The sequence below is a fragment of the Dermacentor andersoni genome, chromosome 2 (genome assembly GCF_023375885.2).
Source record: "Dermacentor andersoni chromosome 2, qqDerAnde1_hic_scaffold, whole genome shotgun sequence".
Classification (NCBI taxonomy): domain Eukaryota; kingdom Metazoa; phylum Arthropoda; class Arachnida; order Ixodida; family Ixodidae; genus Dermacentor; species Dermacentor andersoni.
The window spans coordinates 124,598,344-124,670,432 of NC_092815.1; the positions used below are offsets into that span (position 1 = coordinate 124,598,344).

General features: G+C 48.2%; 2 protein-coding genes and 1 long non-coding RNA gene across 3 annotated transcripts in view; all 3 read right to left on the reverse strand.

Moving 5' to 3' along the window:
• Window positions 1–21,428: 21,428 nt before the first annotated feature.
• LOC140215841 (alcohol dehydrogenase [acceptor]-like) lies at window positions 21,429–37,926 on the reverse strand (the record flags this gene model as incomplete). Its single annotated transcript, XM_072286158.1, has 2 exons — window positions 21,429–21,898; window positions 37,838–37,926. Coding segments are annotated over 2 exons (231 nt in total), but the record flags the coding sequence as incomplete, so codon positions are not given.
• Window positions 24,075–32,819, reverse strand: LOC126541168 (uncharacterized). Its single transcript, XR_008614717.2, has 3 exons — window positions 32,690–32,819; window positions 32,093–32,270; window positions 24,075–24,292 (listed from the first exon to the last, which is right to left on the reverse strand). It is a non-coding gene; the product is annotated as an uncharacterized lncRNA (long non-coding RNA).
• Window positions 37,927–71,309: 33,383 nt separating the features above from the next.
• The window catches only part of LOC126541161 (uncharacterized), a 5,898-nt gene continuing 5,118 nt past the window's right edge, over window positions 71,310–72,089 (reverse strand). Inside the window, exon 2 of the mRNA XM_050187843.3 lies at window positions 71,310–72,089. This exon is cut by the window's right edge and continues 122 nt beyond it. Within this exon, the coding sequence (XP_050043800.2) occupies window positions 71,733–72,089 (357 nt within the window). The 3' untranslated portion in view covers window positions 71,310–71,732.

Below are 72,089 nucleotides of genomic sequence, written 5' to 3' on the forward strand. Positions count from 1 at the left end.
CAGAAAACCGAACTACACCAGCTCTTACAAGAGTTTCAAGGTCTGTTCTCTGAGAGGCCTGGTAGGACTTCTGTCCTTACTCATGACATAGAACTTACCTCCCCAGAGCCAGTACGATCCAAGGCGTACCGGGTGTCACCCCGCCAGGGCGATATTATGGAGGCTGAGGTAAAGAAAATGCTACAGCTCGGTGTTATTGAGGCGGGTGAGAGTGATTATACCTCCCCTTTGATTTTAGTTGAGGTATCGGGCAAGGAACCTCGTCCTTGCGTCGACTACCGCAGGCTTAATTCCATCACTAAGGATCAAATTTATCCGATCCCTAACATCGAGGAGCGCATTGAGAAAGTGAGTAGCGCTCAGTTTATTTCCACCCTAGATCTTGTCAGGGGTTATTGGCAGGTTCCACTTACAGAAGAGGCTAGTAGGTATGCGGCGTTCATTTCACCAATGGGAACGTTCCGTCCTAAAGTTTTGAGTTTTGGTTTGAAGAACGCGCCATACTGCTTTTCAAGCCTCATGGATAAAGTGTTGCGGGGACAGCAAGAATTCGCTTTACCGTATCTAGATGACGTAGCGATATTCTCCACATCCTGGCCTGAGCATATGGCCCACTTGCGGGCAGTGCTAACCCGCCTGCGCGATGCGGGCTAGACAGTCAAGGCTCCCAAGTGCCAGTTAGCACAGGCCGAGGTTGTCTACCTCGGTCACGTGATTGGACGGGGTCGTCGCCGCCCCTCTGAAATAAAGGTGGCCGCTGTGCGAGACTTCCCGCAACCGCGCACGAAGACCGATATTCGGTCGTTCTTAGGTGTCGCCGGCTACTATCAGAGGTACATCCCCAGGTACTCTAATATCGCGGCTCCCCTGACGGATGCTCTAAGAAAAACAGAGCCCCAAACAGTCGTCTGGGACGAGACAAAGGAAAGAGCTTTTAGCGCCCTAAAGAGCGCCCTAACAAGCCAGCCTGTGCTACGATCGCCAGACTACACAAAAGGGTTCGTTGTTCAGTGCGATGCTAGTGAGCGAGGCATGGGCGTTGTACTGTGCCAACGGGAAAATGGAGAAGTGGAACACCCCGTCCTGTATGCTAGTCGTAAGCTGACCAGTCGTGAGCAGGCGTACAGCGCCACCGAGAAAGAGTGTGCGTGTCTCGTATGGGCCGTTCAGAAATTGTCATGCTACCTAGCCGGCTCGAGGTTTATCATTCAGACGGATCACTGCCCTCTCCATTGGCTGCAGACCATCTCTCCCAAAAATGGCCGCCTCCTGCGCTGGAGCCTCGCTTTGCAGCAATATTCCTTTGAGGTGCGTTACAAAAAGGGGAGTCTCAACAGCAACGCCGATGGCTTAAGTCGAGTCCCCTAACGTAGGAATCAGCCTCAAAGTTATTTGTTACTGATGTTTTTCTTCCTGAGGCAGGATTTTTAACATATTGCTTTTGTTTAGTGTTTCAAAGTCATGACGTGCTTTCTAGTGCAATTTTCCCATTTGTGGACGCGTTCTGAGTGCTGCTAAACTACTGTAAGGAACTAGGCAGTAGTATAAAAGGGGAAAGAGCCTGGCATGACTTAGTGAGGGTTGTGCCGTGCTTGCTGACTGAGCGGTTGAGTTTCGGCGTAGTTCTAACGCTTGCTGGGAACGAGAAACAAAAATGGCAACTCCCCCGAAGTCACATTGCAGTGTCCTGTGTGAACCTGAACGTGAGAACGAGGCCTTCTCTGTGCGCTGCGCTCAAGAAACGCCGAAGGACGACCGACTTCGGTTATGAGCATCATCGAGCGACATCCCTCCGGACAGCGGATGCAGTCCCCTGACCATCGGGATCTCCTTCTCCCGGTGGGGTGGTCTGTTACGTTTCGCCTACGACGCGCGGTATAGCCGGCGCGGATGCAACGGACGCCGGGGCTTCGTTCAAAGCGGCGGACATTTTGGCCCGTTCAGCGCTGCCGCAACGCCTCCCCGCCAAGCGCGTCCAGGCATGTTTCAATGCCACGTGTCTTCGTGTGTGCGTGTGTGTGTGTGTGCATGTTGGTGCCCACGCTTGTCAAAGCGCGGCAGCCGGGGAGAGGAGCTCCCCCACCTGTGAAGCGAGGAGGTCTGACCGGCGCCGGCCCGGCGGATGCGTCACCTACTCGTCTCAACGTGCCCGAGCGGCGCCGTCACGTCCAGAGTCGTTCCTTCTTGCCCTCAACTCCGAGAGTATAAAAGCAGCTGCCCCCGGACGCCAAAAGGGAGGCTCCGATTTCTTCCGTTGAGTAACATGCTCTCCCGTCTCTCCACTTCGGTCGATCTGACCGGCCGCTCTTTTGCGATGCTAGAATAAACAAGTTGTTCTGTTATCAGTCGACTCATCCTTTGCCAGCACCTTCGGATGCTTCCAGTTATGCCCCAGGCCGCCAGGCCAACGCTACCCTTGGGGCTTGCGACCCAGATGCAACAGGCCCAGCCTCACGTTCACTTACCTCTCCACGAGGAAAGAGGATCCCACTTCTTCGAACCGAGTCGCAACATTACGTACTAGACGGCATGGCGCAAACGAAATATCTGCGATTACAGTACAGTTCAGATGGCTTCACGTAGCATTGTTTTTCGCTCATTAATAAGGCTAACTCAATCGGTGCTTGAACACCATACCAGAAATCGTGGCGTATAACATGCCCTGTTTTAGCTGGCACTACATAGCTGCCTTACGTCACCACAAGCGGATTGTGGTAACTAGGACAAAAATCCCTGTTCAATACCACAAATCTAGAGCTGTACAACCAATTCTCGCAACGAAAGGATAGCAGTAGGAATGAAAACTGGAAAAGAGGCCCGCGGAAGACACGCACAGGCGCTGTACGCATTTCCGCGGTTTTGTTACCGAGTCGCAATGGGCGAAGAAGGGGAATTCAAAACACTCACTCACCTTTGATGTCGCTGAGTCGGAGGCGATCATGGTGATCTTCGAGGCAACAAGCCCATAAAAAGCGAGCAACACGCAGGAATATTCCAAGGAAGTCACAGCGAAGCACACAAAGAACGCAGAACACTCACGAAGCTATCAAGCAACCCACGTGCAAAAGTTCGCGCAACGCGCCGAAGCGTCAACAGGGCAGACGCGAAATCATTCAAGTACACGAATACAAATACACGCTTATATCATCATGAATTGTAATATATAATAACAGCTTTTGTAGTATAATGTTATTGCTTAACAATTTTTGCGATTTTCAAGTGTATGAAAGCGTTTTGCTTGGCTGCTTTGATGAACTACTTTTTTTATCGCAGTAACGCAGTGCACCGGCCGCCGCTAATGGAGTGCGCAGGAAATGGCGCAATATTCAAACTTCGCAAATGCCGTGCCATGTGTGCGCACATAGTTTTCATCGTTTGGATTTTGAAAATATAACTAATGCGTGCATCAACCAAACGAACTGATCTATTGACCAGAAAAGTTCAGAATTGTCGTTGTGTGTGCTTGTTATTTCGACATCATGGCAAACCGCAGAGGGTCTGTCGTTCCATCCTTTAAACATTTGTGCGTGTGCTTCTGCGCTATACGATTTGTCACCGGGAAAGTATAGCAGCGCAGATTGCGCTTGGTGGCCCAGCACATTGGATTCCCGGCACATTGGCCAGCACCCCTTCTATGTCACAGAAAGGACTTTGGCCTCCATGTAAAATACGAGCACCCATGTCGTAGATAACGGCCAAACTTTTCGTTTCGTTTTTTTAGTGCGCTAAGGGGTAACATCTAAGCGAAACGCACTCTTTAAAATCTACATGTATGTTCACTACTTTCTCCGCCACACCCGCCGTGGTGTAGTGGCTGAGGTGTTGCTCTACTAACCCGAGTGCGCAGGATCTAATGCCGGCCGCTGCGGCTGCCCTTCGATGGGGATCAAATGCAAAAACGCCCGTGTACTGTGCGTTCGCTACAGGCTAAAGAACCCCAGGTGGTGAAAATAAATCCGCAGTCACTTACTACGGCATGGCTCATAATCAAAGCGTGGTTTTGGCATGTAAAACCACATGCTTGAATTTTGTTAACTTTCTCCGCCATCGTGCCCATATTTAACATGGAGGCAATGCCGTTTCCTTACACACAGCCAGTGAACTCTAAGACGACGCGACCAAATGCATATTGCTCACTTTTGTATGTAGTGTATCGCGCTATCTCCGTATTTTGCTTTATTACATAGTTAGTCAAGATTAATCAACCCACTTCTGAACCAACGAATCCAGGAGAAAAATTCCAATTAGAAAGTGGCAGAGCGGTTTGCAAAACGTCCGAATAAACAGTTTCCGTCTTTCTATATGTTAAGTATTAGTGTTCTTCAGCTTACTGCGGATGCCCGCGAAATACAAAAGAAACAGCACGCGATATGCCCGCTTGCGAGTCGTGATTGCGCTGCTCCCAAGCCTTCCTCGCGCAAACGAACATAGCATTTAGCCGGTGTGAACACCCGTCTGATTATCGCTATCATGAACCGCCGCGAAGGAAGATTATCGCTGGCGTAAATAGCACAGCCGACGCCTTCGTCACTGCCCTGTCCCCTTTTAAGTGGCAGCACGCCCTGCTAGATGCTATGTTCGTTTGTACACGGACAATTTGGGACAACATTACCTTGGTTCTATCCAGCTACATGGCATTCCCATTTTTGAACATTTTTTGAATTAGTTGGGACACCCGGCATAAGAAAATTGTGTGTGAATGAGAGTTTTTCAAGAAGTGCATCAACTTTTCAAAAAAACCTTGCGGCAACCATAGCTGCCTCTAGCATAAAGTTACATATATATATATATATATATATGTGTGCGTGCGTGCGTGTGTGTGTGTATGTGCGTGTGCGTGCGTGCGTGCGTGCGTGCGTGCGTGTGTGTGTGTGTGTGTGTGCGTGTGCGTGCGTGTGTGCGTGTGTGTGTGTGTGTGCGTGCGCGTGTGTGTGTGTGTGTGTGTGTGTGTGTGTGTGTGTGTGTGTGTGTGTGTGTGTGTGTGTGTGTGTGTGTGTGTGTGTGTGTGTGTGTGTGTGTGTGTGTGTGTGTGTGTGTGTGTGTGTGTGTGTGTGTGTGTGTGTGTGTGTGTGTGTGTGTGTGTGTGTGTGTGTGTGTGTGTGTGTGTGTGTACGTATATTGTAGTGAAGAGGAATGCCCAGCGCTGCAGACACATCGCCAGTCGTCCGGGAGGCGTGAGCTCAAGATTGCCTGAGCTGCTCAGGTTAAGACACGCTGCCTTCTGCTCTCTTGGACCGTATTCGTGTTAGATTCTGGTGGAGGTGCTGGGTACCGGCACATACGATGGCTGGAGTAACCGGTGGGGATGTCGGGCTGGGGTCGTCTGGCGTGACGGATGTCAGTGTTCGGGTGGTTATTCCAGGTTGAGGGAAAACCGCAGCACTTCCACCAGAATCTAATATGATACGGTCGTTGATCACAACGCGAGCAGTACACGCAGCTGCAGGTGTGATGCGGTCTGCGCTGGCAGTACGAAGTGACACGTTGGACAGTGGCGTCGTAACTTTTCTGAGCGAACGGCAAAGGTTGGCACTAATAGCTGAAATTGCGGCACCAGTTTCAACAAGGGCGAATGCAGCGACGCCGTCCACATGTGCATCAATAACATTAGTCGGAGAAGGTCTGTTCGTGGGTGACGCAATTGTATATACATATATATATGTATATACATATATATATATATATATATATATATATATATATATATATATATATATATATATATATATATATATATATATATATATATATATATAGTGTGTTTCTTCTAACTTGAACTACAGACGTATCTACTGGGCAGACAGGGGCGCCCAACCAGTAAAGTGAAGCGGGCACATCACTTCCCCCACTCTTACAACTAGGGTAGGGGCCAAGTCAGGCAACTTGAACTATAGACGTATCTACATGCTGGGCAGAGAGTGCACTGGTCCCCTGCCCACTCGTTAGATACGTCTATGGTTCAAGTAACGTGAAACACCCTGTATATATGCAATTGTCACAAAGTGATCAATAAAACAATATATATGTGCAAAAGAGGTACAGATACACATGTGCGTGTGTTTTTCACAGATATTTCGAAACTCACTATTTCTCAATAAAACTCAACATTCCTCAACAATAAGTTAGAATTAATTAGTCAACGACTTCATTGTTCAAACACTCAACAATGGCTCAATAATACTCAATGTCATTCAACAATATGTCAACAGAATTTAGTCAACGACTCTACTGTTCTGAAGTACTCAACTATGGCTCCATAATACTCAATACTATTCAACTATATGGCAACAGTGTTTAGTCAACGACTTTTTTGTTGTGAAGTACAAATACATTATTATTGAATTATTGCTTTGTGCCTTTTTTAATAATTATTGAGGTATTGTTGAAAGCTTATTGAGTGAACAATTCATCAACAATGTACCAACAACATTTCAATGGTCATTTGTAAAGTTTCTTTTTTTAATTTCGCAATTTGTGACAATTTTTATAGAGTGGCGGCATGTATTGAAAACTTCCCTCTTATATTTATTATGTTTTAACTTTTTTAGACGCAATAAATCTCGTTAAAGCCACTGCAGTGGTTTCCAAAGAAAAAGACCGTTCGTGTGCCTACATGCCTTCGTGTGCCTTCGTGTGCCGCTAGCAACTGCCTATTGGGTGGCTGCGCGCTCCCTATGGTGAAAGCGATCTGCGAGGGGGGCCGAGTCTTGGTGCTTCGACAGCTCATACCTTTACGCGTGCTGCGTTCTCGTGCTATCTGTTGCATTGAAACGGTAGACAGCACGAAGGTCGCTTCGCTCGTTGCTGCTTCAGCGCTCTGTCACTCTAGCGTTTAAACAGCGAGTGTCAGCGGTCATCGAGTGTGACTTGTCCATGTTGGCTAGTGCGCGCTGACATCATGCTTGTTAATTTAGACAGTAAGCGTATGTGTCCAAGTTTATAGTGCCGATAAATCTACTATTCTTACTTCGTATTGCTGTCCGCGCATTTGCTGTCGCAATTGATGGTTTGCCTTTTGTGTGAAACTGCGACTTTTTTTATTTCAATAGCAATCATATGGACACTAAAGGCGCACTTCTGTTGTCGCCGTCGCGGTGATGTTCAGTATAAAGTCCAAGGACGATAACACCGTCGCCGAGCGCAGTATGCTGTATATGCGAGTGAAAGCGCGCGAGGGGACCCGATGATCGCGGCTCAATCTGGTGCGCGTAGGGCGGAAAGATGAAAGGAAATGCGCAGTCTTCCATCACACTAGAGGCGGTGGGAGGACAGGACAGGAGGGAGGGAGGGCGGGCGGCGTTGTTTTTTGGCAGCAACTGCGTATTTCGCGATCGCGCGCTATGGGAACCGACGATCGCGGCACAATGCCACGCGCTAGTGAAGAAAGCGTACTTTGCGCGTGATATTGAAGGAGTAAAGCAACTGCGTAATTTGTGCGGGCGCGCGCGGTCATGCACGCCTTATCTTGAAAGGGATCTGCAGACGGCTCAAACCTTTGTGCGCGCTGTGTTCTCGCCGCTCTTGCGTGGAAGCAATGGATCGCACGAAGGTCATTTCTCTCGCTGCTGCTGTTGCCGCGCTTGCTCGCACCAGCGTTCAGCATTTTGACAGAGGGTGCCCGTGCTCATCGAGTGTGATGTGTTCATAGTTGCTTGTGCGCGCTGACACCAGGCTTGTTAATTCAGTTAGTAAGAGTGTTTCCAAGTTTATACGGCCGATAAAACTACTATCCTTACTTAGTAGAACTATTTATTCAATTGCTATCGCAATCGATGCTTCGCCTTTCGGGTGAGACTGCGACATTTTTCATTCCTCACACAATGTCATAATTATTGTTGTCACACTGTGCTGTGTTTCATTATAACCGCATTCCGCTTCGTCTAAGATTCCTCAGCATTTCATCCTCATCCCCAACTTGCCCTGTGGGTTTTTGAGTAGCTATTTCCAGGCTTTATGTTGCTTGACTATTAGTATGAAATGCTGAAGTGGAACACAAAGCTTAGCTAGCTAGTGAATTGATCATGATGGAGAAGACAGTGCGAAAATCCTTTATAATATCCTTTCTAACATCCTTTCTAATATCCTTTTTTTTTTGCTGTTGCAGTGATTCATTACTCATCTCATGATTAAAGATCCAGCAGGGGTCGGGGATCAAAGTTCCATATCGTATTGCGAAGCAGAGCGCCTGAGCTATATAACGAATGACTGCACTGATTACAAAGCCACGGATGCATGACCAAGACTGCTGAAAACATCTTGCTCCGTCCTAACTCTCGGATAATGACATCTGGGCATGCCCATACTGAACGGGACCGTTAATGTTTTGACCATGCTTTTGTAAGCATGGTTCATATCGGACTGCCGCTACAGGCTGTCTGAATTTTTCTTCACGAAATTCACGAAAGTCACGAAATAAACCATCATTTGGAAGTTAACGCTCACCCTGTTCTGCGTTCCTTTTCATTACCGCTTCCGCCTTCCTTTTTGCTCGTTCTGAGCTGCGCTACAAGCCTAAAAAATTAATGACATATCAACTGGCCTAAACGCTATGCTTTTGACATGCCCACTCCGCTTTCATGTCAAACAGTCTCCTAGATCAACTGTCAAAGATGACATTTTTCACATTCTCAGATGACTTGAGCGCGAGTAACATGTGCGCCCAGTTGAGTTGCGCTAACACTTTATGTCCGTTTCCCGCTGGCAAATGGAAGGCATCGCCTCAATAAACAGGCTCACTGAGCACACATGTTACTCTCTATACGTAGCTTTCTTGCGGCTAGAAGAATTTGTACCTCAATAGTCAGTCCTTACAATCAATGACCGCGAGATTGATCAAATCAATGTGACCATAATCAGTGCCACCGTAATCAAATCAACGGCGGCACGAACACCGCGAATTTCACAACAAACTCATTCTCATGAGTTGGCGTTGGAAAATTATGAAAGAACGTTGACAACTTTCCAAAAGTGTTGAGCAACATAATTTGAAATGTAATTAAGGAAAATTCCGCAGTCTAGGCTATATATACGCTTCGTTTTCTGAAAAATAAACCAGTTGATAGCTTGCGCTCAGGTGTCATGTAATGTTTTCTCGCTGAAGTCCTGTCCCTTCGGCGCTCAGCGCAACAGTGTTAATTATGATGTGAAAGCAGCGCAAGGTACCGAAGTACGGGAAAAAAATAGCTGTTTGGTTAGAGGAAAGAACGAGAAAGAGCGAAAGAGAGGCACCCATTAGCCAACACCACCTAAATAGCACAAGGCCTGTTTACTCCAATCCATCACGTCACGCTTCCTGCCCGAAGTTACCATTGTCAAGGCTGGCGTCATGACAGCGGTGACGTCAAAATCACTGTTGCCTCCTCGGGAGCATCCCCATTAGATTCTATGGCAGTCGGGCCAGGTAACGTGACGTCATAGATCGGATTGAAAAGGCCTTGTGCTATCTAGGCGATGTTGGATTCGCTGCGCCATTAGTGACGTCATTGCTCTCCGTCGCAGCCGAACACACGCAGCAGTTTCTCTCCGGCTCCGACATGCGTAGGCCACGCGTCATACCCACCTGCCTGGTCCTGAGAAGCAGGTACCTTTGGATCAGCAACGCCGCAAGCAGAACCGGGAACGAGCGCGTCTACGCCATACCGATACGGCAGCCCGGGCACAAGAACCGGCTCGTGCAGCCGAGCGCAAGCCGCAACAGCGAACCGAGGATCCAGCAGCCTATCAAGCCGTCGCTTAATCAGCCGTCGGGATTTCACCTTAGCTGGCTAACGATCTGTACTGAGTGTTGGGGCGGGGATTTTTTCCTTTCTTTTTTTTTTCTCTCCCGTTTATTTGCTGCGCGAAGCACTTCCGCTGACGGTCGCGCGCGCGAGCTGTTGCATTTTGTCTCGCTGTGCACGAGAACACCTCACTAGCGGTATAAGACAGTACTACACAAACACTGAGGCAGACGCAAGCGGATCACAGACCATGATCGCGTGCTGGAAGGCGGTAGAATATGAAACAGTTTCGGTGTCTGCGCGCGAAACTGCACGACGTGCAACAAGATGACCAAATGGAAGTACATCTCCGTTGCTTTGATCCGAAGTAAAAGAAAAACACGCAGACATTCGTTTTACATGTTTTACTATTTCTCTAAACCTTAATTCGTCTATGAATTCCTTTTTCGTAAACTACAGATCGATTTTAATAACATCACAGTCATGCAAAATCTTAGAATATATCATTCATAAACACATAATGTTTTTCCTGGAATCTCATAATCTGCTATCTAACATTGTTAGGAATGGCCTGCCGAGGTGGCAACATGCAAGTTTTTCTCAGCCAGCTGCAGCTGCGATCGTTGCGAGCTTCCCCGAAGAGAACCATGGAAGCCTATCACCATTGCTGCAGTGACTCATTTCGTTGGGACCTCGAGGTGCCGCTTCAGCACATCTCGGTGCCGTTGTGACTAAACGCGATCAGTGGACCAACTATTGTTACTGAACTCACCACTGCCGACATGGTCTCTCTGCAGCAAGAGGAGCTTCCCTAACAAAAGGGGGCTTTGCGGTACGTGGGCCCCCAGGATTCGTCACAGTCTGCTGACACTCGTGGCGACTACAGGACGCAAGACAATGGACAACCGGCGGCCACGCCGCGGAGGTCAGCTAGGGGAACCAACGTGCCTTTCAATGCGTGAGCCCCGAGTTCTGCGAAGCCCGTCTCACCTCGTCAGGGAAACCTGTGCGGAATGTGTGTGTGTAAACCCCCTACCCCCTTCCCTCAAAGGCGGGCCGGCCACGAGGACTTTCTACGCTGACTGGTCGAACGTTTCCCTCACCTAGGGATCTAGGGAACACGCAGTGTTTATAAGCAGCTGTTGGTCGCTGCTAGTGTGTGCCCGTGCTCGTCAATGTACTCGTCATCGTGCTCGTAAGCTGTGTGCTGTATGCTCGTCTTGCGTGCTCCATTTGGGAGCCACGCTAGACTGTCGAAGGTATCTCTTGTTTAAAATGTAAATACTGTAAATAAACCCATATTCCTCGTCCTCCATGAGAAGCAGTCCTTCCCTTCAACAACGTCCTCAGCGTGGATAAGTTAGATGACGGCATGGGCCAGCTACCATCTAATTCATGCACGACTCCAATCTTGACAACTGGTTACGAACGGTGCGATTGACCTCCCAATCCCTACAACATACAGCATGGGTTTAGGCGCTGTTTTAGTACGACAATGCAGTAAATTGTGTTTAGGCATCACATTTTCCTTAACCTTGAAGTTGGCAACCAGGTTGACGCTATCTTCCTAGACTTCTCTAAAGCGTTTGACACAGTATTACATTCTAAACTCCTTGCTACACTTAACGTTGTACTAAATAATCCTCAGCTAGCTAACTGGATTTCAATCTTTCTTTCACTTCGTTCCCAGTTACTCTCTTATAGCTCGACCGAATCTAATGCTATTGATGTGACATCTGGAATGCATCAAGTCTCCGTTCTTATGTCACTGTTTTTTTAATTTACATAAAAGATTTGCCTGCTAACATCTCTTCTAACATTAGTGTTTATGCCGGTGATTGTGTTTATATGAAATTATTAACTCTTTTGATGATCGTTACGTCTCCAATTTTCTAGGTTTCGCTCTTGGTACAACACATTGCAAATGAACATTTACTTTGATAAAACCGCCCTTATCGCCTTCTCTAAAAAATCTCCTGCTCTTTTTTATTACTCCTTTATTAACCGCGCTGTGTGTAGGGTATCTGAGTATAAGACCCAAACAATGAAACGTTCCTTTCCTTCGAGCGCTTCCTAACCTTACGTGAGGCCTCCTTACAGCGAAATACCGATGGAGAAAGCAAGCGTACTTTGAAAGCTCCTTTCACCCGTCCTCACGTAAGGAGCGGTTGCCGCATGCCTGGGTTCGAGATTATCTCTTAAAATCTTTACGCGAACACCATTATTCTATTGAAAAACGTTCTATCGCCGCATAATCTTTAAATTGAAGAGCTAATATAGAGAACGCTTTCTTCTAGTTTTGTTTACTAAAGTTAGAAAAAGTAGCGCATTATAGTGCAAAACTTGATGTGCTCCATCAACGCTGGCACGCCGGCGTCGTGCAACGCCACGGAGGAAGGAAACTAAGGAGAGGCCCTACCCCCTCCGCGCGCTAGGAGAAAAGTGTGGCGGAAATGACGTAGTCGGTTCTCATTTTTTTGCTGCTTTTTTATTTTTTTTGTTGTATGGCCACGCCTTTTGGGCCACAATGGCGGCGTTGTTATGGTTTTGAGCGCTCACACGTGTTGCTCTGGTAGGTTTCGGGCCGTGGCAAAGGCGCTGAGTGGGCGGGTTTGCGTTAGTCACCGTGTCTTGTTGCGCTGTGTTACCTGCACCGTGCTCTGCCAGATGTTGCGCGAGCGCGCGCGCTCCGCGCGCGACACCACGCGCAGCGCGGCGTGGTTTCGCGAAAGATGTAAACAAGAGAGGAGGGTGGCCCAAAAGGCGGAGCATCGCCATGAGCAACGCCAAATTCCGGCTTCACTTTTGCTTCACAAAGAGTGACGTCAGGGCCTCTTCTTAGTTTCCTTCCTCCGTGCCCTACCCCCTCCGCGCGCTAGGAGAAAAGTGTGGCGGAAATGACGTAGTCGGTTCTCATTTTTTGCTGCTTTTTTATTTTTTTTGTTGTATGGCCATGCCTTTTGGGCCACAATGGCGGCGTTGTTATGGTTTTGAGCGCTCACACGTGTTGCTCCGGTAGGTTTCGGGCCGTGGCAAAGGCGCTGAGTGGGCGGGTTTGCGTTAGTCACCGTGTCTTGTTGCGCTGTGTTACCTGCACCGTGCTCTGTCACATGTTGCGCAGCGCGGCGTGGTTTCGCGAAAGATGTAAACAAGAGAGGAGGGTGGCCCAAAAGGCGGAGCATCGCCATGAGCAACGCCTAATTCCGGCTTCACTTTTGCTTCACAAAGAGTGACGTCAGGGCCTCTCCTTAGTTTCCTTCCTCCGTGCCCTACCCCCTCCGCGCGCTAGGAGAAAAGTGTGGCGGAAATGACGTAGTCGGTTCTCATTTTTTGCTGCTTTTTTATTTTTTTTGTTGTATGGCCATGCCTTTTGGGCCACAATGGCGGCGTTGTTATGGTTTTGAGCGCTCACACGTGTTGCTCCGGTAGGTTTCGGGCCGTGGCAAAGGCGCTGAGTGGGCGGGTTTGCGTTAGTCACCGTGTCTTGTTGCGCTGTGTTACCTGCACCGTGCTCTGTCACATGTTGCGCAGCGCGGCGTGGTTTCGCGAAAGATGTAAACAAGAGAGGAGGGTGGCCCAAAAGGCGGAGCATCGCCATGAGCAACGCCAAATTCCGGCTTCACTTTTGCTTCACAAAGAGTGACGTCAGGGCCTCTCCTTAGTTTCCTTCCTCCGTGCCCTACCCCCTCCGCGCGCTAGGAGAAAAGTGTGGCGGAAATGACGTAGTCGGTTCTCATTTTTTGCTGCTTTTTTATTTTTTTTGTTGTATGGCCATGCCTTTTGGGCCACAATGGCGGCGTTGTTATGGTTTTGAGCGCTCACACGTGTTGCTCCGGTAGGTTTCGGGCCGTGGCAAAGGCGCTGAGTGGGCGGGTTTGCGTTAGTCACCGTGTCTTGTTGCGCTGTGTTACCTGCACCGTGCTCTGTCACATGTTGCGCAGCGCGGCGTGGTTTCGCGAAAGATGTAAACAAGAGAGGAGGGTGGCCCAAAAGGCGGAGCATCGCCATGAGCAACGCCTAATTCCGGCTTCACTTTTGCTTCACAAAGAGTGACGTCAGGGCCTCTCCTTAGTTTCCTTCCTCCGTGTGCAACGCCTAGCAACGCTTTCATGCCGCAAGCGTGACTGAAACAAACATGCCTGGCAAGACGTACCGTACTTGCGCTTCTCCGCAGGTGGGCGACAGCGCGCATGCGCAAGCAAGCGTCACGTGGTTAAGCAGTGAGGTGAAGCGCTCGCTCAGGGCCAGGAGCGGCGTAAGGACGCATGAAGGTAGCTTTGGAGCTACCTTATGCTGAGGAAGCACCAAGGAAGCCTTCACCGAGGGCCCCTGAGTAAGGAAGCTTTCAGAGTGACGTAAGGTAGCCTCACCGCAGTGAAGGCTTCCTTACTGAGGTAAAGAAGCTTTCATTGTTTGGCCCTAAGTATCTCGGTGTCACTTTTACGCATAACACGGCATGGTCTAATCACATTGATTACATTTGTAACAAAGCACTAAAAAATTAGGTTACCTACGTCGTACACTATCCAACTCTCCAGAAAATACTGCTACTTAACGTTATATAAATCTCTAATGCTTCCTGTTGTTGACTATGCGTCTGTCGTTTGGAACCCTTATAAGCAGGCCCACCGTGGTTGCTCAGTGGCTATGGTGTTAGGCTGCTGAGCACGAGGTCGCGGGATCGAATCCCGGCCACGGCGGCCGCATTTCGATGAGGGCGAAAACACCCGTGTACTTAGATTTAGGTGCACATTAAAGAACCCCAGGTTGTCTAAATTTCCGGAGTCCCCCACTACGGCGTGCCTCATAATCAGAAAGTGAATTTGGCACGTAAAACCCAATAATTTTTTTTGTAAGCAGTGTGATATTAACAAACTAGAAGCTATTCAGAAAAAAAGCTGTATGATTTATCTCACCGTTATTATCGTGACGTTTCAACCTCTTCTGCACTTCGTTCCTTGAATTTAATTTCGCTCTATTCACGTCGCCGCATAGCATCGTTAGATTTCTTGCACTGCACCGTCAATTCTACCGTTAGACTATCGAAAAGCTATACTAGCCTCGCGCAACAGTCATCGACGAGACGAGATCACAACTTGAACTTGTCCTACTTTGCACGATACTAATACGTTTAAATTCAGCTTTTTCCCTCGTTCCATAGCAGACTAGAATTCTTTACCTAGGTCTATTCACTCATTCTCACCCCAAAGTTTTGTATCTGCCATCCAGGATGAATGGTCCTAGCACATCACCCGCATCGTTGTATCATACTTTTCTCTGTATAATTTTCCTCTGCTAATCCACTCCGGTTATAGCGCTTGTTGCGCTCCAGTATGTACACATAAATAAATAAAAAATTTCACAAATAACAGATGTTGCCTTGAAGGATTCTCGAAGTGTCTTGGGTCCCTTTGAGCGACGTCACCGCATATCCATGTACTATGTAGGCACACGTGCTGACGTACGTCATCCCCCCGTGTTGGAGCGCGGTAACCGCGAGGAAAAGGGCAGACGGTGTTTAGTCTGTAACTTCAGCTCTTTCCGCAGCAAGTAGTGATGTAATTCTTGGCAGACACGATCGCGAGCGCGCATTGTATGCACTCAGTTTGTCAGTTCGAAATGGTCTGACCGGGCGAGGGGTCCTTTAACCGCACACTCCCGCACTTCTGTGCTCTGCGTTGCTTTTACCTGATAACATTCGACCAATTCGCCCAAATCATCCTGGTTTGCTAATAGTGTAGAAAATGAGCGTGTGTGCCACGATTAACCAGTAAATAGTAGGTTCACAGATGTGTGGCCGCTGCAGAGGAAACACACATGTTAACTTAAGACCGCCAAGCAGAAGTCGCATGCTGGATAGGCACGACAGGAGCCAAAGGAAGCCATTTATAGAGCCACGTTGAACACCAAAGAATGAAACCAGAAAATGAACTTTTATGATTGTTCAAAGTGCTGAGCACTACTGCTCTTCGAACCCATATAAGGGATCTACCTGAACACTAAATGAGAAAGCTTGTCGATGCAACTGTTCGTATTTAGCGGCAGCTGGAAATAGTGCAACCTATTCGACCTGTGTTGTTATCATACCAAAGTATTCATATTACGGTCAATAAGTATGTACTTACCCTGTAGATGGGCTTGAGCTGGAAAAGTTGTAGGAGAAAATAAGTGTACGTGGCGGTAGAGAACCGTAAAAAGCGGCCGGAGTTATAAAGTTAATGCGCAGACGCCAAAGGCTGAAACCAGATTCTGCAACCACTTAAAACACCTCCCCATGCAGCTTGCTAAGTGTGACGGCAGCATGTTGTTCTGGCTCATGTAATCGAGATACTTCCGAGTGGTGAACAGCTGTCCACATCTTGTGCAGCTGCCGAGAAATAATCTGGCAGGTAGCGCTTTTTAATTATGTGACTTCGAACTCTACGATGGCGTGATGGTAGGGGGGACAGCGGTGGCGGGGCGACCGCGGTGAGCAGAATGAGTAAAATAAAACATTGCTCTGCTGTTTACCGCCTGCGTTCGCACTTCGAATTCGATTTTGGAGCGTCTGTGTGGCTGTCCAGCTGTGGCTGAATCAGCGCTCGTGAAACTTGGCCAAAATATACAAAATCTGCACTGCATCCTGCTTCCTGCCCGCCATAACTGTTCTCGTCTAGATCGCCCATTCAAACTTAATGCCATTTATGCGACGTCTAACATAGGAAATTCTCGATTTTTGCTTGATGCTTCAGAGTGGCCATATGTGTGACAGCCATATGCGTGAAATTGCTTGTATTGCTCAACACGGTTAGTTTGTTAAAGCGCGTAGTTCTCTGCCTCTATCTTACTATGTTCTGCTGTTGTACAAGGTATAACGTATTCTTTTCTGCGTATCCTGCGTTGTTTGTTATTCTTGGTGCGCTAGAAAAGCCAACTTCATCAGTGTTATTCGCGACAGTGTATGCTCGTAACCTACCCGCCCCTGTGTAACCTGTTGGGGCCGTCTGGGGTAAATAAATAAATAAAGTTGCAGTTTAGCTTGAAAGGGGAAGCATCGACTACGACAGCAAAATCACGAAGCGGACATTGACGTCCGGTCGTCTTTCATGACGATATTCGCGGAAGTATTTGGCGAACTCGCTGTGCGCAGGCTTCACGTAGAACTGCGCTTGCGCGGTCGTGCCCAACCTTTGAAACTTTGAAACTTTGAATCCGGCGGGAGCTTTACAGCCCGCATTGAAGATGTCGTAGACCTCTGCCGCCGCATCAACCCCTCCATGTCGCAAGGTCAGAAAATCAGGCAAATAAAGAAGTCGCATTTTCTCCCGAAAGGCGAAGCATCGATTCAAATAGAAATTAGTAGATAGCTATACGAAGTAAGGATAGTAGTTTTGTCGGCCGTATAAACGTGTAAACATTTGCTTACTAACAAGACTAACAGTGATATGATGTGTAAACGGGACTGAATGAGGACGTAGAAAGAAACAGACACAATGCGACAGCCCTGTCTCTGTGTCTCTGTCTCTTTCTACGTCCTCGTTCAGTCGCGCTTACACATTCTATGATAAATCCAAACCAACTAGCCCGCCAACGTGTTTTAACTAAATGAACAAGCACGGTGTCATGCACGCACAGATAAACATGAACACTTTTTGCTCGATGAGCGCGGAAAACCGCTTTCAAAATGCTGTAGTGGGGAATCTCGGCAGCAGCAGCAATCTAATTGACCTTTGTGCAACTCTCGTTTCAACGCAAACGAAACGTCGAAAGCACAGTGCATACGAAGCTTCGAAGCCCCCCACTACGCGCACTCGGCAAACATCGCAGATCGCTTTGAAGATGAGGCCCGCACAGGCGCTCACATAGCCACGTCCCAGATCGCTTTCAAGATACGGCGCCCCCACGGAGGCGCCGTCAGCAGCAGCCTCCATAGAGGGACCTTAGCAGCCTCTGGTGAAGAATGCCCCCCGCCCCCTCCTCGCCTCGCCTCAGCCCCATGCCTCGCGTGCGACAGGAGAGGGTGCGCTTCCTGCCCGCCTTCCTCGCTCGCACACGCGAGATTAAGCCGCCTTCACCGGCTCCCTCCTCGCACGCTTTCACTCGCACAAACAGCATACGGCGCAGGGCGACAATTTCATTGCCTTGGACTTCATACGGAACCTCACGGCGATGGCAGAATTGCGCCTGGAGTATCCTTATAGAAGTCCCAGCTAAGCATCGATTGCGATAGCAAATTATTAGAAATCTATGAGAAGTCTTATTGGCTGTATAAACTTGTAAACATTCGCTTACTAACTAAATTAACAAGCATAATGTGACGCGCGCAGGAGGAAACATGGACTCATCTTACGCAATGACCGCAGACACTCGCTGTCAAAATGCTGGTATGAGGAAGAGAGGCAGGAGCGTTGATCGAAGTGACCTTCGTGCTGTTAGGGTTGGCGCCTGGCACCACGTGCAGAAAGGAATTTCAACCGACCACCTCTCACCCTGCCTCGTTGAAATGAGGCGTTACTTCGCCTGCTATGGTTGGCGTCCCGCACCTCGTGCAGAAAGAACTTTCTCTCACCCGCCCTTCTTCCTCCAGGCCTCGTCGAAATGAAGCGTGACTTCCTAATTCGCCATGGCCATTTCGAGTGTCTGCCGGTTTGGCGGAAGCCCCGCAGTGTACAGGCCTCTTTTGTGTTTGTGTGTGTGTGTGTGTGTGTGTGTGTGTGTGTGTGTGTGTGTGTGTGTGTGTGTGTGTGTGTGTGTGCGTGTGTGTGTGCGTGTGCGTGCGTGCGTGCGTGCGAGTTTAGAGAGACCCTTTCCTCGAACAAACACTACAGGAGAGCTTCCATGAACCCGCAACGCGCAGAAGAGACGGACAGGCGTCTACAATTCCAGGAGGCGAAACGGCCTCCTCCTTGCAGCAGGCTCGCTATAATCAGAGGAGGAGGGGCCCTTTTTCTGTGACGGTCACGGGACGTCGACGGAAGCAAGATCCCTCCAACGATTGTAGAGAGCCTATTTAAGGGGCTCCGAAATGTACTTTTGATCACTTCATTCTCTTCTCATCATCTTTCATCTACCTTTGAATAAACCGTGCAAATTTCGCGCTAGAAATCGTCTCGCCCTTCCTTGGTCGCCTTGGTCTACCGGATGCCTGCAGCCCGCCGACAACGCCACGCTACCCAATAATTAACGTCGGTCGAGCTCCGATAGCCAGGCGCCGCTACAACTCGGCAGCAGTACGATATGCTACCCTGGAGTACACAACAATGCTAACTCTCGTTTCAACGAGAACCAAGCGGCGAGAATATAGCGCACAAGAAGCTATCAGCACTCGGAGCACTCTGTCCTCTTCGTTGATCGCGTTTAAGATGACGCCATCGTGGCCGCCGCCAGAGTAAAACGCCACCCCCCTCACTTTCCTCCCCGTGCCTTGCGCGCGAAGGAAGAACGGGGCGTTTCCTCCCTTGCGCGCGCTAGCTTGAGCCACCATCGTCGGCTCACCCTCGCCGCACGCTTGCACTCGTGCATACAGCATACGACGAGGGCCGACAATGTTATCGCCCTTGAACTTTATACCGAACATCACGGCGTCATCAACGCCGACGGCAGAAATGCGCTTCTACTGTCTACATAATTGCTATCGTTACAAAAGTAAGAATAACACATAATTGAACATGCTCTCAGGAACGGAGGAAGCCTAAAAGCAGTGAAGAAGAAACTAGGAATTGGCAGGAATCAGATGTATGCATTAAGAGACAAAGCCGGCAATATCATCACTGATATGGATGAGATAGTTCAAGTGGCTGAGGAGTTCTATAGAGATTTATACAGTACCAGTGGCACCTACGACGATAATGGAACAGAAAATAGTCTAGAGGATATCGAAATCCCACAGGTAACGCCGGAAGAAGTAAAGAAAGCCTTGGGAGATATGCAAAGGGAGAAGGCGGCTGGGGAGGATCAGGTAACAGCAGATTTGTTGACAACCAACCCTTATATATAGCTTTCATTGATTACGAGAAAGCGTTTGATTCTGTCGAAACCTCAGCAGTCATGGAGACATTACGGAATCAGGGTGTAGACGAGCCGTATATAAAAATACTGAAAGATATCTATAGCGGCTCCACAGCCACCGTAGTCCTCCATAAAGAAAGCAACGAAATCCCAATAAAGAAAGGCGTCAGGCAGGGAGATACGATCTCTCCTATGCTATTCACAGCGTGTTTACAGGAGGTATTCAGAGATCTGGATTGGGAAGAATTGGGGATAAAAGTTAATGGAGAATACCTTAGTAACTTGCGATTCGCTGATGATATTGCCTTGCTTAGTAACTCAGGGGACCAATTGCAATGCATGCTCACTGACCTGGAGAGGCAAAGCAGAAGGGTGGGTCTAAAAATTAATCTGCAGAAAACTAAAGTAATGTTTAACAGTCCCGGAAGAGAACAGCAGTTCACGATAGCTAGCGAGGCACTGGAAGTGGTAAGGGAATACATCTACTTAGGATAGGTAGTGACCGCAGATCCGGATCATGAGACTGAAATAATCTGATGAATAAGAATGGGCTGGGGAGCGTCTTTCAGGCATTCTCAGATCATGAACAGCAGGTTGCCATCATCCCTCAGGAGAAAAATGTATAACAGCTGTGTCTTACCAGTACTCAACTACGGGGCAGAAACCTGGAGGCTTAGGAAAAGGGGTTCTGCTTAAATTGAGGACGACGCAACGAGCTATGGAAAGAAGAATGATGGGTGTAACGTTAAGGGTGATAGGAAGAGAGCAGATTGGGTGAGGGAACAAACGCGAGTTCATGACATCTTAGTTGAAATCAAGAAAAATAAATGGTCATGGGCGGGACATGTAATGAGGAGGGAAGATAACCGATGGTCATTAAGGGTTACGAACTGGATTCCAAGGGAAGGGAAGCGTAGCAGGGGACGGCAGAAAGTTAGGTGGGCGGATGAGATTAAGGAGTTTGCAGGGACAACATGGCCACAATTAGTACATGACCGGGGTAGTTGGAGAAATATGGGTGAGGCCTTTGCCCTGCAGTGGGCGTAACCAGGCTGATGATTATGATGATGTTCTTAGGAAAGCGCCAAGAGAAGTCCCGCTTCAGTGCACGCCTCATACATAGCTCGTTTCGATGGTGACAATACATTGTGCCGCTATATTGATTCAATACTAAACAAAGCACAGCAGCGTTACCCATTCGACCATACACAGCGGCCCAGGTTGGCGGGAATACGGTTAGGCACATACATGCAAACTTAGTCCCCGAAAAGTCTGAAGTACCGCAAGAAAGCTAACAAAAAAAAAATATGGGGTTTTACGTGCCAAAACCACTTTCTGATTATGAGGCACGCCGTAGTGGGGGACTCCGGAAATTTTGACCACCTGGGGTTCTTTAACGTGCGCCTAAATCTAAGTACACAGGTGTTTTCGCATTTCGCCCCCACCAAAATGCGGCCGCCGTGGCCGGGATTCGATCCCGCGACCTCGTGCTCGGTAGCCTAACACCATAGCCACAGAGCAGGGAATGCTATCACCTTAATACTTCCGAATCATACTATATCCTATCACTTCTCGCTAAATTTGGGGGATTCTCTGAAATGCGTGAACGTTCCTTACCATTCATCTGTTGAAGTTTTGACGACACCAAATTGACAGCAGAGAACGCAGTTTGTAAATGTGAAAAGCTGAAAATTGTATTTCAACTTAAATATGGAGGTTTGAAACGCCAATCTTGATCGAAATACATTATTTGTTCAGCTGTTTAGAAATCATTCACTGATATGGTTCTAAAACTTTATCACACTTTTTTATGATGTTTTATTTTAAAACAAGTATAGCAGCTGACTACACAGCCCTGAGTGCTCCTGAGAATTTTTGAATTCGATGTTCAATGTCCGAGCGATGAAAAGTGTGAAATGCAAAGTGCGGCAACTGACTAGTCAGTCTGCGTCCAGCAGTGCTAACGCCGTTGACGACGGCGTCCTCTTTGTCTTTCCTTTTCCATAATCCAAGCTGTTCGGCATGAGAAAGTCTGGCAATGCTTTTGTCACTAAGGTCCGCTGTCTTGTATTATCATCTCAGCCGCCTTGCTGCCGATCATCATGGTTGGCGCGTTAGTGTTTCCGCTCACGATATCTGGCATCACGGAGGCATCGGCCACTCGGAGTCCGGTCAAGTTGCCTCGAACCCAGCGTAGGAGAACCGTAAGTCAGTATTATGAGCAAGTTTTGAAAGCATCTAAATGTTTCCCCTCTTATATTTTTTATGATACTTTCATTGCATCGATTGTTGTTAAAGTGTTATAATGAAATATCCCCGTCCTTTTCAGTCCGTGAAGATGTTCGAACAGCGAAGCTGTGTTAGTTACACCGAGGGTTAAACCACGTAACTCAAACTTTGCTTGCAGTCGATATTGTAAATTTTTGTTTCACCATTTTTTCACTTCTTTCCGCTTTTGCGTGCTTCGTGTGGTGATCATGGTTTACGTGTGCTTCTCTTGCGGCATCTCTGGCATCTGGCATCTCTAGCGCGCAGCTCGGGGTCGGCCCTACGACCACGAGCCCGTTCACGAGCGAACTCTCGCTGACGCGAGCAGTAGGCAGCTTCTTCCTCAGGAGTACGCACTACTCGTGGTCTTCCAATAGTTGCAGTTGGGATGGAATGTGCGGAAGCACTTATCCAAAGCTCTGTACATTGGGCGCAAGGTCCACCACTGGAGATGCGAGCGATGCAATCGTTTTGGCGATCAAGTAGTAGTTAGAGGCTTAATTACTCTACGCTAGCTAAGTGGGCATTTTTCATTCACACGCCTGTGTATCGGCGTTTTTTCTAACTGACGTCTTATGGTCTGACAAGTGACGTGGCTGCCGGCACTTCTTGCGCCAGCAAAAGGTATCGGCATCCACGCGCGCGCTCCCAGTATCGAGTTTAACTCGCTGGGCACTCTTCGTTGGCCGCAAACTGCTGGAATATCATATGTTTCTTTCGCGGCAGGGTGGAATCAATAGTCGGTAAATTCGATGCCGATCTGGCTCGATCGCCGAAAATGCACCATGTGACAACCGTATGAGATTCGCGTATAGAATAGCATTCTCACTGGGAGAACGGGGTCACCCCAACCCCTTTCCCCCTTTTGAGCTCTTTTCCTCTCCCGCTAGGTCATATGGCCTCTTTTTAGCGAAGTCCGACAACGACGTCACAAGGTCCGCATAAACAGCTTCGCTGTAAATGTACCACATTGTTGACGTTCTGCTGAGTAACTTCAGACTTTTACAGTGCTGATTGCAGCACTACATATTTGCTTGGTCGTTCAACTAGTAAAGAAGGATATGATGTTTATGCCAATTGAGTAAAGAAAACTCTATCCACCAGAGCAGCCATTTCTAGAAGACGAACGTTCTTTCTGCTGCCAACATTGTTACGCTGTAACAAATAATTTTATTGACATTTGGAGCGTTCCCTTTAGTACTGCGATTCTATTTTTTGCGAATTAGACAATTTCCCCTCCTTGCACAGACCAAGAAGTAGTTGGAGGCTTAATTACTCTATGCTAGCTAAGTGGACTATATTTTTCATTCTCACACTTGTGTATCAGCCTTTTTGTTACTGACTTCTTATGGTCATCATAACATGACTTCAATGGATAACCAAATCAATATAGACATAGAGTTCCGTGAATTGTGACACTGCGAACCGACACCAAGTCAAGTTTCTTTTTACAGGCCCCAGTTGCAAAGCTAGGCACATGTTCTTCGCTTGTTATTACCACAAAGCACAACGCACAATTGCACAAGGGTACAGAGCCGGACATCGTGGAACTAGATAAGGAGGTCTACACATAGTGGAACTAGATAAGGAGTTCTACACATAGTGGAACTAGATAAGGAGTTCTACACATATGTGTTGTTCCACGTGCCTAACTCCTTCGTGGACATGTTTTTCCTCTTATACAGTTGTCAGCTAACGGTATCAACATATTTCGGTTGTTGAACAGGGTACGCTGTAAGCGCTACTCCCTGGTGTCTAAAAAAGGGTATCAGCGATCGTTTCCACAGGCCATTTCTGCTCAGAATGGGATACTCCATTTTGTTGTGTGCCATAGTACACGCCTGGTTCTCCAATACATGTTACCCAATCCAATGGCTTACGGAGCACTTGTGCACTAGAAGTGCTCAAAAGCGCTTATAAGCTTTAAGGATTTCGATATCCCTTATCACTTCTTACGAGTCAAGGGTGTGCCTGGGCTGTAGGCCAGAACATACGTTCCTCCATTTTATGGTATCTTAGGTTGTGGCAGTATTCCCATGTATTGGTGTAGGACACCATGTGCGATCTCGCAGGAGTCCTATATTGATATACCGACCTGAGCCTTTCGTCCAGGATCGCCTCCGCATGTGAACCCATCGGCACGGTGCAGCACGTGTGCCAGGATGGATATGCCCAATGGCGGAAAAGGCACTCGATGTACCCCAAGCTCCACTGGGCACCTGCCTCAGCACAAGGTGGAAAGGTGACGCCCCATGGCTTGGCACCGATGCTCTTCATGGCGCTCGTGTTGAGCATCGAATCGATGAAGACCCTCGTACCTACGAGCAAGTTCACGCACGACTGTTTATCGGTGAACCGAATCGGTTATCAAGATTTCAAGTAACTTTGCTTTTTGGTTGCGTTCGCCAAGAACTGCCCTCGCCCTCGCCAAGAACAGGCGCAAGCGGGAGCCGTTGACGCAAGGATGAATTGTTATTTAATAGCTAAACGTTTGAAAAACAAGAACAACTTCGCGACATCAGAAATGAACACGACGAAAGTAATTTCCAGAAATTTGGTGAAAACGACAATTCGCCTCAAGCACTGTGATGTTACCCTTGGCCACGGCTGGGCGCAGGCCCACACGCGCCACGGTGACTCGAAACAGACTCCCCCTTGATCTTGAGTTCCGTCGACTTATCAAGTGTTGGGGACACATGCACCAAGGTGCGCAGAGAACCACGTGACCAGTTTGACGCAGTCACGTGTTTGCGTCATGCAGTGGCGGCTTGCTATCGATTGGGGCGACCAATCGACGGGATCTGGGCCATATTTTCCGCCGATTTTGAAACTTCAAAGGCAAACTTTAGTCGCGCTACAAGTTGTTTGCTTTATTGACTGAGCTTTGAGATCCCACACTGAACTTTTCGGGACGCAGGCTTCCATTTACATAAAGCAGCTTATCACAATGCTTCTTAATGCCCCGTCATTTGTATACGTGAGTTATACGTTCTCCTCCTTCCTTCTGCTTCCCTTCTCGTCATATTCTCATGCCTGCTTCCTCTCGTCAAGATTAGCAGACGTGGTTCTTTTCTGGTCACCTTCCCTGGTTTTGTGTTCGCCTTCTGGTTTTGTGTTCCGCCATGCGGGTGCCCAGACGAGCCATAGAAACAAATGTTAGTTCATTACGAGCGACGAACAACGGAACAGCATAGACTACAAGGCGAGCTGCTCGAAAAATACTTAACACGAAGGCAAGGAAGACGGACAGAGTGCTGCCCGCCTTCCTTGCCTTCGTATCAAGTTTTCCCGCACTGCTCGCCTCAAGAATGAAATGTATCAACTCGCGCAGCAAATCATTCTACTGTGTAGAGGACGAAAGATCTTAGATAAGCTACCGGAGAATGCTCCGACCACAGCCTTTATGTAATTACGGTAGCACTCCGTGATGGTGGTGGCGATGCTGCTAATCCATAAGAAAGGGGACGCCAAAGACTTGAAAAATTATAGACCGATCAGCTTACTGTCCGTTGCCTACAAAATATTTACTAAGGTAATCGCAAATAGAATCAGGAACACCTTAGACTTCTGTCAAGCAAAGGACCAGGCAGGATTCCGTAAAGGCTACTCAACAATAGATCATATTCACACTATCAATCAGGTGATAGAGAAATGTGCGGAATATAACCAACCCTTATATATAGCTTTCATTGATTATGAGAAAGCGTTTGATTCTGTCGAAACCTCAGCAGTCATGGAGGCATTAAGGAATCAGGGTGTAGACGAGCCGTATGTAAAAATACTGAAAAATATCCATAGCGGCTCCACAGCCACCGTAGTCCTCCATAAAGAAAGCAACAAAATCCCAATAAAGAAAGGCGTCAGGCAGGGAGATACGATCTCTCCAATGCTATTCACAGCGTGTTTACAGGAGGTATTCAGAGACCTGGATTGGGAAGAATTGGGGATAAAAATTAATGGAGAATACCTTAGTAACTTGCGATTCGCTGATGATATTGCCTTGCTTAGTAACTCAGGGGACCAATTGCAATGCATGCTCACTGACCTGGAGAGGCAAAGCAGAAGAGTGGGTCTAAAAATTAATCTGCAGAAAACTAAAGTAATGTTTAACAGTCTCGGAAGAGAACAGCAATTTACAATAGGCAGCGAGGCACTGGAAGTCGTAAGGGAATACATCTACTTAGGGCAAGTAGTGACGGCGGATCCGGATCATGAGACGGAAATAATCAGAAGAATAAGAATGGGCTGGGGTGCGTTTGGCAGGCATTCTCAGATCATGAACAGCAGGAAGACGTGGCCGGCAATTATTCTGCATGAGCGCCTAGCTCTTCCCTTATGACGATGTACATATCATTTCCCCCTTTCCACCTTCCGAAGAATAACGCCGCAGAAGAATTGAGAGGTGGGTGAGTTGGAGCCTGTCCCCACTGGAAACTGGGAAGCGCGAAAGAACACCGACAAAGGGGGAAAAAATGTCAATTGGATAAGCTCATGTGACAATTATTAAAAAGGGGGGGCCCAACAACCCCCTCTCCTCCTCCTCTGACCAAACCCGTCGCCGCAGACGCGGCTGCTCAAACGGTCGAGAGCGCGGAGGAAGTCATGGAGGCGCAGGACGCACAACACGCACCTAATAAATGCAAAGCGCTAGACCCGGAACAGGCCGAGACCAAATTGCAAACACGCGACCAGAAACTCCGCGAGCGAGTCGACAGGTTCGAAGACAAGGTTGACTCTATGATGGCGCAACAAGCACAGCAAACCATGCAGCTGAACCGCGCAATAGCTCACCAAACCGCGCAAACCAAGCAGCTGAGCAGTGCAATAGCACAACTCACTCAAATGGTCGCGACGCTGCAATCGCGCATAGACAACATTGAAATGCGGCTCCCGGACGTAGCGTGTCGCCCGGTACGGGCGACCGGAAAGCCGTACCTTAGGCCGGTACCAGACGAAGAGGTGCAGGGTCAGCCGAATGGCAAATAATAATGCGGACAGTCGCCATGGCTCGACACGACACCACACAAACACAACGCCCACGACAGCGTAACACACAGAACACGTACACGATCTGGCAGTGGAACTGCATAGGGTACAGGAGGAAACGGGGGCATCTTCAAGAATTCCTACGCAACCGGAAACGGCCGGACGTAATACTATTGCAAGAAACCAACGACCCGGTCAAGCTGGCCGGTTACAAAGCGATCGACGAGGCCGTGACCGCGGGAGCACCGCCGGCCGCTACAACTCTAGTGAGACGTAACCTCACCGTGGCGCAACGCGAACTCAAGAACGTTACAATACCGCACATACCGATCGAGCTTATTCCGACAAAAGGGCGTGGCCTGTTTGTATTGAACGTGTACAGCAGACCCAAAGGCAAACATCGCTTTAGCACATTACTGCGAAAGGCGAGCGAGGCAGCCGGCGACGGACCCTTAATCATCGCGGGTGATGAACCCGCCCCACGCGGCGTGGGGGTACAAGTACGAAACGCCGAAGTTGGTAAGCGCCTGTGGGAAGACACGCAGAATGAGGGGCCGCTGCTCGTTACGGACCCTGCCGCGCCCACACGCAAGGGCAACAGCATATGCGCGGACACTTCGCCCGACCTCACGTTCACGAAGAACGTCACTGGCGCGCGGTGGCATAACACGCAGGAGGACTTCGGTAACGATAACTCGGTAATCGAGATCCAGGTGGACGTGGGACCGCGCAACCATCACCACGGTCATCGGGACGGCACCAAGGGCAACCACTATCGACTGGTGGAATGGGACGCGTTTCGCAAAGCCCGGAAAGAGCATAATCGCATAATCACGGCAGCGAGGCAGTCGACGACATCGAGAGCTGGACCGCGACGCTCAGGAAGGACGTTGAGGCGGCAACGCGGGAAGTACCGCCGGAAGCACACCTAGAGGTGATAGATAGTGAAATCCTACACATGTGGGAAGCCAAGCGCAGCCTGCAAGACAGGTGGAAGCGTCAACGACACAATCGAACGCTACGCAGACGCATAGCACGGCTAAACAGGGACATAGAATACCACGCATTGCAGGTATGCCAACCACAATGGGAGGAGACGTGTAACGGTATGGAGAACCAGCTAGCAGGCCAAGATATGACACCTCCTTCGGCATCTCTTGGGTTCTGAGGAGACCATATAAGCGCACGCGCATAAGATCAAGAGGCGAGTACATGACTACGAAGGCACGTCCGCGGACTTTCTAGAAGCCGTGCGAACCCGTTACGTCAAGGCACCTAGCCTCGTCGCGCATCCGGCGCACGCGGGGGAGAGTAACGCGCAGCTAGATGAGGACTTCAGCGTAGCTGAGGTGAGGGCGGTACTGCACAAGCTCAACAGAAAATCGGCGTCAGGCCCGGACGGGATAACGAAAAAAACGCTCCGTAACTCCGAGGACGAGTCGATAGAACGGCTGACGGAGAACATCAACGCGTGCTGGAATGCGGGCGCCACACGGAGATCGTGGAAAACGGCGCGCATAATTATGATCCCCAAACCGGGCAAACGGGTACAGATCGACAATCTTCGACCAATATCCCTGACGTCCTGCGTCCGCAAGGTCATAGAACACGCGGTTCTTACTCGCCTTACCAACTACCTCGAGGACCGAGACATGGTACCGCACACGATGCTGTGGTTCCGTCGTGACCTTTCTATGTAGGACGTCATGATCCAACTCAAACACCACATCGTAAACAATCCCACGCGATCCACAAAAGCACTGCTCGGTCTTGACCTCAAAAAGGCGTTCGACAACGTAAAACACGCCACGATACTTGAAAGCATACGAGAATTGGGACTGGGCGAGAGAACGTACGACAACGTACGGGACTTCCTTACTGGCCGCCGTGCACGCATAGCGATCGGCGGACTGGAATCGCAAGACATAGACATAGGTTGCACGGGCACGCCGCAGGGCTCCGTCATCTCGCCCATGTTCTTTAACCTCGTGCTTCTCGGTTTACCCCAGAAACTAGCAGGGATAGAAGGCCTCCACCACAGATTGTACGCCGATGACAGCATGCTCTGGGTTGCTGAGGGAAATGACGGCCACGTTGAGCAAACGTTGCAGGAGGCTGTCGACGCGGTGCAGGAGTATTTGCGCGACACGGGCCTCGAATGCTCCGCGGCCAAATCGGAGCTCCTGCTCTACAGACCCACGCACAGGGCCCGCAAACCCAATAACGCCGATTCCGCAGCCGAGTGCACAGACACAGAAATTAGAGTAGCCACTATCGGACAGCACCGTCATCCCGCATGTTCACAATATTAGGGTACTGGGCTTGAACCTATCGGCCAATGGCCACAACGGCGAAACCCTACGCAGGCTAGAGCGTGCGGTTGATGAAACAATCCGGTTGCGGAAAGGTACCACAAACAGACATAGTAGAACGAAAGAAAGCAATCGCCTGGTACAGGCGTTCGTAACCAGTCACATAAAGTACGTCGCCACCTACCTCAAGTGGCAGGTGACCGAACGAACGAAGCTAGACCGCCTCATCCGCAAGGCGTACAAACCTGCCATCGGATTGCCAGTCAATACCAGCACGGATAAATTTCTCAAACTGGGTTCACACAATACCCTAGACGAGATAATAGAAGCGCACAGCGTCGCGCAGTACGAGCGTTTGGCAAAAACCAGAACCGGACGGCACATCCTCGAGACGCTGGGCATCAGCTACCACACGCAGCAGGGCGAAAAGGCCGCGATACCCACACCGATTCGCGAGCGCATCGTCGTTTCGCCGTTGCCCCCGTGATGCGCCCGACGCATTACATCGGCCGGCGCAACAGGCGCGCGTGAGACTTGCAAAAGAAATACGGCAGCAGCAAAGAAACCGTTTATGTAGATGCGGCCCGTTACAAGCGGCGACGCGGTTTTGCGGTCGCAATCACGGACCACAGCGGAACTTGCGTTGCGAGCGCGACGATACGCACGGAACAGACGGAGGTGGCCTAGGAAGCAGCGATAGCCCTCGCGGTAGCCACCACGGACGCCGAGGTGATAATAAGCGACTCGCAGGCAGCGATACGCAACTACGCTGGCGGCCGGATCTCCCGGGAAGCGGCCCGCATTCTCCAAATTCAACAGGGCAATATTTGCCGTCAAAAGGACAGTTTATTCGTACGGACCCCCGCCCACACGGATCCCCCGCTCCCGGGAAACGAGACGGCCCATGCCGCGGCTCGAGGACTTGCATGCCAAGCCGCGGCGCCCGCTGGCAATCCCGACGTCTAGCCGACCGCGAGAGCGATGCGGAAGTGGACGTGGAGGGATCGCATGACCACTTTCAGAGACGTCACGCAACACTACAGATTGAACAGATGTAAATGCCCACCACCGCACTCCAAACTAAACATGAAACAGGCGGTTGCCAGGAGGCAATTGCAGACACCCACGTATCCGAACCCGGCGATCTTTCACCTCTGATACCCCGACATTTATTCGTCCGACGATGGTAAAGCGTGCGGAGCCAGAGCGACGCTGCAGCACATGCTGGGGGCATGCACCGGTAGCGAGCAGCAGGAGTCCCCGACGAACGGGGTAGACATGGCAGTCTCGAACCGCGGGGCGCGTTGGGAGGCGGCCCTGCTCAGGCACGACCTCGCCGATCAATTGTGGGCCGTCGGGCAGGCCGAGGAAGCCGCCTGAGTCCAAGGACTCGAGGCCGACACCTAAGCTGGGGTCCTTATGGCCCCACCCCGCCCAAATCGCCGGACATTTAGAATAAAGTTTTCACTCACCCATGTGACAATTATTTCTTTCCTTTTGTCCGTGTCTTCTCGTGCTTCCCAGTTCACAGTAGGAATATCCACGACGGCGCGATATGTCGTCGCATAAAATACATGGATAAGAATTCACTTATGACCACGATAAGGAGGGTTCGACCCACCGTGGTAGCTTAATGGCTATGGTGTTGAGCTGCGGGGCTCGAGGTCGTGATTTTGATCCCGGCAGCGAAGGCCGTGTTTTTATGGAGGTGAATTGCAAAAACGCCTTGCATTTCGAAAAAACAGAAAAAAAACAAGATTTATGCGTATATTAAAGAGCCCCAGCTGGTCAAAATTAATCAGGGTTTTCCCCCTTACATAGCCTCATAGCCGAATCGTGATTTTCGCAAGTAAAACCCCAGACTTTAGTTAACTAATAATCACTAACAATTTCAGGAAAAAGGCATATACAGTCAAAACGAAATGACATTCGACTGGTAATGTTCAAGGGTACATGCACAAACGCGCAAGTACTGTACATGTATTTTATTTTGCAACGTAATAAATGTAAACTGTCTCTTAGTGGCACTCGAACCTCGGCGTTGGAGTTCTTTAGGTTAACTTTAGGTGAACGCAACGCACGAAGTGAACTCAGAGACAACTGTTTTCCATTAAGTAGCCAGTTAAGTATGATGCCACCTTCTTGCGTGTGACGTCACTAGTGATGTCATTACTTCCGCTTTCTGCTTCCGGGTTTCCAGGAAGTCCGCCAAGGTTGTGCTCCCGTGGCGGGTCTCTAAGTCTACGATTCTGTGCTTTGTTGAGCGGCAATCAGTGATTTCTAATTATTTCTAATTATTTCAGACACTTTAGTAATTGAACTTGTAACTAAACTTATGCTCTGATATCATGTCGGCAATGGAACCCATGAATATTGTACTGTACTATCTTTTTCTAATTTTTCTGGTTTATTTTGAATTTCGTCCCAGGCCATCTCAGTGATTTCTAATTAATTCTAATTATTCCAGATATTTCAGTAACTCAACTTGTAACTAAGCTTATTCTCTGATATCATATGTATAACAAAACCCATGAATTTTGTACTGTACTACTCTTTTTTTTCCTTTTTTCTGATTTATTTTGTATTTCCTCCCCAATCCTCTCAGGAGGTGAACCGCAAGTGCTGCGCAAGAAACGAGGGTGTCACTCGATGCTCGTGCCACTAATAGACATAAAACATGAGAATGAAAGCAACACAGTCTTAGCACATTTACTACACTAACACTACTTGAGTGCTCGCCAGCAAAGAAAACCGAGGCCTACTGAGTGCGTCGCCTGGCTTTAAGGTGCCCGCACTCATTGAGGTCACCAAGCTTGTTACCTCGAGCAGCCGCTTTAATGTCATCTGGGTGTTGAAAAATGCCGGGGTTGATATCCGGGTATTCATCGGGATCCTTGGAACGCAGAGTAACGTGTCCACGTGATTTCGGCCGATTGTTAGTCATGGACACTCGGAATCCCGGTTCGTTGAATCTTGGGCCGTAGAAGCGGTCATAATCCTGTACACAAATAAAATAGAAGCTAATTAATAAATTTATTTATTTATTTATTTATTTATTTATATACCCTAAAGGCCCATGCGTGCATTAGATAGGGGGGGAAGCCAGTAAACAGCAGAGAACATGCCAGATCAAATCAAAATCACAAAATACCTCTTAAAAACACTCGTGCTTCAAGTTAACCAGGTTTTGTTTGTGATCATATATTCATGTTCCAATAATCATAATCCCGTGACCTGAAGCTATTACAGAGAAGAGCAGAAAGGCACATTTGCCCGATAGCAATTCAAGGCTTGTATCCAGAAATACTGGAGCAATAAACACGAGATGTTGTCTCGCGTCTTATGTTGTCTAGTTCTGTAGTCTCTAATGCGGCTGCGTTACGATCTCTAATTTATTAAATGAAGTCAACACATCACCTCCGGCAAAATGCCTATGTTGAGTTGCTGAGCCCTGTCTACTTGCGTGGCCGGTGTACTGGAAGTGAGAGTCACTTCAATATTGGGTATGTCGGACTCAGCCGCATACTCGGAGCTTAGGAACTGAAGAGCTTCGATGCCTGCCGGGATTGAAATAATACCTGGCGGGGACAGTGGGAACAAAAAAAAAGATTAATATTCCCTTGCCAGCCTGCTTGTTCGCAGTAGCGCTAACGCCTCAACAAAAGTGTTTAGAGCGAGCGGTACACAGCAGAGAACATGCCAGAACATACCGAAACAAGCGGTGAGCAGCAGGAAAGGTATAAGTTTGATCCCGATGCGATGTTACCCACCAAGAACATGTGTGGGTAGCGGAGTACCAATGGAATAATTAGAATTTAAGCAGCTGAAAGATATGCGAAGCGAATGCGCATACCTAGCGTACACAATATTTGCGCGCCCCAACACACATACAAACACAAAAAGAAACACACGCCAACACAAAAGCAAACGCACACGCATACATGAGCTCAAAACAAACACACGTGTGTACCTACTTCAAAGCGAACAAAGACGAGCACCCAAAGTAAATTAGTCGTAGTTTCGCCCGAAAGCCGAAGCATCGATTGCGATAGCAAATTAGTAGGCAGCTATACAAAGTAAGGATAGTAGCTTTATCGGCCGTATAAACTTGGAAACATTCGCTTACTAACAGAATTAACAAGCATGGTGTCAGCGCGCATAAGCAAACATGAACACATCGCACTCGATGAGCTCGGCGCGTACACGCTGTCAAGCCGCTGGCATGAGCAAGCGCGGGAGTAGCAGTAAGTGAAGTGCTCTTCGTGATGTCTATCGCTTCAACGCAAGAGCGGCGAGAACACAGCGCGCACAGATGCCTGAGCCGTCTGCAGATCCCTTTGAAGATACGGCGCGTGCGACCGTGCGCGGCCGTGCAAAGCACGCACTTGGCGGAGTCGAAGCTGCCCCCTCCCCCCCTGCTTCGCTCGCTCGCTGCCTCCCCACTTTCCTCCCTATCGCGCGCAAGATTGAGCCGCCATCGTGAGTTCCCCTGCGCCCGGTGGCGAAATACGCACTTGCTGCAGGAGCACACCACTAAGCACAACGCCGCACTCTTCCTCCATCCCTCCCGTCCCCCTACAGTCTTTCGCGCGACGGAAGGCGGCGCGTTTGCTCTCCGTTATCCTCCCTCGCGCGTGCGAGATTCAGTCGCGATCGTCGGCTGACCTCACGTGCTTTCGCTCGCACATACATACATACATACATACATACATACATACATACATACATTTTAAGTATCATCTTAAGAATGTCATCGGTCATAACAGTTTTCCAGCCAAAAAAAAATCAACTTTTCCGATTCTGCTTGGCCCGACTGTGCCAACTTATTTTTCTCTCGCTGGAAGGTGGCCACTCGCATCATACTCATTCGGAAGTTCACTTGCACAAAAATATTTTTTTCTGAATAGCAAGACAGTGTAAGCCTAAACAAATGGATCTGGTCGAGCTCGGATGCAAAGGAGACCAACATCACAGTCAGCCTTCGCGCGCAACTCCAGAGTTGCACCGCGTTATGGGAGGCAGTGCACTCTCAGGTTTTGTGGCTGATAGCTATTTAGAAACTACGTGCGCTCTTGCAACGCGAAATTTAACTAGCCTTACCTTGGAGATTTAAACACTGTTCTGTTCGAAGAGCTATGAATTAGGCTAGTTGGTGTGTATCCATTTTCCTTGCGCTAAGTACTGTAAGACACAACAGGAATGAAACGAACACAGGATAAGAAGCGGACACGAAGTGACACAGAAGAATGCAACCATATGTCACTTCGTGTCCGCGTTTTTTCCTGTGTTCGTTTCGTTCCTGTTGAGTCTTACAGTACTTAGCGCGAGAAAAATGAATGTTCTATTCGATAGATAAAATTAGCGTCATTCCACGTTACATTTCTCATCAGCCTGATAAGGCCAAGGAGCCACGATTATATTTAAGGAACAATTTTATCAATCTTCAACTCTCTCGCGGGATTCAGCATGTCGACTGCCTGCCTATTCGACCAGCCTTCTTGGCCACATTAAGGACACTGCAAGACCACCTGATTGTTCGGGTCCGTTGTAGTCACCGATGGCATAACCAGCCTGACGACCCGCCTTTAGGAAGATGTCGCTCAGACGCGTGCTGGTGTTGGCGTAGTTCACCGGCATCTCGCCGCTGGCTCCGTGGTATTCTGCGCCGTTAGAAAAAGATGCAGACGGTGGAACTGAATGAAATCGAAAATAGCGGGCTCTTCCTTGAGCAAGGCCGATGGTGTAGATTTCAATATAGTGCCAATGAAATTTGAAGTGAAGATGTTACGTCATCAACTGCCAGCAAATCACCCTGCAAGGCCCCATGTAACTCTGCGGTTCTTATTTCCAGTGCGTAGGTCGTTTCACGAGTAAAAGAAAAGAAAGGACAAAGTGGTTAATCGAAACAGAAAATCTGACTTGTTACCCTACTTTAACGAGAGAAGGCGATACAAAAATAGGCAAAAAGAGAAAAAAGGCAGTGTAGACGTATAGTATCATACACACACGCACACCCGTGGACAAATAATACCACATCTCAAGCGCGCTCCAGTTACCATCAGTCAGTATTGTAGCAGTCTAGCCACGCCGATCGCCCTAAAAAAAATATAACAGCGATTTGGTCGCCTGTGGAGGCGACTGGTACGCTCGACCTTCCGAAATATTTTAGTTCTCGAATCGGTCCGTCATTGTCGGCAACGCATGCCGTAGCACAGAATTTACTTGTAATCCGAATCACGGTATTTCAAACAACTGCGTCTGTGCGATAGCACTGCCACTCGATCAACACAGAAGCCATGGTGTGTTTTTTACTGCGCAATGAAGCAATGTCCTAGGGAACCAAGGTTAAGTATAACGTTGTTGTGTAATGCTCGAAATGCTCGCAATAGTATGCCATTCTCATGGGCAAGGTAAAGGCATGGAAGTTACACAGATAGGAATATCGGTTTCCTAACCTGCGCTCGAAGGGGGAGGAGGAGGAAAATGGGGACATAAAAGGTAAAGGAAGAGAGAAAGCGACACCATCAAAGCGAGTTTGCGCAGCTGTTCGGCGAAAGCGCATCATTTTCTGTGCAGGGAATCGGCGAAGCCGCGTTTGGATTGCCGGCATTTGACGCGCATCTCATCCACAAACGTAGTGGGCATCAAAGTAGGGGCAATACGCTGCGACATATTGGAGTTCCGTGTATGTTACATTGCAGGCCATCCGTCGGAACAGTCACTCTTTCAACTTAATTGTGCCTCCGTTGTGCCCTCGACGTAGACTGCGCGCAGCGCTGGAGGGTTGGGAAATACGGTGGCCGTATAGGAGTATTCCTCATAACACGTGTAGTCTGCACGAAGGCCTTTGCTAAGGGAAATGAAAGTAAGGTCTTGCATAGAAGGAGTCGATGAGTTGAAGGCGATATGTGCAAAACTTCAAGGTCATGGGATAATGGGCATAGCTCTCCGCGATCATTAAAAAAAAAGGCGACGCCGTTTTGCGAAATTAAGCGCGGTAATTTGCAGCGCCGATTTTTAGCGCAACATTCTTGTCGTTCTCTTTGTTGTCAGTTAACTAAGCATCATCGTCGCCATCGGCGTTGTCATGGCGTCGTCCTTATCATTCCGTTCGCTGCTTTGTGCAGTGCGTAACTTCATGTGAATTGTGGCCATGTTTGCGTCGTTTCTTTACTTCAGTAGCAAGATGTAATTACGACTTACGTTGGTCCCCGTCGTCTTGTATAAAGCCTCTTGCGTGTAACGTCAAAGCTGATCAAAGCTCCGCCCTGAAATGATCACAGCTCCACCCCTGAATCTCAGAGATAACAACCGGCGTTCGCCGAGTGCATGCCAGATGGTTCCACAATGCTGTGTCGCAGAATGACGCAAGATGCAAAAGATGGTAATAAAACAGTTTGTGGAAATGTGCAAAGACAACAAGCAAGAAATCAGGAGAGAAAATTTTTACAGAAGTGCGAAAGGCAATGCCTTGTCCCTTTAGGCCCGAGCTGGCTGGCTGAGAAAAAAAGCATACACGTGCAAGTATGTAGTGTTACCAAAGTTTTTAATAGATTTAACCGTGAACTATCCCGCTTATTTGGGAGCGTTTTATAGCGAAGCTGTTAGCCTATAGCAGGTAACGATTTTTCGTGTTCGTCAGCAAAAAAAAAAAAAAAATGTGCATATCTCCTTTGGAATTCGGCGTACAACACACATCTCAGTATTAACTTCAATACAGAAAAGCACAAAATAAGCGTCCAAACCATGTGATGGATGATAAGGCGCCTGTGAACAATGCGAGGCACATTCCCTGCCCCCTGTGTTTCCCGGTAAATATTACGGTTACATAAACTGCTCCGGTGAGAAAAGAGCATCATCAGGATACGAATCAGTGAGTCACGTCACCCAACTTCATATATAAAAGGGAGATCTGCTTAGCAACTCGTTAAGTTCACTGAAAGACCGCTGTGGGTAGACCACGCAATTTTAAGACTCCCGAAGAGCAGCGTGAATACGATGAGCGTCGGAGGAGTGCAAAATCGTAATGCTCAACAACGGTGTCGTACTAAGACTACAGGCTGAACAATAAAACATTTTATATCCCCATCGACGGCATTTGAATGGTTTTCCAACAGCTTTGCTGGTGATCCACTTTTTCATCATTTTCTTTTTGGAATGAGCCGTGCTGCTTAATTATAGACTAGCTTTTGGAAATGTAGGCGCTTGTTAACTCTAATGTATCTCTTCACCACGATATAACTGCGTCGTAATACCATTGAATAACTTAATAAATGCACCGTATGCTGCAAGTATGCAAATCTTCTACACTGGTTCACGTCCATTGCTTTCTTTGGCTGTCTATTTGTGCGCGTCGATACTCCTTTAGAAATCGGGTCATTCAGCGACGTGCAGTCATCCAACATCATTAAAACAGGTCCTTTTTTGTACTAGCGATGTTGTAAATCAGCTACACGAATCACTCTTTGTTCTGAGTACTCACCATCAAGTTGTCCCACGCGATAGTCTTCTATGCCTCTGAAATGTGGCAGCACGTCCTCGTATGCCCAACCCTTTGCTCCATACTATCGTTCCCAACGGTCGTAGTCGTGCCGGTTCCCTCTCACCTGGAGCATCGCGTTCATCACGCTGCTTCCGCCGAGCACCTTGCCCCAATATGGACAATATGGACAAGTGTAATACCAATGTCACATGATCACTTGATCGCCATCTGATCCGATCAGGATCAAATTTCCTGATCGCGAACGACAATAGTGCTGTAAAAATTGTAACATACAACTCTGTTTTTATAAAATATTTCGTTTGTCATTACCAGTAAGACTATCATCGTCTGCTGATTGTCTGCAACTCTCAGGACTACATGGTCGTTAGCCTACGACCGCGATGAAAAGCCTCGATCGCGATGCCCGGATCGTGACTGTATAGATGCAGATCGAGCAAGATCGCGATCGAAAGTGACGGATTAGCAGCACTTCATGCGGATCGATCTCAATTCTGATCGGGCCTAACCGCGACAAAACTTGACCGTGGGACACCGGTATAAATGTATGCCCAAGAACATTCACTCTCAAGAGCGTGCCGTGCTAAGAGGCCTATGCTGGACACCAGGGGCCCGTATTCTCAAACCCTATCGTTCTTGAGTGGTCTGTATCATTGGCTGGCGGTATTTTCTAATAATATGCACAGCATCAGGATTGGCTAGAATTTGCTCTTACGAACAATTCTAGTGAAAGCACTTTTTGTGAATACGAGCCCCAAAAAATCACGATATAGCTTCAATGCACGTGGAAAGTATCACTTTTATACATCACCAAGAACGAGCTCTCATGAATGTTAGCAGTGATGTCGGCTTTAGGGAATTGTATGACGAGTGTGTGGGGTAACCACTGCCATGTATATCCGTATCGAAGGTCAGGCTGTCTCTGTAGAGATGAACGTGCGTTGATTGATTACTGTATTGAGAGTAATGGCAACAAACACATCGGCGGCCTTTCCACTGCGATAAATTCTTGAATCACGGGGCTTGAGGCGCGAGGTAAATAATTGTTCTTCAATACAAAAGCCGCTGTCTTTTGCTATTTGAAGTAGACTTCCCGTGCAAAATAAGGTGCACTTATTGTGCAAGTTGAAATGAAACAAACCCACGCCAATACACAAGAACATTTGTTCTGATGCATTGGCATGGGTTTGTATTTCTCGCCCATCCCTAACAGCATCGCCAGCGTTATGCGCGTTATCTGTTGCAGTAAAGCACTTTTGGTCGAGCCCGTTCAAACCACCGTACGTACCAGGCCGTTAATATAGGGGAAACTTTTCCAATGTTTCAATCTGTTTTTCCTTGTTTATTTTTTTCAAGTTAAATCACCGTTCCAACTTAAAATAGTGAACTGTGTAGCAGGGGATAAATCTTACTGCTGATGAACGTGGGGCGTTCTACATTATATACTTTTTACGACGTTATTACTAAATTGTATTATACTTCGAATTCCATTTATTTGGTAAATAGTGGATCCCTTCTGTCAGCCAGGCGCGGCTTTTCAAGCCCATGAGGTTTGCCTACAATTCGTGCTGTTATACTGACTGAAAAATAAAGGTGGGCGTGCGTGTATGCCTACTATAAGGTTAAGTATGTGCTAAAACGAGCGACCGCTATAGCACGCGCTTTTTCATTGTAGCTCGTACTGAACGCGATAGTAAGTATGTATCTTTTCTTTCCTTCTTGTGTTAACTCACATGTGCCACTCTGATATCAATTGGCAACTATGATCGTGAGTGTTATAATAAGCATCAGAAGGGCGAAATCAAGCACAGCTAGCTATATTTTACCGTAACTGGTACATGACTGAGCAACACAGAAAGTAATTTATAGCATCACTGTCTCAGCGTCAAGACTTCTTCTGGTGATCATCAACCTCGGCCAGAACTGCCAAGGAATTACGGCGTACATATCCACCGGTGGCCTGTCCATGAGCCATATGTTTAATGTCTCGATGACACATAAATAGTTATGGTTCAATTACTGTCATGCACACTTACACGTGACGACAAGGCGGCTACCCTGAGGCTGAACTATAAAATCCCCGCTGCGCACATGATCTACAGTGATGCTGAAGGAAGAATTAGAGCTGCATTTTTCTGCCTTTCCTTCTTGCATTTTCCTTAGAAACATTTACACACCTGATCCCGATAAGAAAGACACGCATTCTTCAACGGGACGGTCCAGTAGGCCCAATCATCATGACCACCCATGACCATGCCGGCAATGGCCGGTATCTGTCTGGAAGCTGTCTACAGTCCTCCGGCTTCCAGAAGCTGCACCGAGACGTCAGGGTCCGCCGGCAGCCTGTTGGCGATCACGCAGCCCGCTGAACCACCGCCCACTGCACGGAAAATATCGTCTACACTCTCTAGCGCAACATATGATCTATATTCAAAGTGCTGCGAAAACACGAATAAATGTCATCTTGTCCAACTTGACCCTACTGGCATGCACCACGCATTACAGCGAAAAGCTGGGCTGGTTTTTGCCTCAGACCAAGCAAGACAGTGTGGGAACATAACCAGCCCAGCACGACACGTTGGTCGCATCTCTGACGGATGTATGCGCAGCCATCATCATCATCAGCCTGTCTACGCCCACTGCAGTGCAAAGGCCTCTCCCATATTTCTCCAACTACCCCGGTCATGTCCTAATTTTGGCCATGTTGTCCCTGCAAACTTTTTATCTCATCCGCCCACCTAACTTTCTGCCACCCCCTGCTACGCTTCCCTTCTCTTGGAATCCAGTCCGTAACCCTCAATGACCATCGGTTATCTTCCCTCCTCATTACATGCCCTGCCCATGCCCGTTTCTTTTTCTTGATTTCAACTAAGATGTCATTAACTCGCGTTCATTCCCTCACCCAATCTGCTCTCTTATCCCTTAACGTTACATCCATCATTCTTCTTTCCATAGGTCGTTTTGTAGTCCTCAATTTAAGTAGAACCCTTTTCGTAAGACTCCATGTTTCTGCCCCGTAGGTGAGTACTTGTAACACACAGCTGTTATACGCGCTTTTCTCTTGAGGAATAATGGCAACCTGCTGTTCATGATCTGAAACTGCCTGCCAAACGCACCCCCCCCCCCCCCACTCTTATTCTTCTGATTATTTCAGTCTCATGATCCGGATCCGCGGTCACTATCTACCCTAAGTAGATGTATTCCCTTACCACTTCCAGTGCCTGCCTACCTATCGTAAACTGCTGTTCTCTTCCGAGACTGTTAAACATTACTTTAGTTTTCTGCAGATTAATTTTTAGACTCACCCTCCTGCGTTGCATTTCCAGGTCAGTGAGCATGCATTGCAATTGGTCCCCTGAGTTACTAAGCAAGGCAATATCATCAACGAATAGCATGTTACTAAGGTATTCTCCATTAACCTTTATCCACAATTCTTCCCAATCCAGGTCTCTGAATACCTCCTGTAAACACGCTGTGAATAGCATTGAAGAGATCGTATCTCCCTGCCTGACGCCCTTCTTTATTGGGATTTCGTTGCTTTCTTTATGGAGAACTACGGTGGCTGTGGAGCCGCTATAGATATCTTTCAGTATCTTTACATACGGCTCGTCTACACGCTGATTCTATAATGCCTCCATGACTGCTGAGGTTTCGACTGAATCAAACGCTTTCTCGTAGTCAATGAAAGCTACATATAAGGGTTGGTTATATTCCGTACATTTCTCTATCACCTGATTGATAGTGTGAATATGGTCTATTGTTCAGTAGCCTTTACGAAATCCTGCCTGGTCCTTTGGTTGAAAGAAGTCTAAGGTGCTCCTGATTCTATTTGCGATTACCTTAGTAAACACTTTGTAGGCAACGGACAGTAACCTGATCGGTCTATAATTTTTCAAGTCTTTGGCGTCCCCTTTCTTATGGATTAAGAATATGTTGGCGTTCTTCCAAGATTCCGGTACGCTTGATGTCATGAGACATTGCGTATACAGCGTGGCCAGTTTTTCTAGAACAATCTTCCCACCATCGTTCAACAAATCTGCTGTTACCTGATCCTCCCCAGCTACCTTCCCCCTTTGCATATCTCCCAAGGCTTTCTTTACTTCTTCCGGCGTTACCTGTGGGATTTCGAATTCCTCTAGACTATTTTCTCTTCCATTATCGTCTTGGGTGCCACTGGTACTGTATAAATGCGCAGCCACTGTAAGGCAATTCTTCCGTGCCAAGATGGCGCACATTGACCACAGTACAACAGTCGCTTCAACGTGCCCCATGAAAAAGGCAGAACTTACGCAAAAGTTTGGAGCGTTTTGTAATCACGGACACATTCCGCAATTATTCCTAGCTATAATACGCGGCTCAGCTACGAATGTTTGAATTCATGTTCAATATTAAGACATCTATCTGGCTAGTCAGTCATCTTTGTGTCGATAAATACAACGCGAAATGCACAGCACGCACACATATGTGGACAAGACAAGCACTCGTACTGTGCGCTCGTCCCGTCAACATCTTTATGTCTGGTCAGCATCTGCTTTGCAGTGGCTTTTCTAATCTGTGCGTCCGCTAAATATAGTTCGCTGAATGTAATGTCTGAGGTGCTTGTGATACACAGTAAAGATACTATTAGTGCACAAAGTTGTATAAAAGTTACCAACAGGAACAAGCTGCTTTGGAAAGGTTTCCAAAGTTTCGATAGGATGATCTTACAAACAGGGATAAGGTGCCTCAGAAAGGCTGGCCAACGTTTCCATAGGATGATCTAGATTCTCCTATCGAAACGTTAGCCAATCTTCCTGAGGCGCCTTTTCTCTGTAACACTTATACCGCAGTGTGCTACTCCATCTGTCGGCCTCCTTAATTTTGTATTAGTACATAAAAGTGCTTATAAAGGCTGTGAAGCCAGCAGTTAACTGTTCTTTTTATGTGAAACGTCACTTTAATTATGAATAAGTGATAATATCGTGATTGGTCTCGCATTCTTAATAAAATGAATGAAAGTTAAAAAAATGGACGGCTTGCCACTGTTGGGAGCCGAACCCACAACCTTCGCACGACACGTAGGATGCTGGACAGATAAGGCTATTGCAATGGCTGTCCCTCCATCCACTATCACGGCTGTTTGTTTGCACGTATAAAACTTAATCCTGGGAGTGCTATTTCCAGTGTCACTGGCTACCATGGTGGCGGATGTGGAACATCCCCTTCAACCGCAGTCACCACGTAGTACGTGAACTTGAGAGCAGGCAATTAGCCAATAAGGTCCCCATTTGGTACCTAAAGGCCTCAAGGCTGCCTAAGTCCAGACCTCGTTATGCAACGAGAGTGAAGAATCAGAGAGAACCCAAGGGGCTTGGTTCTTAATTCTAGTTTGTCTTGCGCTTTCCTTTCGAGTCTTGACATGCCTTCATATTTCATTTCATTTACCGTAGAACATGCCTTCATATTTCATTTCATTACATAAGGCGGGAGCTGTAAGTGACAAGGTAGTACGACGTATACGAAAAACAAACACCCATAAAACAAAAGGGATGCATCAGTAGCATTTAGATATTGCGTAGGTGTTTAACATTTGAGCTTACGTAATTCGCTAGTGTTTAATAACCTAGCCAAATTGCCTTCATTATTTATCTAAATAATGATAATAAATTGCATCTTGCGCAAGACGACTGCTAACAAAACACCTTTTGTCCCAACCCTGAAACTCAAATGCCTTTAAAAAAAAAGCTTGGCCAACGTTAGCTAGGGCGCCCTGCATGCACACTACGCGCAACTATACGTGTGGTTTGCTCGGGAGTGGGTGCATCAGTTACGTTATAAACTTAGTGAAGCCATGTTAACCCGAATAAAACAGACAAAGCCGAAGACCGAGCATTACGGGGGCTAGTTTATAAAGAGCGCCTCGATGTGAATCCTATCAAAAAAGAAAGGTACAATCAAGGTGGGATCGAGGGTAGCATCAAGGGGTGGCCCTAACAAAACTAATTGAAAACGGGAGAGGGAGAAACTGGGGATGATGGTAGCCGGTTCTCATTTCCCTATACTCTATAAATCATGATCCGCTGCCTCCTCAATTTCGTCAGCGTACGAATTTCCTGTGCCACACATTGTATACCAGAACTAACTCAAAAAATGCTGACAAGAAATGCTGACATAATTCGTAGGGTGCCCGGGCCTCCAGGCCACTCACCCTCCTCCCGTCCCCCTCTGCATTCGCCAGTGAGCCAAATGCAACATGTACAAAAGCATGGATCTAGTGATAGCACTTGTAGAAATTGCCGCACGTATTGGCTCCCCCAGGCTCTGCAGTGGCTTTCTTACTAGAGCCTTTTCATTTCCGACGGCGTTCGGGTAATGAACTGTGCTCGGAAATAAGTTTTGTGGCACTCCGTCTTCATGTGTCATAAGCCCCGAAACCAATCAGAGCCCTTTCGAGGTAATTTGGGCGAAGGTGCTTGTATTTAGGCCATATACACGAGTGCAGTGTACTGTGTGTGTGTTATTGTACGCAATGTTTTAATTGTATTTTAAGTGCTTCTTTCCTGTAACTGTTATTGCGGTAGCAATTATATGGACACTCCAGGCGCATTTCTACCGTCACCACGATGTTCCGTATAAAGTCCAAGGGCGATAACATCGTCGCCGCGCGCCGTATGTTATATGTGCCACTGCAAGCGTGCGATGTTCGATCTCGCGCGCACAAGGCCGGAAACCGGGGATGAAGCGCGCCGTCTTCCGTCGCGCGCAAGGCACCGGTAGGAGGAGAGGAATGGGTGGGGGGAGTCTATTTTGGTGACGGCTGCGTATGGCTCGGGCACGCGGGCCCTACGTTGAAATCGATCTGTGGTGGGGCAGAGTGCGTCGAGTGCCGATAGCTTCGTGCGCGCTGTGCCTTCGCCGCTGAGTTCGCGTTGAAGCGAGATGCACACAAGGTCAATTCGCTCGCTGCTGCTGCCGGGCTTCCTCGCTGCTGCCGCGCTTCCTCACTCCAGCGTTTTGACAGCGAGTTTCCGCGATCACCAAGTTAATTAATTCGAGTTTAATGGCGCAAAAGTGACTAAGGCCATGCTGCGCCAGTCACAGGACAGTACAAGATCCAATGTTAAGGCAGCCATAGCTGCGTTACCTTAAAGTCGATGTAAATACCCAGTTCCATTTAAAAACTCGAACAAGTTAGTAAATGGCACTAGCGGCTCGTCACCCAATATTAAGGCAGAGTGTAAAGGTATATGCAAGTGATACAAACTGTTGAATGGTTTCCGCCTCTGTGTTTCAGTATGTGGACATGACATAAGGATGTGGTTTACTGTAAGCGATTCATGCCATTTCTCGCAAGTTGGTGGGTTTTCTTTCCGAAATAGAAAATTGTGTGTTAGATGCGTTACTTAGTTAATTCGGCTTTAATGGCGCAAAAGCGACTAAGGCCGTACTGCGCCAGCCACAAGATATTAAGAAATCAAATGTTAAAGCAGCGAAAGCTGCGCTACTTTATAGTCTGTGCAAAAAAAAACCGGTTTCTTCTAAAGAGCTCAGCAAGTCAGTGAAAGGCACTAGCGGTTCACTTCCGAGTATTGAGGCGGGGTGTAAAGGTATCGGTAAGTTATAGAGATTCTGTAAAAGCTTCCGTCTCTGTTTTTCAGCATCTGGACATGTCATAATAATGTGCACTATTGTAAGTGGTTCATGGCACTTCTCGCAGGTTGGCGGGTTTTCATTTTGAAGTAGAAAATTGTGTGTCAGGTGTGTATGCCCAATTCGGAGTCCACATACGATCACCTCATAGAAGCGTTGCTGGTGACTGCGCGACTTCCACTAAGCAGGGGTTTTATTGTGTGTAACTTGTTATTTATGCAAGAGTCCCATTCTAGTTGCCACTTTGATGCCAAGGCCTTATGAATCGATCGGATACTGTCTCTGCGTTGTCTGCGTTATGCCTTCGTGCGCTGCCATGAACGCGCATCTATCTGCTGCTTCATTCCCTGGTATCCCAACATGGCTTCGGACCTAGCAGAATCGTATGATTCTTCCGTATTTATTATAAGTCATCATGTTTAGGATATCGCCAAGCAGGAGTTCAGACGCGGAGTCAAAGTTTAGAGCTCTGAGTGCGCTCAACAAATCGGTATATATGATAGCATTCATCTGCTTGTCGGTAGTAATTTTTTTTCCTGCCGTCCATATCGCATAAACTTCGGCGGTAAAGACTGAAGAAAATTTATTTATCTGAATGCTATAATCCCAATTTTTCGTTATGATCCCGACACCTACGTGTTTTTGTGTTTTAGAGCCGTCAGTGTAAAATTTTGTGTAGTTTTTATGCTTTTCTTGAATAGCTCGGAAGTCTTGTATTATGCGTTCTTGTGGAATGTCTTTTTTCTTTAGATGTGTTAGTGTCCAGTCACATAGTTGTGAAAAGTTGTACCATGGGGGCAATCTTGGTGGCCTTTCAGCAATCTGCAGGGCCTCATGAGGAACATCGTAAGTTTGACAGTATTCTTCGTGTCGTAAGTGGCCGAATCATGTTCGGTTTATTCGTGTAGTGTACCCGTGATTTCCACTGTGTTACGATGTTGTGGCATATATGTTGTGGTGATGAGCGAATTCTCAGTACATAGCAAAGTGTAAGTAGTGCTCTGCGGATCGCTGTGAGGAAGGCTCATTGCAGTCAACGTATAAACTTTGGACAGGCGGTGTTCTGTAGGCACCGCTCACCAGTCGTAGGCCAAGATTATGAACTGGATTAAGTCGTTTAATGTAGGACTGCCTAGCTTCACCATAAACTACACTACCGTCAAGCATGCTACGTACAAGGGACCAGTATATACGTAGTAGACATGTTCGGTCAGATTCCCAGTGCTCGTGCGATAAAACCTTGAGGATATTTAGTGCCTTATTGTCTTTAATCTTAGTTGTGTTAATGGAAGTTCAGTTTGTGTCAGAAGTTACGCCTAAAAATTTGCAGTCTTCTTTGTCCGGCAGCGTTGTACCATCCAATGTGAGAACTGGACTGCAGTGTAACCCTCGCTTCTGGGAAAAGAGAACTGTAACAGTTTTGTGTGTTGAAAACCGGAAACCAGTTTTGTCAGCCCACTGTGTGAAATTATTTATCGTTATTTGTAGTTGTCTTTCGCAGGTGGGTAAGTTTGAGGCGTGGCAAGCCACTTGCAAATCGTCGACCTATATTGGGTGCGTAACAGATGACGGGATGATCTTATTTACAGAGTTCATTTTGACTATGAACAGTGTCGTGTTCAGAATGCAACTTTGTGGAACGCCACTTTCTTGTGCAAATGTGCGTGAAAGTATTGTGCTGAGACGTACTTGAAATGTTCTATTTGACATGAAATCACATAGACAACTTAGCATTCTACCGCCAATTCCCAGGTCAGCCAGCTCTCAACATTTCATATCGCGACGTGGTATCATATGCTTTTTCTAAATCGAAGAAAACTGCGAGACAGTGTTGTTTGTATGAAACGCATTACATATTTCATGTTCTAGTCGTACAAGGTGGTCAGTTGTCGAGCAGCCCTTTCTGTATACGCACTGGTGCATGTCTATTAGGCTTCTTGATTCAAGGATGAATGAGAGTCTTATGTTTATGATACTTTCGTAGGATTTGGCTAGACAACTTGCTAGTGCATTGGGTCTGTAGCTGCTTGGGGATGTTGCGGGTTTACCTGATTTCAGAAAAGGCCCTACTACTGCATTTTTCCAATCTGTAAACATTACCCCCGACTCCCATATCTTATTGAAAAATTTAAGAAGTGCCTCGATGCTTGAGATAGGTGTGCCAGCATTGTGTAGTGGACACGGTCAAGACCTGTTGCCGTTTTTTTTACCGGCAAAGAGAACTCTGTTCGATTCTTGTACTGTGAGGACGTTATTACAAAGTTCATTTGAAGCCCCAGTAGGGGGCAGTCTCTGTTTCTCAGCCGACTCTATATATTTAAGTATGTATTTGAGTAGTTTGCTGAGCTGGAGACGTTGTAATATTGTTCGCCTAATAAGTCGGCCTGGTCCTGTAGTGTTGTTTGTGTGCCTGGGCACGTAAATAGTGGTATTGTGTATGATGAGTACTCTCCTTTAAATTTCCTCACCTGGTCCCACATTTGTTTTGATGTGACTGTACTATTGATTGAAGATATAGATTTTTGCCATGATAATTTATCCGCCTTTCTTCGAATAAATCGTGCTTTGGCTTTGGCCTGTTCGAAATATAAAAGCTTGCTATAAGTGGGGTACCTCCTGTTGCGACTCGGGGGTTCGAAGACGTGGGATCCTCTTTCCTCGTGTCGGGGTAAGTGAACGTGAGGCTGGGTTCGATATTCAGGACGTTTTAAAAACACGTATATATTTACATATGTACAAGAAAATGCGAAGTAATACAGAAACTCATAATGGCAAAGCCTTCAGCACAATTCAAATACAGAAAAGTTGATGATGAAGTGGTAGTCGCCGATCACTGCCGCCGTCCGTGGCTCCTTTTATGCCTTGCGTGATCACTGCTTAATCACTTCCCTAAATCTGGTGTCAGGAGGCCGATGACATCAGGTCCCACCTATCCGGTGTCAGGACACCGATGACGTCAGGTCCCACCAATCCGGAGGTAGGTTGCCCTTTTCGCTGATTCCGATCGTATTCTGACAGGTGATGGCCGGATCATCGCACTGACCGCGTCTCCGGTTTGGACACGCCAATTTGTGCAGCTCAGCTGACAGCCGTATCATTGCCAGTTACTCAAACGTCTCCTGAACGGGGTATTTCCGAGCTGGTCATAATTCATCCGTGTCGAGAACCATTTCGACGAGGCCGTCGGCCCGTTCCCCATAATCGTGCAAATCGTTCTTTTTAGGCTTCAGCACACTAGTTTGTCCACCAGGGATTTAGCTTGTTGCGTACAATACTGGATGACTGGGGTATTGCCTTTTCTGCCGCTGAGATTATAAACTCAGGGATTTTTTTTTTTTTAAGTTCGTCAACAATTAGCTCTCGCGAAAAGACAACTTCGAGTTTCGCGTTCTAAATAAAAACCGGCCAGCCATCGTGCTGTAATTTCCACCGGCGTGGCCTAGTTACTAAGGTTTGTGGTGGTGAGAGGAGTGTGATGACTGCGGGTAAGTGATCGCTACCCTATGAAGACTCAAGGGCTTCCCATTTAAGATTATTAAAAAGAGATGGTGAGCAAAAAGCTAAATCTAAACAACTAAAAGTGAGGGAAGTCGGTGAAAATAGGTCGGTGCACCTGAGCTTAAAAGGCAGATGTCATTGGAAAGAATAAACTCGTCAACCAGCTGCCCTCTTTGGTCAGTTTTGACACTGCCCCAAAGAGTACTGTGAGCATTAAAATACCTTACTAAAACAAATGGCTCCGGTAACTGAGCTGTTAAATTTTGTGTCTAGTAGTAAAATGGGTGTGGGGTGATACAGTGAACAAATGGTAATGGTTTTGTGAGACAGAATGGTGATGACTACGGCCTCGAAAGATGTACTCAATTGGATATTTCGTGTAGGAGTGCCGCCCTGCACGACGATAGCGACTCCTCCTGACAAGCGGCTGGAACATACGCGGTCCCTTCAGACAACGGCGAAACCTTTGAGAATTTGACTATTTTTCGGACCGAGATCCATTTCCTGAAGATACACTGCAACTGGCGAAAAGGTGTTGATGCTGTGTTTGATGTCACCTATATTGTGTACAAGACCTCTGCAATTCCAGTGTACAATGAAAGCCATGGTTGTGAAATGAAAAATGTAATTATGTGTGTAAACTTAAACATTAAAGGTGACAAGCGATAGGAAATAATACACGTTTGATGGACGGTAACCATTCAGGTTACCCGTCCCTTTTTCAGCGCAATTACAAGGAGCTTGTCCTTCTTAGAGCGCTCAGAAGAACGCTTTTCCTTTGGCGTCGATGACGCCAGGGTTTTCGCATCGACCTCCATCGCCTTCTCTGAGGCGCTGGATGGTCAAGAGCCAGGCACCGAGACACGCGTCTCGGGCCTTTACATTCTGTTTAGTGTCGGGACCTCCGGAACAGCTGCCTGCAGGGCCATCTTGGATGATGGTGGAGCAGCACTGGCTGCTGCCACCAAGGGGGTGGATGCGGTTGCTACAGGACCACTGACTGTGACCCCCGTAGACTCCCGAGACCGATGTGGTGCTGCCCCCTACCGCGCCACATTGGCATAAGTTGTTTGAGGTAAGACTGAAAGCTTCTTCCTCGCTTCAAAAAATGAAATCTTCTCTTTTACTGTTAGGGCAATCACCTCCTTCTTCCAACAGGGATATTATCGTGAATATGCTGTATGATCCCCTTTGCAGTTTACACAGCGTGGGGGAGCGTTACAGTTTTCAGACGGATGGTCGTTGGCACTGCATTTCGCGCATGTTTCTTTGCCTTTACATGATTGTGATGCACGGCCGAACATCTGACACTTGAAACACCGCCTTGGCCTCGGTATGTATGGTCTCACATTGATCTTTAGATATCCTGCGTCGAGAGATGTGGGGAGATTGCTAGTGCCAAAAGTAAGAATCACTTGTTTAGTGGGGAGTTGTTCATCGTTTCTTCGGATTGTAATTTCTTTGAACTTTGATAACATCTTGCTTTTGGGACCTCTCGAGGAGTTCATCACTCAAGTTGAGAAAACATTCCTCCGCGATAACGCCCCTGTAGGTGTTTAGGTAGCGATGGAGGGAAATCGTGACTTTGAATTCACCAATACTGGCGAGTTCGGACAGCTTTTGCACTTGTTCTTTGTTTCTGAGTTCTATTAGCAAGTCTCCGCTGGTCATTTTCAAGGCTTTGTAATCTTTACCAATTTTTTCTACGAGGCATTTCGCCACCAAGAAAGGGGATAGCTTACGCCTTCTTGTTCCTTCACTATGCAAGACGTGGTAACGTGGGAAGTCGTCTAGGTCGGTTCGGAGGGTGAATAGAAAAAGTGCATCGGTGCGACCTCTTTTCAGTGGCCGATCTGAAAGTCGCGCGAACGCTTCTGCCAATGGATGGTTTCAAAATTCGGTGGCGGTGGTAGCCACCGACCACTGAGCCCAACAAGGGGACGCTTCAGGTTCCGAAGAACCTGCAGACGCCAGCTATATACCACCACTATAACCTATACGGGGGCAAACACCTTGGCTTTTTGGCGACGGGGAGGACTTCGCGAGGAATGTCATAATCCGGACAATATTCCTCGTATCGCAAGACAAGCGGCCTAATCATGTTCGGTTTATTTGTATATAGTGTAAGCGTGAGTGGCATTGTGTGACGCCGTTGTATCATATGTGTTGTGGTGAGGACTACATTCCGAGCATGTAGGAAACAGTTAGTAGGACTCCGCATTGCTCTAGAGAAGGCTCATTACAGTCAACGTATAAACTCTGGAAAGGTGATGTTCTGTAAGCACCACTTGCAAGTCGTAGTCCAAGGTTATGAACTGGATCAAGTCGTCCGATGTAAGGGTGTCTGGCTGAACCATATATGATGCTGCCATAGTATAATATGCTACGTACCAAGGTATGGTAGATGCGTAGCAGTCATTTATGGTCAGAGCCCCAGCGTTTCCGGGACAGGACCTTGAGGATATTAAGTGCATTGTTCGCTTTAATTTTAAGGCTATCTATATGTGTTGGAAAGTTCAACTTTTTATCAAATAGAACAGCCAAAAATGTGTGTCCATGTTTTACCGGTAGTGTGGCTTCATGTAGCTTAAGGATGGGATCTGGTTGTAGGCCTCTCTTTTGTGAAAAGGCAACACTGATAGTTTTTTTTTTTTTTTCAGTTGAGAAACGAAAACCGTTTTCAGATGCCCACTGCATGAGTTTGCTTAATGCAATTTCAAGTTGCTGTTCGCAAGTCGCAAGATAATCAGCGATCAGGTCCAAGAAATGCTATGCAAAGGCGTCATTCGAGAATCATCTAGTCCTTGGGCAGCCCCCGTGATATTGGTGAAGAAGAAAGACGGTACTGGCGGTTCTGTGTTGATTACCGTCGCCTAAACGCCGTTACTAAGAAAGATGTATATCCGCTCCCACGAATTGACGACGCCATCGACTGTCTCTTTGCGGCATCTTACTTTTCCTCAATCGATTTACGGTCAGGTTACTGGCAAATTCCTATACACAAGGAAGACAGAGAAAAGACAGCATTTGTAACACCCGACGGACTATTCGAGTTTAACGTGATGCCTTTCGGGTTGTGTAACGCGCCCGCAACGTTCGAAAGGTTCATGGACACGATATTACGCGGCTTAAAATGGGAAGTTTGCATGTGCTACTTAGACGACGTTGTGATCTTCGGGCGAACGTTTAGTGAGCACAACAAACGTTTGGATTTGGTCTTGAACTGCTTGGAGAAAGCGGGTCTTGTGCTCAATTCAAAAAAATGCCGTTTTGGGGAACGACAAACTCTAGTGCTTGGCCATCTGGTTGCTAAAGAAGGCATCCGACCAGATCCACAAAAGACTGCGGCCGTAGAAGCATTTAGAGTACCCAACTCTGTCAAGCAGTTAAGAAGTTTCTTGGGCTTGTGCTCCTATTTTCGCCGATTCATTCCCCGGTTTGCTGACATATGGCTCATCCCCTTACACGCCTTCTCCAAAAAGGCGTTCCCTTTGAGTGGACTGCAGATTGCGACTCATCGTTTCGCCAGCTCAAGTTCCTGTTGACATCCCAACCAATTCTTCGCCACTTTGATCCTTCATCACCAACTGAGATTCACACCGATGCCAGCGGCGTAGGCATCGGTGCTGTGCTATTTCAGCGTGTTGGCGACAGTGAGCACGTGATCTCTTACGCTAGCCGGTCCTTGAGCCGCTCCGACCGCAACTACACAGTCACCGAACAAGAGTGTCTGGCGGTCACCTTCGCCGTGCAACGGTTTCGTTCGTATCTCTATGGGCGCCCCTTCATTGTGATAACAGATCATCATTCGCTATGCTGGCTTGTGAATCTGCGGGATCCCTCAGGACGACTAGCGCGCTGGGCCCTCCGTCTACAGGAATACGATTTCGTTATTTGCTACAAAAGTGGCCGGCGGCATGCTGGCGCTGATTGTCTCTCTCGGATGACACTTCAAACAACTGAATGTGATGCGGACAATTTTGATGAATACATCGCTTTTGTGTCCCCGGAATATCCGGATATGGGTACCGTCATATCCGAGCAGCACAAGGACGAGAGCTTACAACCGCTCTTCGCGGCAGCACAGGAGTCACCTGCAGGCAGTCGCTTTCGCCTACGTGATGGAGGCGCGCTGTATAAGAAGAGCTACTCGACCACCGGTGCACGCTACCTTTTAGTTGTCCGCAAGAACCTTCGCCACCAAGTATTACACGCCATGCACGATGACCCAACTTAAGGTCATCTTGGTTCCACACGTACACTCTACCGGGCTCAAGAACGTTTTTACTGGCCTAAGATGCGGAAAGATATCGAACGGTACGTCGCCAGCTGCTCTCAATGCCAGCGCTACAAGCGTCCGCCACAAGTGCCACATGGCCTGCTTCAACCAGTTTCCCCTTCTAGCGTCCCCTTTGAGCAAGTTGGTATAGATCTTCTGGGCCCTTTCCCGCGATCCTCCAAGGGTAATCGTTGGGTTATCGTTTGCGTAGATCACCTTACCCGCTATTGTGAGACCGCCGCATTGCCATCGGCCACAGCTACAGAAGTTTCTATCTTCTTGCTGGCTAACGTTATACTCCGACATGGACCTCCTCGCATAGTAATCAGCGATCGTGGGCGACAGTTTACCGCGGACGTGGTTGAAGAAACCCTTCGTCTGTGTTCATGTAGCTTCCGCCATTCTACGCCCTACCATCCACAAACTAATGGTCTGGTCGAGCGCACAAACAGAACGCTTGCCAACATGCTGTCCATGTACGTCGATTCAGCACACAAGAATTGGGACAGTATCTTGCCTTTCATTACCTATGCCTTCAATACCGCGAGACACGAGACCACTGGTTACTCACCATTTTTCCTTCTGTATGCTCGTCCGCCGCGCTACACCTTCGACACCATATTTCCCTACTTCGCTCATGACAACGAATCAATTGATGAGATCCTATGTCGAGCAGAAGAAGCGTGACGCCTCGCTAGGCTACGCACCCTAGCATCGCAGGACCGTTCCAAGATACGCTATGACGGGCGTCACCGCCACGTTTACTTCGATCCTGGTGACCTTGTGTGGCTCTGGACGCCGTTGCGGAAGCGTGGCTTGTGCCAGAAGTTTCTCGCCCACTACGTCGGCCCTTACGTTATTCTGGAGCGCCCCAGCGAAGTAAACTACCGCATTGCGCGTCTCACGAGCAGTGGACGACGCTCGGCCAAGGCTGAAATGACACACGTCGCGCGTCTGAGGCGTTACAACCCACGAGATGACTGACTCGCCCGGCGGGCTTCGTCTGCCAGCGGGGAAATGTCACAAGCTGTCATGAACCACGCCTGCCGCGCAAACAACCAGATCAAAGAAAGAGAACAACGACATTAGCCAAGCTGCCGCGAGACCGCTCTTCAACAACCGCGCCTGTCAACCAGATTCATCTGGTTCTGCATTAAACACCTCGTGTGTAACAATATGTGCTGTGACTCTTATAAGTACTTAGGTATTAACTCGTCCAGTAACCTCGGTTGGTCCTCACACATGTACAGCATTAGCAATGATGCCAATCATGTACTATGCTACCTGCGCCATATTCTACGTCTTCCCCCCTTAGTAAAACTACTTGCATATTTAACACTTGTTCGACCCAAACTGGAATACGCGTGCTCAGTGTGGGACCTATACCAATCTAACCTGACAACAGCACCGGAATCTATACAGAATCGTGCAGAAAGGTTCATTCATTTTGACGGCTCTTACCACACTAGCGTCACTTATCTTAAGTCATCTCTGAACCTTCCAACCCTCGAGCACCGCTGATCACTTTGATCACTCGCTGCTTCACCAGACCGACATAACTTCTACGCGTCGCACTTCATCCTGTCATAGCCATTCAGAGGCTGTTTATCCCACTCCAGCTCGCACCACCACTCATCTTAACTCTTTCTTCGTCCAAACAGCGAAATACTGGAATAATCATCTACCTGCTGAAGCTGTGCACCACTCCAGTAATTAATCGTTCAAGGCATTCATTGAAAATATGACCTAAATATGCCCACCCCTCATGTAAAACCCCAAATGGAGCATTTGAGGCATGAATAAATAAATAAATCATAAATTAATTAACAATTGTAGAATGTGTAAGCGTGACTCAACGAGGACGTAGAAGGAAACAGGCACACGGAGACAGTGCTATCTTTGTGTATCCGCTTCTTTCTACGCCATTGTTCAGTCGCGCTTACCTATTCTATCATGGATTCAAACCATTTAGCCCGTCAACACGTTTTAACTAAATTAGCCAACATGGTATCACGCGTGCACAGGTAAACATGAACACATCTCGCTCAATGACAGCGGAAATTAATTGTCTGTGAACACGTTGGAGTTAGGAATCGCGGCAGCTGGCGCGAGCCAATTGACCTCCGTGCATCTGTCGCTTCAACGTGAACGAAACGTCCAAGCGCGCATACGGAGCGATCGGCACTACGCGCACTCTGCAAAGATCGGAGATCGTTTTCAAGATGGAGACCCGTGCGGGCGCGCACTTTGGCCACGTCGCAGATTGCTTTCAAGACACACGAGCGCCGGTAACGCGCCCCTACGTTGTCCGCCAAAGGCGTCTACTACGGCGTCCGCGATTCGCGTGGCCAATTCCGTAGTTGACGCCGCAATAGAGACGTTTAGCCTGTCCGCTATTCCGGCAAACGGGGGCGGTATGGGCGGATTGCCGGATTTCCAGGGGCGTAGACGTTAGCGGCCGGAGTGGTGCAGCCACTTGGTGGCGTAGAGTTCAACCAGACAAACACAGAGCTAAAATTGCAGTAACCCACTATATCCTGCTTCGCTGCTGGTGCAAATTTTCGGCAGTGGCGCAATGGTGAGGACGATTACGCCGCTGTTGAAAATTTACACCAGCAGCTAAGCAGAATATAGTAATTGGCTTTGTGTTTGTGTGGTTAAGCTTTGCACCACCAGCTGGCGCCACCAATCGGGCCGCTCACGTTTACGCCTCCGCTCAACCGGCAAACCGCCCGCCACGGAGGAAGGAAACTAAGGAGAGGCCCTGACGTCACTCTTTGTGAAGCAAAAGTGAAGCCGGAATTTGGCGTTGCTCATGGCGATGCTCCGCCTTTTGGGCCACCCTCCTCCCTTGTTTACATCTTTCGCGAAACCACGCCGCGTTGCGCGTGGTGTCGCGCGCGCTCGCGCAACATCTGGCAGAGCACGGTGCAGGTAACACAGCGCAACAAGACACGGTGACTAACGTAAACCCGCCCACTCAGCGCCTTTGCCGCGGCCCGAAACCTACCAGAGCAACACGTGTGAGCGCTCAAAACCATAACAACGCCGCCATTGTGGCCCAAAAGGCGTGGCCATACAACAAAAAAAACCAAAAAAGCAGCAAAAAAATGAGAACCTACTACGTCATTTCCGCCACACTTTTCTCCTAGCGCGCGGAGGGGGTAGGGCCTCTCCTTAGTTTCCTTCCTCCGTGCCGCCCGCGCTTGCCGGAATACCGGATGCACTAAAATTCTCTGTCTCCAGTCTGTACGGAGCGGCGGGCGAGGAGGACATCTAGACGCCCTGGCAGCCGCCGGAGCAGAACACCCCTCCTCCCTCGCCTGACCCCCTTGCCTCACGCGCCATAGGAGAGGACGCGTTCGCGCACGCGAGATTGAACCGCGTTCGCCTGCTCACCCTCACACGCTTTCACTCATACGGAACCTCACGGCGGCGGCAGAAAGGCGCCTGGAGTGTCCATATAATTGCTATCGCAATAAAACTCAAACGCTTAATCTTTTCGATAACAACCCATAAAACCATGTGTGTATCGAAAAAAATTATTCATGCAGAGGTTGAATATGCTGAGACAGTTCACGCTTTGCTAGCATCGGAGAGATCGAACTCTCATAAAAAAGATATATGCTCACTTTAAATGATTTATGGTCACTTCTGAACGCCACGGTATCCATACGGCAAGCTTTTGGTCAGAAGAGCATTGAAATGTCACCGTAGTTTGCATCTAGGCACAATTAAGCTATTATACCCAGAATGTTCAATGGCGTATATCTATATATTACTGACGAGGCCGGCAACACATCAACAACCACTCAGCATTTAACTCGTAACGCGAAACATACAAATCTCATTTGAATAATCTATGGCTCAATCAAAGGAATGCTAGCGTGACAGTCACCACTCCTGAACGGTGGAGTGATCTTGTAAGACATCGTTTCACAGTTTCAAACACCTTCCGCATACATAGACTTCTGTACTGCGTGCACATGAATGCCTCAGGGGAAACGCAACTAAAATATAACCGCGTTTCGAGTCTATTCGACACAGTCACAGTTATTTCTCTCGCACACTCATGCAGAGACAGGCAGTTCGAGCTTCGAGACTACTCGGTGAAGCGTGGCCATCAGCTCGGGCGACATCCCGCGCACCGTCAGGTGCGACGAAGAGGCGCCGCCTTTTCGCAACCATTCTCGCGCCGCTATGGCGGCGCGCTGAACGTCGCAGCTGCCGATGCCGTCCAGCTGCACCAAGGAGAGCCCCGCCTCGCGTGCCAGCGGTCCCGTGACCAGGGGCACGTCACTCCGATTCGCTGCCACCACGTCGGCGAACGGCAGTTGCAGCTGCCTGAAGCCATCGGACTTGGCCATGTAGACGCAGTCTTCCAGGTGCGTCCGGTCCGACGAGAAACGGCCGTACATGCGGAGCCTCTCGTCGGACGTGGGCAGGCTGTCCACGGCGGCCAGAAGCGCCGGCACGTTGACGTACGTGTCGTCGGTGACGCGCAGCGCGAGCCTCGAACCGGACACGTGTGTGGGGACCCACTCTACGAGCAGCGCGGACATCCACCAGGTCGGCTCGGGCACACCGGCGACTCTCGCCTGGACCACGATATCCTTGAGGGGCCGGTACTCGTACTGTGCATACACACACACGTGCACACACGACGTGCCCGGTGAATTAAGGAACACTATATACGAATATGCGGCAACGGGATGACCACTTCCACTTATTTCAAGTTAGATTGGACTAGTCGTCTGCTATGCATGCAAGCTGCTCTCACCAACACAGTCCTGTGGATGTCTGTCTGTGAGGCTCATTCACAATTTCCTGTAATTAAAATTCCAATTGGCACCTTCTCCTCTGCAGTATTACTCTGTGATCACTAATTCTGCACTGAAATGAACATGTTTTGAAATGAAGCTGGTGGTCGCTACTGGCTGCTGCCTTGCACGACGGGTCCCGAAGAGTCATTGCTAGAACTACCCTCATTCGTCATGCGGTAGTGGTGGTTGGCTGATGGCCTCGGTTCAACGCGGTAACACTCATCAAGCAAAGCTTTTTCTTTCTCCTCTTTCCCACACCTTGCGGTTGTCTGGCACTTCGCGTTATTCCACGAGCTCATCATGACATAATGCAAACTGAGGTGGTCCGGGGCGACCAGGAGCTTTATAAGTTAAGCATAGGCACGGAGCCCCAACACAAACAAAATGACGTCGAAGCGTGTACTGAGTCGAAGACAGAGGCTCGGAAGCGTGGAGCGTAGCAGTAACGTCTTCGCCAAACAGCAAAGCGCGGTTTAGCGAAGCGTGGCGGGGCCGATACGCACGCAGAGTGCACACTTGTTCGAAAACGCGAAGCCTGGCGGCGACGTGCAACGAGATCGACGTCGTTTCGAGTGCGAGCAAGTACTTAGAGGAATCATGAGGGTCGAGTTCGGTTCGCTGTAATGCGTGCGACAGGCTGTGGTTCCCGCCGGACGTGTCAGCGATCATGCAGCGCCTCATGCATGATTAAGTTGAGCGAGGCATTTTGTTATATGTCCAACGTGGTCGCGTGGTGTAGAGTTGCACACGATTGCAAAACAACAGCAGCATTTCACGCGAACACCAAAGATTAAGCTTCGCTTAAACCGATTCCTACAGGGCGTGGGATCCCCATAATTTTTCAGTCTCGTGAGCCTTTTGACTCGCTAGCAGTTCTGCGTAAACCGAAATTTCAGGATAACCTGAATGCGTAACATTCGCCGAAGCTCAGAAGCTACTATAAGTTACAACTATTATTGCACAGCGCCAATGAGGAGGAAAACGACTCTGTAGAAAGAGCTAAATGGAAAAGCCGCCGCAACTGTCCAACTCAGTGGTTGTTGTCTATAGACCTCAGACTCTGCCCAGGCGGCGCTGCGGAAAAACCCGTCACCAGCGCCCCCATCGCAGCCTTGGCGCTAACTGAGTAGTGCATGGAGAGTGCCCGCAAGCGAAGCCGGTGCATAGGCCACAATGGACCCTTCTCTTTCGTTTGTGTTGAGGCACGGTTTCCTAAAAATCAAGGACCTGGAAAGCTTCTCCCGCCCATCCACGTTTCGAAAAGGAAGCTCAGTAGGGCGAAGTACGTGTGCAATATAAAATAAAGTCGCAAGTGTTATTTCGGCGTGCTGCAACTCGCAAGTACAGAGAGCATCAGGTTTTTCTATAGGCATATCAGCATAAAAATCGAAGTATTTCAAATTGGTTCATATTGAATATGTCCTGAACCCAAGACTTAGGTATCTCCTCTATTTTTATGTATGTTATGGTAATGTTTTGTCTCGCAATTATTTACAGAGAGTAAATCTTTTCATAGCCTTTTCCAGGGCAGCAAACAAAACGTTTTCCAAGGCTGCAAACAGCGTGCGATCATAACGAAAGTAAGCTTCCTACAGTGCCTACGCGCTGCATCTTTCTTTCTCGCAGAAGCTACAGCATCGCTCAGTACCTTAATTTGAACTTTTCGCAGACGCTTCGAGCAACAAGCGCGCACAAATAAATGTAAATAAACGTGACATTTTTTTTTCCTTACACACGTGCGTTACTTCGCAATTACTCATCCAGTGCTCCTACAGCAACATCATTGCTCACATTTGGAAAACGCAGTCGGGCAGGCTCAGCACATTGCGAAGCGTGCTTGTTGTATCGGCGCAGGACATGCAAAATACCGAAAGTAGAAATGAGCTCGCGATACAACGATGCTCTAGAACAGGATTTTGAATTCATAAACGAACCAAAATGTTTGGTTAAGCTGACCTGCCAAATCTCTCCGTTCCACTTGAGTCAAGCGGAGGCGGACGTCTGTTAAAAGGTGGAGATATCGATGGCACATAAGCGTGATGGTTCGCAACGTTGTTTTTTCTGTTACCAACGAAGTGTTCGCTGCAGATTCTTGAGTTTTCGCTTGGTTACCACGGTCCTCCGTCAGGGCTACTCAACACAATTACAGAAGAACAAAATTGTCGCACTTTCTCATGCGAGCCGCTGTGTTGTGGGGAATGCAAGTAATCCGATTACCCAACAGGTTGAACGGCCCGTATCCAGCGCTCCCGCCTTTCCCCTTCATACGATCGCGATGGAAATCGGTAAAACTGAACGTTGTTATTCCGTCCTTCACGTTCATGGCAATTTACAGCACAACAGTAGCGTCGATTGCGGCGTTTCTTCGCAGCACGCGGAGCTATCGCGGTTGCCGTCGTTTCCTCCATCAGTCTGAAAAGTGAGCCAGCAAGCGCTTTATGGCAGTTCAGCGGCGCGTCCGACTAGCGTAGAAATTCATAGCTCTCTGTCTGGGCGTTAAATGCGCAAAACACTCGCAATATGGACCAAAATCTAGTTAAATCGTTGTTCCGCAGTCGCTAGCTGCATAGGCAACTTAGCAAGGAAGTCGCTCTTCGCACTACTCAATTACTGCCTCTTCGCAACGACAGGTGGCGCTACGCGTCTTGCAAAACTCCAGAGTCTGACGTCCATGCCGGTCAGTCGGCACCCGCAAAGTAAGAGGAATGAGAAGAAGAACAACAAAACTTTATTCGTAGAAAGAACTTCGTTGCCCCTAAAATGGGGTAACGCCGTGTGGTCGGGCCCCTATTCCAAGGCACCGCTGGCCCTCGCCATCCTTTCTGCCCTGCGGACGAGCCTGAGCTGATCCCAGAGGGCGGAGCTGGATAGCAATGCCTCCCACCTCGCTCTCGTGTTATTATCTTCTTGTTCTTCTGTGTGAGCTGTGCACTCCCATGTGATGTGGTAGAGCGTTGGTGTGCTCCCACACCACGGGCATATGTCCTTGTATGCTGTTGGGTAGTATATGTGCAATTTATGTAGGTTTATGTATGTGTCTGTTTGGAGCCTGCGTAACGTCGCTGAGTCCACGGCTGAAAGGTTCCTATGCGGGGCTGGGTAGAGCCTTCTGATTTCCCTGTAGTGTTGCAAGATCGCTCTATACCTTGGATCGATGGGTGTCGGGTCCTCCACCATGTTGCCATGGGCAGCTCGGCAATTAGTAAAACCTCGAGCCGCCTCATCTGCATGGAGGTTCCCAGTAACACCCTCGTGTCCCGGGGCCCATGTTATCGTTTAGGTATACCTGACGTCAAGGTCTCTGTTGATTTCGGTAAGTATCCGGCGTGCCCTCGCGCCGATCTGTCCCCTCTGATAGTTCCTACATGCGGCCTGAGAATCTGTGACTATTGTTAGTGGAGCATTGCGCTCTATGCCTTCTCGTATAGCTAAGGCGATGGCTATCTCTTCGGCTTCTAAAATGGTTGCTCGGGAAACCGAAGCACAGGCCGTGATTTTCCCTTTACGGTTTACGACAACTGCCACCATGTTCTTTGCGTTGGCCCGACATGGTGAAGCATCCGTGAATCGTGCAGTGTCCAAGTATTTTGTTGTTTTGTCTATATATTCTGCTCTAGCTTTTCTCCTTCCTGCGTGTAATGTCGGATCCATGTATTGTGGTATTGGTGATACCCCATACAAAGCTCTAATCTGGCAGGGTAGACCTTTGGCGTTTTGGTATATTTGTATGCATTCTCCAAGGCCGACTCTTAGAAGAAGAGCTCTGCCGACTGTCGTTTGCGCCAATCGACTCCTCTGCGCTATGAGTTGGGCCTCAGCCAGCTCATGAAATGTATTGTGGAGGCCGAGGGCTAGAAGCTTCTGATTTGAAGTGTTGCGTGGCAACCTCAGGGCTGTCTTATATGCCATCCGTATTATTGTATCAGCCTTTTCTTCTTCCTACCTGTTCATGGTATGGTAAGGTAGGGAGTACATTAGTCTGCTAATGACCAGGCTTTTCACCAGTCTGAGGGTGTCTTGTTCCCCCATTCCTGTCCGATTATGAGCCACACGGGCTATCATCCGGTTAATTTGTTGCGTTGTTTTTCTGATCGTGTTTAAAGTGTGTAAACATCTGACATTAGATTGCAGCCACATCCCCAACACTCTTACTGTTGACCTCTCAGGAATAATTTTCCCGTCCAGCCTGATCTCGAGTTTGAGTCTCGGGTCAGTTCTTTGTTTTTTGGTTTTTGTGAGGCGAATGAGTTCTGACTTCTCCGCAGAGCACTGGAGTCCTCTTTGTTGCGTATAGTTTTCTATTATATTGGCTGCCCGTTGGAGCTTTTCCTCCTTCTCTCCCAAGTTGCCCTTGGTTATCCATATCGTTATATCATCCGCGTATAGGGAATGGTGGACGTCGGGGATTTCTTGGAGTTTTTTAGCTAGTCCAATCATGGCTATGTTGAAGAGTGTAGGCGAAATCACCGCACCCTGTGGCGTTCCTTTGTTGGGAGGATGGATGACTTCAGATTCATCGTTTCCTACTTTTATAACTGCTGTTCTCTGGTTGAGGAAGCTTCGGATGTACTGGTACGTCCTTTGACCGCAGCTGGTCTCTGCAAGTCCATCCAGTATCCCTTTGTGACTTACGTTGTCGAAGGCCCCTTTTATGTCGACAGCCATGACAATGTGTTCTCCGGCCTTGGGGACGTTCGTTAATACTTCCTCCTTTAAAAGCAGAAGCATGTCCTGTGTTGACAGATGTGGTCTGAAGCCAAACATGGTATCAGGCATTAGGTTGTTTTCTTCAAGATGACGTTGGAGTCTAGTGTTTACTAATCTTTCGAACACCTTTCCTAGACATGATGTAAGAGAGATGGGCCTAAGGTTGTCTAAAGTAAATTTCTTCCCTGGATTTGGAATCATGATTATCACAGCGTGCTTCCATTGCTGTGGTATCGTTCCTTTGACCCAATGGTCATTTATAAAGTTCGTAAGGGCTGTTATGGCTTCATCATTCATGTTTCTAATCATGGCATTTGATATTTGGTCCGCCCCTGCCGCTGTGTTCCGTTTTGTACTGGCGATTGCTGCTTTAACTTCTGCCACCGTGAAGAGTTCATCCATTTCTGGGTTTGGGTGTCCGATGTAATCAGCTTGGTATGGGGGTATCGGGGCTTTGTTACCGAAGCATTTTCTATGGACTGCCTGTAGGAGTTCTTCTTTTGTGCCTGGGTAAGAGTGTAGCAATCTCTCCAAGTTATTTTGTCCCTCGCGTCTGGTTTTGAGCGGGTGAATCATTCCTCTGAGGATGTTCCACGTTTTTGCCGTCCCTAGGGTTCCATTAAGTGATCCGCAGAAGCGTTCCCAGTTGGCTGTTGTAAGTTGATTAGCATATTCCTCGGCCTTCTGGGTTATTTCTTTGATTTTCATTTTGAGTTTGCGGTTGCATTTCTGTCGCTTCCATCTTTTGGTCAGGCTTCGTCTTGCATCCCACAGATGCAATAGGTGAGGGTCCACTTCAAGTGTTTTGTCTGTCCTGGTGATGGTTTTGGTATGTTTCTGCTTTATATTTCGTATGCGTTCGCACCAATTATCTAAATCATTTATGTCCGTGGTATGTTCTTTAAGCGATTCTCGGTACGCCCGCCAGTCTGTTATTTTAGCTGTACCTATTTGTTTGCGGATTTGAGCTGTGCGGATTGTGGTGCTTATAATGCAATGGTCACTTCCTAGATTTTCGAGGGTGTTGCACCACTCCGCATTTGGACAATTTTTGGTTATTGTTAGGTCCGGACTTGTGTCTGCGGAGATACTATTCCCTGTTCTTGTTGGCATTGCAGGGTCTGTTAGAAGTGTCATGCCGAGTGCTTCTATTTGTCCCATGATATTTTTGCCTTTACTGTTCTGGGTTGGATACCCCCAGCTTGAGTGCCTGGCATTAAAATCCCCAACTATCACTAGAGGTCTCCCCTTCGCCATTTTTGCTGCCTCTTAAAATAGTTTGTCGAACGTTGCTCTTTTCTGACTCGGCGGGCTGTAGACATTAATTATGAAGGCATTCTTTCCTCTGGTGTCGTTATATGTGATTTCTGTTATTATATGCGGAATGTCCGTTCCTTCTATGGATTTGTGACATATCGCCGTTACTTTCTTGTCCACCAATGTTGCGACCTTCCAGTTTTCACCTTCGGTATTGAAGGTTTCGTATCCCTGTAATTTTGGGTTTGTTCCGGCTTCTTGCAATGCAATGATAGCTGGTGATCTTTTTTGTGTCGTCACCAGCTGCGACAGTTGTCCCATTTTACGCCGGAACCCGCGGCAGTTCCACTGCCATATTTCGCACTCTTCGGAAGCGTGCTTTTGGTGTTTAGGCATTGTGTGTCGCCTGGGTCATGGCCGACAAGCCTGGCCTGTTGTATACTTTCTCTGCCTTTTCTCTTATGCTGCTGCCTGTGGCATGTTTTCTCAATGCTTTCGTAAATTCTATTTGTTGTGCCTGGATTTTCTTGTACAGAGCTTCTAGTTTTCGATCTACCTGAACCATCACCTGCTCTATGATTGTGGGTATAACTTCTTTTATGGTTTCTTTCAATATCGACAAGCTAATTACGGTGTCGCCTTCTAAATTCGGTAGTTTTTGTCCTTTCTGTCCTGTCTGGACTGGTTTAGGCTCTCGTTGTGGTTGCTGCATTTGTTGCTTTTTCAATTGCCTATTTTCTCTTTCTAGGTCTCCTATTCGCACTCGCATTAGCTCTAGTTCGTGTTCTAGGCGTGTGAGTTGTGTTGTTTGGTGTGGGGGTTGGGAGGCGATTGCTGCCCAGCTCACCTTGTTTTTGCCTTCCTTGTTCAGCGTCTTCTTGCTCTTCTGCTGTTGTTTTGTTGTTTGGCCCCTCTGTTGGCCACTGTCCCTGGAGTTGGAGCGGTCTCGGGAGCTGGACCTGGATCGGGAACTGGATCGGGACCTGGAACGGGCCCCATCTGGTGATGCAGAGTCCTCACGGTCTATGCTGAACCAGCGCCTCTTGAGGATTCCGTTGGCTTGTGGTCGGCGTAGCTGTTGCGACAGTGGTGGCCTGCCCCTTTGGGGGACCCGTTTGAGTTTCTTGGTGCACTCCGATGACGCCGTGGGATGAGCCCCCCCGCACAGGGGACACTCTGGATCACAGGTGTGGTCCTCAGGAGGGTCCCTTAGCCAACAATTGCTGCACGCCTTTGCCGTGGGCGTTGGACAAACGTCCGTTCTATGTCCCTTGCTTTTGCACAGTTTGCAGTATTGTCTCGTGGGCTGATAAGGCACACATGGCATTTCGCCACCGTAATAGTAGACGAAGCGTGGCACTATCGGTCCATCAAACGTTATCACTGCGGTTTCAGACTTGCCGAGCATCCGGGCTTGGACGATTGTCACTCCTTGAGTGCGCACTCGGAGATGGCTTAAAAGTTCCTCTTCTGGAGTTTCGCGTTCCAGTCCGTGTACCACTCCTTTAAGGTACCCTTCAGGGGTGGTTATGTAGGTGCTCATCGGATGTTTAGTGCCATTGAGCTCCAGCGTTTTGATCTTCACGATCTTCTCCGCCACTTGTTCGTATGGGGTACTTACAATGATTATGTTTGACCCGTTGCGGAGGCGAAGCAGAAATTTATCGCTCCTGCAGGTCTCCGGGTCGCCGCTTGCACGTTCTATCGCTCGCACAACTTCGTAGATTTTAAGTTCTTTTACAACCAGCCCTGGCTTGGGACGCATGATAATTTTCATGTCATTTCTGGGCAGCGGCGCCGCGCGCGTTCGCCGTCGGGCTCTTATAGACGCTAAGCCGCGTTTAGCTCGCTCTCCTGCAGGCGCCCTGGCAATGCAGCTGCTGTTGCCCTCACCGTCGCCTCGAGCTCCGCTGTCATCAGTGGCTGCTCGCAATTGTTTTCTTAAACCTTTTCGTTCTCGCAAAGATAGTGCAAGTTGCCACTGACCGTTCTTGGCTTCGTCACCTCGTCAGGCGAGAGGAAGTCCTCTTCAGCGTCGGCCGCAGATGCCGCTTGGGTTTCGATGGCTTGGTCATCCGTGTCCATGGTGTCCTGGGCTATTTCCGGGTCGTTGTCCGTTGGAAGTTGGGCCGTGGCGGCGCTACGCTTGGGCCGGGAGCTGACTGCCGGGGGTCCGCGCTCCGCTACGCCGTTAGGCTTAGCGTGGCGGGCCGACATGCTCGGGCGGTGGTCTTATCTCCTTGGAAGAAACCGGGTCCACTTGTCAAAAAAGGGGGTATCAGCGTGTTCCTGGTGTCTTCCTACACAAATCCTGCGAATTCCGTGGTGGTCACATGATTTTGACCGCTACTAGGCAAGATTATTGACAGAGCCGATGCGAACACGTCTGCACTCCTCGGCGCCACCTCAGGAATGAGAAGCAAAGAAAATTTCGCTTAAAAAGAAAAACGGAATGGTATGATGGGCTTCACGTGGTCCCCTAATGCAATAGCCCGCAGCCATTAGGCCATGGAGGCGCATACATGAAACGACCCTCGTGGCACCTACGCTAGCGCTCGTGAAATTATTGGTGCGTGCGCGTATCAACAATTTGCTTGCAAAATGAAGAGCATGCCAGTTCCCTACACGTCCCTTGGGGCAACGAGCGGTTTCAGTCGCTATACGTGACAGCGCACCGCCTCGGGGATCAACCAAAAGGAACGAGTTGTGACGTTTCTGTTTCGGGTAGTGCATAACAATCAGTCATGCCGCCATCGTGGCCTAATTAACCGCACATGTCACCGACGCCTTGCCAAACTTGTCGCACACACACAATTGCTCGCCTTCCACGGACATGTAGCGCCATCTGGTAGTAGTGTGCGTAACGCCAAACAAGGTTAAACGGCCAGCTTATGTCTGCAAAACGCTTCTCATGTCACTGATTTCTGCAGTGCGTGGGATTTAGATCATTTTTGTTCTTTCCTGCTTTTCTTGTTTGACGTGAAGTCTTGACATGTAATATTCTGGTACTCCCTGCACCTGCTTTCTTCTTCCTTATTCCGGCGGAGGAGGCAGGGGGAGGGGGGAATGTTATGTAACACGGAGGAAGGAAACTAAGGAGAGGCCCTGACGTCACTCTTTGTGAAGCAAAAGTGAAGCCGGAATTTGGCGTTGCTCATGGCGATGCTCCGCCTTTTGGGCCACCCTCCTCTCTTGTTTACATCTTTCGCGAAACCACGCCGCGCTGCGCGTGGTGTCGCGCGCGGAGCGCGCGCGCTCGCGCCACATCTGGCAAAGCACGGTGCAGGTAACACAGCGCAACAAGACACGGTGACTAACGCAAACCCGCCCACTCAGCGCCTTTGCCACGGCCCGAAACCTACCAGAGCAACACGTGTGAGCGCTCAAAACCATAACAACGCCGCCATTGTGGCCCAAAAGGCGTGGCCATGCAACAAAAAAAAATAAAAAAGCAGCAAAAAAATGAGAACCTACTACGTCATTTCCGCCACACTTTTCTCCTAGCGCGCGGAGGGGGTAGGGCCTCTCCTTAGTTTCCTTCCTCCGTGTTATGTAACATTAACAGTTCACGTATTCACAGAAACATGAGGCACATCTGTCTCGCGAATGCGTCTGCGGATTTTTCTTTTACCTTTTCCTTCCATCATACTTGCACGATTCTAACGCGCACCTTTTTTTGAATAAAAAGGGCGCTCAAATTTGCATGCATCGTAAAGTTGTAATTCCACTCAAAATAAATAAGGAAGCCGTTTCTTACTAAAGATATAAAACTCGATGCAAGGTAGCTAGCCACACCAGGCCCCGCACACTCTCAAGTTCAACAAATGGCCACAGAGGGCGAAAAATCAATCGAGGCGCGTTTCAGCGTAAGCGCGCAAGTGGAGCTACTGTAATTTGGTCGAATACTTTAATTTGTGCTTTCTCTGCTAGGGGCGCTGAACATGCTGAATTTTTTAATTTACACAAACCATTTACATGAACAATCGAGGTGTCTAAGGATGCTTTTTTACCTCAGGCAAATAGGCAGTTGTTGAAGCGGCTTTTTAATCATAGCGTCAAGGTTTTTGTGCTTGATTAACCACCGACAGCCGACAGCCTATTGGTATCGATGTGTTTCCTGGCCGTTGGCTACAGTGAACTAGAAGTATTTTTTTTCTAGTGCACTGTACCGTTGGCGTTCGAATACTATGGCGGTAAAACATTTTCGAAAGCATGCTGGTTTCGTCTGCGAGTCATTACATAGACTTGCTGTAAAAAGGTCTACTCTTGGCAAAGAATAGTGCCTCATTTTGTTTAGGCGTTGATTATCATAATGAATGCGGCGGAGGTTGAGGGAGTACGCTTGAAGGTACGTTTTTATGCCGTTGATCTCCATAACACCGCAAGTACGCAAACCGATGTCACAGAACACCCGATGCATCATTGTGTGTTCTCCGTCATCGCTTGTTTGCTGTGTGCCTACTAATTCTTCATTTCTTCAAGTGTTGTATCCTCCTTTTGTCCTTGCTCTCTTGTGCTTCACTTACAGTACGTCGTTCCGTCAGCTGTAATGCGCATTTGCAAAACCAATACGTTTGATAAGACGCAGTGGTTATCATAATTTCACTACACGTGTATTAAGCTGGCACATATGGTTCAGATACAGATACCTGTATGCGAACTTGCACGACGTTGATGCGGAGATTAGGATAATTATGACACCCGTAAGGAAGAGGCAGCTGACGGCCGTATAAGCTGTTGCGTTCTTTCCGCCAAACTACCCGGCCTGGTAGTGCTGTAAAGATGCTGTATAAAAGTGACACGCGGTGACAGGGAAATTATTATACTTAGCAGCCGACCGTACGTTTTGTAGCTTAGGTCTTCTTTCTTGTGCGTTTGTGCTACCCTTATTAATGAGCCATTTCTTGACTATGTTCTTGACTATGTAACCGCGTTTGTGTGGATGCGTAGACGTGTGCTTTTTGTTGTACTTGTAAAATGCAAATAAAATATTTTCAGGCTTACTCAATCTTTGGTGTCGTGTGCGTTTATTCCAGTCGAGGCCATCGTGCCACCTGGAAACCGCATTCTGTCAGTAGCCCTACACGAAATGCAGCAGCTGGAGCGCGGCGGCACAATTTAACTCAGGGTAACGGCGGCGTAATAAACGAAAAACCGCTCGGGATGCCCTTAAAAGTCAGTTTAGAGTGTGCCTTAACTCGATATGACTCAGCGCTACATGTATTCTGCTGCGCCTCGATCGTGCTCCCGCCAGTTTGGTTGCTGTGTGGCAAACGTAGCGCCTACATAAATATGTAGGCGCTACGTTTGCTACACAGCAACTAAACTGGCGGGAGCACGATCGAGGCGTATGTAGGCGCTACGTTTGCCACACAGCAACCAAACTGGGGGGAGCACGATCGAGGCGCAGCAGCCAGAAACCCAGTAAAGCCACAGGACACCTGGTAAAGCGTGTGCAAAACCCCGTTTCCGTTTCCTGTTGTACAGCGCCACCTGTGGTCGCATACTTTAGTTCACGACGTCACCGCTATGCTTATTTCCGTAGCACTGTGGAAGGTACAGTTTCCCTTCTCTAAGTTTGTATAGGTGTTCTGTGGCCACACTGCCATCGAACAGACATATTTCTTTTTTTGTGCCTTGGTTTGCGGTCGCCGTTTTCCAGTCTGCTGTACACCTGTCATAGCGCTTCTTCTCAACCGCCTTCTGTTGAGGTAGTCCAGTGGCAAGATGGAAAAAAAATACGTTTCTTTGCCTTAGTAAGTTCTGTAAAATTGTTTCAGCGCGGTACGCATCGACTCAGGTTTCGTTACTCGTGCGCGGTAGAATCAGCACCAAGTTATTGTTTCTTAATATTTGGGCAGTAATATAACAGCCCGTTATAATCGGGGGCGCGCTAGTATCGTGCAGACACGGCATATACCGTTCAAAAAGCACTGTGGCGCAAGTAGCTTTCTCATCGACAATAAGAAAATGTCTTACATTATCAATAATTTTAAATTATATTCTGGTGTTTCACCTTGCAAAACCACCATCTGATTATGAGGCGCGCCGCAGTGAGAGACCCCGGATTTTTTTTTTTTTTTTTTTAGCCATCTGGGGTTCTTTAACGTGCACAAAATGCAAGGTACGCGGGCGTTCTTGCATCTAGCCGCCTTCGAAATGCGGCCGCCGCTGCCAGGATTTGATCCCGCGACCTCCGTGCTTAGCAGCGCAACACTAAAGCCAATAAGCAACCACGGCGGGTATATTGTGAATAAAAGTGGCCTGCTACAAATTGTAGTTCTACCGAAGCCACATAAGGCCTGCAGGGCAGCCCCTTGTAGCGAAGAGACAACACTCAACCGCAGCAGAACAGAAAAACTGGGCGAGTTTGTGCGGATTCGGTTCCTTTGTGAATCATTTATTTACGATTTCCTTTAAACAAAAACATGAGCTGCGAACAGCGCTTCCGTGCGTGCGCTCCTTTCTTCCATACACTCGTCATTAGTGAGGGTTGAATTTCTCAACTAAATTAACCGTCAACCGAATAAGAAAATAACAAGAAAAGTACAGTGACACAAAATAAAAATAAAATTGTGATATCTATCGGTGGCAGCGCCGCATCATGTGATTTATTACGCTTCAAACCCATGTCGATGCAACTAAGGCGATATATAATCCAAATAATTTAAACATATTGTTCTTTGTCGTGTGCAAGTTACTATAGACGATATATTTTTGCTCCCATATTGAAGGTACTGGTTTGTTCCATGGCGAATACTCTTGCCATTAAGGTTACAAAAAAAAATTGGCTGCACAAGACCGCGAGACCAAACTATACTGCTGCAATGAGAGGCGCCGTGGTTGAAAACTGTACTTATTAATTTTGACCACCTGGTGCACACCGAAATGACACAAGAGCTTGACGGCGACAGCTATCACAGTTTGTATCATGCATGGTGTTTTCGCGTCGTCTGTCGTATAGCTTTCACCACGTTTACTTGCCACAATATGTCGCAAATAAGAAATGAAAAGAAAGACTTTATTTCTGCTCACTAACGATTCTTTCCTACCCGTTAAGTTGACGGGCAAACCATGGGGCAATTAACAAACTTAATACACCGATAAGGGTGTATAAATTGCAAGAATCACAGGGAGGTATATAGTTACTATACTAGCGGACAACATTTTGTGACAATGAAGAAAGAAGCCACAGGGACGGATCTTTTGCACACGGGTTACTGCGCCAAGTAGTCCGGCAGCGTTTGACAGCGCTAGAGTGCTAGGTTGTCTAACAGCGCTGTTGCTTCCCTGGAACAGATACTGAATCAGCGTAGCTTCCACGTGCGATGGTTTTGCGTTTGCTCAAACGCCGCCAATGGTATAGCAGAAAAATAAGTCGAATTCAACACTCAGTGGTGCATTTTTCTCTTATTTTGCTGTTGTAAATAGGATGTTTATGTCATTTCTTCGCCAGCTTAAGCTAACGCGGATAAAGACGGGAGATTTTCCTTTTTTTTCAGGGGCGCTCTTAGTTGTGCGCGCTTTACTTCCGTGTATATCCCTTCATTGCCGCAGAACGCTGACCGCGAGTATATACGACAGGGGCAGGAAGACAGCGGTGTGCATTAGAGAGCGAACCGGGGAAGCCGATGCTACAGTTGTCGATAATGAGAATAAAGGGAGCCGGGTGGCCATGTAATGTGTTGGACAGATAACAGCTCGTGTATTAAGAGATATGAGAATGGGTGCCAAGAGAAGGAAAGCGTAGTCAAGGGCGGAAGAGAATTAGGTGGCGATGAAATATGGAATTTGGCAGGCGGCGTCAGCTGGCGCAAGACAAAGGTAATTGGAGATCGCTGCGAGAGGCATTCGTCCAGCCGACAAAGATACGATGATGATGGTGGTGGTGGTGGTGATGATGATGCTACACACCCTGAGGTCGCTGTATTGCTTCGTACGAGACTGCGCGCTCGTGAAGAAGACGACGCGGTGGCTGCAGTTGGAGTGGCGATCCGGTCGCCCCCAGGTTGTCCGGATGGCGTCCCTCTGCGCCCTCCGCTCGGGGGCCGAGGTGACGAGTACGGTGAGCCTCGGGCAGGGCGCCCAGATGGCGTAAGCGTCCCTCAGCAGGTCCGGGAACTC